Source organism: Mercenaria mercenaria, chromosome 1 (genome assembly GCF_021730395.1).
Source record: "Mercenaria mercenaria strain notata chromosome 1, MADL_Memer_1, whole genome shotgun sequence".
NCBI classification, from domain to species: domain Eukaryota; kingdom Metazoa; phylum Mollusca; class Bivalvia; order Venerida; family Veneridae; genus Mercenaria; species Mercenaria mercenaria.
The window spans coordinates 69,419,154-69,470,291 of NC_069361.1; the positions used below are offsets into that span (position 1 = coordinate 69,419,154).

Genomic DNA, 51,138 nt, shown 5'->3' on the forward strand with positions numbered 1-51,138 from the left:
CCTCTCTATTGTCGTCGTCAATACTCGTCTATTGTACAAAGTAATCGTTAAGATAATTAGCCTTATCAAGTTTAGCGTATTTTGTTTGGTTGGTGTTAGAAGTATAAAGTTGGGGAATGGTATCCTTATTTGGTTTAGAAAAAAAAAATTAAGAGTTTTCTACCAGTCCTTTGACGATAGCAAAGCACGTTTGAGTTTAACAGAAAGGCTAAGAAAGTAATTTGATTTCGCCTCGCGAATCATTAAGATTTTTCGTTTCGAACTGTTTTAAATTTTTGCCATTGATCTTGGTTTGCTGTTCTTCTGGTCTTTCTACATAGTCGTTTGCGTTTACGAATGTTTCTCCTGTTGTCATTTGTCATCCATGGTACGTCAAGGGATCTTACTTTAATAGTTTTGTTAAGAATGTTGTGTTATGCAAGTTCATAAATAATTGATATTACATTATCGGCATATTTGTGGATATCTTCATAAATGCAGTTATCCCATGGATGATTTTAACAGCATCTCCCAGGCCATTATAGTCACCACGGTCGTATTCCCAGTCAAGTCTATCAAAACAACATTGTTTGCCTTTAGAATTTAAGAAGTTCAAATACAGGAGAGTGATAACTTCCCCGTGGGTATCAGTCACTTGATCTCTGCGTTCGCGCGTATGAAAAGAGGATAATTTCTTTTCTTCTGTAGGAATAGAGCTTTTAAGCCAAGTTTCTGAGAAGGGAAAAAAGTCAAAGTCACAAAGTTCTGTGGATATCAAATATGTTGTTAATTATAAAGAGATTATTAGGAATGCTTATTAGGGCCTACATATTGCCGATTTCTTGATATCTGAGAGAAAGTTACGCGCTGCATTAGGGATTTTTTCATCCATTTGTATCTTTTTCTCTTTTTGTTAAATATGGTTTGTTTTCTTTTGTTTGTATATTCGGCATACACTAAATAATGTTGTAAATCTTCAGAAGTATTTTGTGCGAGTCACATCCTTAGTTAATACTACGGTTGTCCGACACTAGTCGAGATTTGAACACCTTCAGCCCGTTACAGTAGTATTATATTAAAATGTAACAGTTTCCTATATAGGCAATTCCTGTAGAAATTATTAGTAATTTTAGTGAGACGATAGTACAAGATACAGAGGACTCTTCAATTCCAGAAGCTGCCTTTGTTCTTTAGCGTGGTAGAAGTAACTAACTGGACGCTTATCCAAATGTTAGTAATTTTCGGTTGAAGCTGTTAGGGTTCGACCTCAGTATCCTTGTTTTCGGGATCAAACAGTATTAAAACTGAACCGCAACGTCCGCTTTTGACATTACAGTTACTAATGTACAGCCAGTGTATTTACATCCATTTCTTTGCTACAAATTGTACTATACAGTTATAATTACTTTTGAATATATGAAACTGTGAAAAAGATCAAAATTTCCATTCTTCGATTAAATATTGGAGCTCTTTCATTACAAATGTTATTTTTGAGAAACTCAGAATTTTATTCATGAACTATCATTGATCAGTCTTTCCGTACGAAAGAAAGATTAAGTTGATCACAGATATTTCTCCATCAAAACTTCTGAATATTTCATAGTTACACAAACTGCAGTATCTCCTTACACGATAGTTTCCAGTATCTGCTGTATCTAACAGCACGAGCAGTGGTTGACTCGGCATAATGTGCGGAGATACAGTGGCCCGATATTTCAAGATTGTCTCGAAAGATATTTGCATATATCAAGGTAAAGTTTATAAATATACTATTACGTATGTAGGTAAATGTTACGTTCAGCAATTTTGGTAGTTTTCGCGGAAAATGCCAACATGCCGTTTCCACTGAAATAATTGAAATGAGCATTTTCCGGGAGACGAGCAGCGCATAATTTCACCATACATAGGAAAACTCTTGTCTGGACCTTGCACTATTTTTATGCTTTCTCAGAATGGCAACATGTAGTTTCAATAAACACAGTGGCCAAATTTTAAAACAGATTTTGAGATAAGTTTATTTCTGTTCAGTAATATGATTACTGTGAAGTAACTTTTGCCATTCATATTTTTTTTCAAATATTAATTGAAAACGATCTATAAATGTTATCGAAACAATTTATGTGTCAAATGGTCTACTGATTCGTCTCTAATGGTGCTCTGTGTGTTGTGTGCTTGTCACCTTCCGCTTTCAGCCTCTGCCGCTGGCATGCTCTTTGGGCAAAAAGGAGGCCGAGTGCGTAAGTCTTCCCTGCCAGTACATAGCCTCTCTGTAGACAAGCCCTACACCCTATGCAGTGCCTTCTCGTGGTGACAAATGGATACTGAGCACCCTGCGGCCTCAGGCAGAACTGTATAGTGCTTCCGTTGTGACAGACTGGGTAGGAGAAAGGGAGGAATCCTAACACTGATGAGAAGCAACATAGTAGCAACGCAATTCACCGTGCACATGGATGACTCCGAGGTGTTTCGCCCAAAACCTAGAGATGTTGAGTTAATTGTTGTCAACCTCTACTCACCAAATGACAAACCTCTATCCCTTGACACGATCCTAGTGCAGGATTCAAACTTCCTAGGCATTGGCGACTTCGACAGCCACTCACAGAGCTGGGGAAATGACCACATAGACAGGCGTGGAGAAGAGGTAAAGTCTTGGCAAGGTGATTACAACTTGTAGCTGATCAACAACTCCAACGATCGAGACGCTTTCTATTCCAGACGTTTGCATATCACTTACACTCCTGATTTTGGTTTCTGCACTGAAGACATGCACAAGAATATTGCAAGAGAAGTAGGCCTCTAAATAGGCGATAGAGATCATCGTTCTGTTTACCTCACCTTGCAGTTTAGACCATACAGGAACCAAGCTAACATCGTTGGAACTACAAAAAGGCTGATTGGAAAAGATACAGAGAGCTTACAGTTGAAATGTGAAGGCAAGGATATCAAAAAGTCAAAAATAGACTTCAATGCAGCCGTACTCCAGGCAGCCAAAAATGTTTTCCTAGAGGTTCCAGGAGAGATTACAAGCCATACTGGAACAAGATTCTAGAGGGCCTTCAGGAGGAGTTGTCAGAAGCCAGGCGAGAGGCTGAAACACAATCGTCCCAAACCAACAGCATAAAACCCCATAGGGCATGGGCCAAGTTTCCGAGAGCCAAGATCCAGTCTAGAAGAGAGAGCTGGAAAGCAACAATTGTCTCACTCAATCTAGAAAGAGACAGAACAAAGTTCTGGTTACTTACACGGCAATTGAATGGCGAAGGTGGATGCGAAGGAGGCACTACAGCTGTAGAAGAAACTTGTTCTGTACTGACTGGAAAGCAGGCAGCAAATATGTTTGCTGAAAACTACGAGAACGAGAAAGTAAACAACATCACAGTCAACAGTGGACGGCAAAGAGAAGTTAGAAGGGAGGAAAGAGAGAGAAGATCCAACCAGTTCAAGGAAGAAGTGATAGAAGCAAGCCTCACACTAAATGAGCTACCTACAGCACTGACGAAGGCTAAGAAATAACCAGGACCAGACCACATCACCAATGAGATGCTGACCCATATGGGAAGTTTTGCTACGAAAACACTTCTAGGTGTCTTCAACCTGAACTGGAAGGAGGAAAACTTCCACTGGCTTAAAGGGAGGCGATCATGACACCTATCCTAAAACGTAGAAAGGACAAGGAGAAACTAGCCAGCTATCCCCATATACTTCTCACCAGCACAATGGGAAAGACAATGGAAAGCATCATAAACCAGCACATAAAGTGGAACTTGGAAGCTAATAATATCTTGGCCCACCAAAAGGCTGGCTTCAGGTCATTCCGGTCAACAGAGGATCAAACAACATATGTTGCACAAGAAATCGAAAATGCCTTTCAGGAAAAAAAGGTTACTCTAGTAACATGGGTAGACCTTCAGAGAGCATTTTACAAGGTATGGGTGGATGATACTCTGGTGAAACTACAGAGAAATGGTGTTGGAGGCACCATATACAGATCGATGAAGTCCTATCTCTTCAACCGAAGGACAAGAGTTAACCTTGATGGAACCTCTTGTACTCTCTCCTACTCTCTTTCTTCTCTTTCTTCTCTTTCTCAACGATCTGTTGGCTGAACATGGAAGGGACATCTTACCAATGCAGAAAACGAGGCACGAATAAATATACCTCGGGACCATCAGACCCTTCCTAGAGTATGGCTCCTTAGCTTGGATAACAGCGGCCAAGACAAATCAGCATAGGTTAGACAAAATCATGCTCTTAGAATCATCACCGGCGCACTGAAATCAACACACATTAAGGCCACTGTCATCCCTCCATTTGCCAAGAGAAGAGAGACCCAAATCAGCAATACCAATACCTGCCAGACCATCCCATGAAAGCTAAACTTGAAGGGCTTACAAAAATCGTTTTAAAAGAGGCAGCTTTGTGCATGATGCCAGGAAGTTCAACAAAAGCTTTGCAGAGCATCTTGGACACCCACTACTCCTTTCACTGTTCAAGATCTACCAGAACCTGGAAACCTGACCAGTCCAACTTGACTATACATACCACTGTTCCTGGTCTCCCCCCTGGTACTTCAGATGAAACGACCAAGCTGTTCTTTACATAGGCCATGATTAAAGACACATACCCGTCAGATACATGGACTTTTGTGTACATAGACGGTTCAGCCTCAGCTGCAATAAAAGATGAATGAGCTGGCATCTTCATACTACATACCTCGGGAAGATCAGAGACAAATAGCGACAACCGGAAGGCATTGTACCAACTATAGAGCAGAGAATGAGGTTATCAAACAGGCTGATAACTCATTGAGGAGTCTCCAGAGAGCTGCCCATATGTGGTTATCTTCACAGATGCTCTGTCAGTTCACTAAGAAATTTAAAATAAACTCAATCTCTAGAGCACTTTTCAGCTTATGCAAAACAAGAATTGTGTCCTTACAATGGATACCTGCACACTGTGGTGTACCTAGAAATGAGAATGCAGACAGATTAGCCAAGCTCGGAGCTATGGCTAACAAGCCACAAAATGCCATTACAAGGAGATTTTGTTCGGGCAATCTCTCAATATTATTATCAGTATACAACTTAATTCCATTTACGACCTTTCCCCAGAAAACCAAATATTAGTAATTAATTTTAAAAAGTATTAAATTTCTGAATGAGCAAATCTTACTATTATCATTGTGAACACAAAATGATGTTTTAGCCTGTCATTTTGTATTTTTTTTTTGTATGTCCGTCAGTCTGTGAAAAGTTAAAAGTGTTAATGAATAAAGTTTTTGTGGAATACATTTCCTAGACATCTGAAACTGGAATACATCTTATTGACTGTTAGGTATTTATTGGCAGTGTATAAACTTCGTACATAAAACGTAGACGAAGTGGCCAAGTGGCTAATTGATCGAATGTTTATCCTAAGGGGTTTTGCCCGCGTGGGTATGCATGTATATAAGTCCATTTCAAACATACATTTGGTAATTTATCTTTTATCATGCTCCAGTCAAATGCCGTGCCACATGTAGGCGAAACGTAAACAAAAAGAAACAGAATGTGCAGTATCCACAGTTATACAATAAATCTCGAAATGATGAATTAACTTCGTCCTAGCAATCATTTTCTAAATGTGAAGTCAAACAGTGGTACACATTTGTATTGTTTATTTAATCTGTAAAATTCACATTGCACATTCATGTTACATATACACATATTATTATATACACATATTAGCATGCACGAGTAGTTGAAACGACGCTTGACAAGCATTTTCACATGTCAGTTGTTGGCTAGACGGGTAGGTCAGTAGAAAAGATTTTCCAAGTTTTTCTATCAAGATCACAATTTTATCGAGACTGAAAACGGCTTCCGCTCATAATTAAAGAATGCTTTGCACTACAGTCGTAAACCTTATTGGATGATTGCCTGTGGTCAGTAGACGGTCCCTGTTTTTTTGGGGTCAGTAGGTCAAAGTAATTGCAGAACGCTTTGACTGTCAGTCTTCATAGGATGGTTGCAGGTAGTGCATTTCCGCAACAGCACGATAATGTTTTGAAGCATGTACCTCTGTAGTCAAATGGTTGTGTCAACTTTGTGTGCAGGAGGTTGGGTTTAACGCCGTTTTTCAACAGTATTTCAGTCATGTAACGGCGGGCAGTTAACCTAACTAGTGTTCCTGGATTCTGTACCAGTACAAACAAACTTCCCGACATGAATCAGAGGTGGCGGACGAATGATTCAGACACAATGTCTTTTATCAAATCGCACGGAGAACATACGCCCCGGGATCAAACTCGCGACCCCGCGATCCATAGACCAACGCTCTTCTTACTGAGCTAAGCGGGCGGGTTCAGCCTGAAAACGGCTTAGAACTGCTCATAACTAAAGAATGCTTTGCACTACAGTCGTAAAACTTGTGGGATGATTGCCTGTGTTCAGTAGATGGTCTATGTTGTTTTGGTGTCAGTAGGTCAAAGTTATTGCAGAACGTTTTGACTGTCAGTCTTCATAGGATGGCTGCATGTAGTCTGTAGATGACGCTTTTTAATTTTGAGGTCATTTCGTCACAGGTGAATGTCATATTATACAAAATTACATACCCGTTTGCCTCCTACCGGAACCATGAGGGCATTAGTACGAAAGCGCTTGAGTGCCATTTAAAATAAATACTTAAAATATTTATTACTTAAATGTTGACACTTAATATTAAATAATACAAAAATAACATTTCAATATTAACAATAAAAACCTATAGTTAGATATTACATATTAGGCACCTGGGGTCTTCCTCCACCGTCAAAGCTGGAAAGTCGCAATATGACCTGTGATTGTGTCGGTGTAACGATAAACCCAACAAAAGCAAAAACATATTAGGAAGACAGAACACAAGAAATGTGGCGACGGCTTCAAAAGGCAGTTGCATGAATGTGAGCTATAAGGGATATTCAAGAAGTTTTGATCATCCGCTATGTCTCGGTATTATAGATGTACATATATATCTACATATTTCCGAAAGAGCACGATAAGGTTTTGAAGCATGAAGCTCTATAGTCAAATGGTTGAGTGTCCACTTTGTGTGTAGGAGGTCGGGGGTTTGATAACTGGCCTCGTTATACCAAAGATGTGAAAATGGTTTCAGTAGCTCCCTTGCTTTGACTTTCAGAATAAAAAGATATTAAAAGAATTCTACCAGGAGGAAAAAGTAGTCCAGGTAAGTATCTGTCCGTTAATATCATTCGAAGATGTTGTTGATGACGGGTGCACGCACGCTCGACACAGCATGATCACAATATAGCTCACGCTATTCACCCTTCGTGCTCAGGTGAGCTAAAAATAGTTTTAGGTGAATGTTGCATTAACATTTCCATCAGTAAAATAATTTGAGATGAATGCTGCATAAGTCTTTCTGATATATTATAACAAAAGTTTAGTCGTCATGTTATAGTAGCCATACATAATTCTACGTAGATTTCTAATTCCACGTAGATTTCTAATTCCACGTAGGTTTTAAACAAAGTAAGCGCAATAGTGTTTTCCCTAATAAAAATAATAACAATGTCTAATGTGTCAATCATATGAATATATTGGAGTAATACACTGAAATAAAAGTGAGGTAATGGGGGTAAATTATTGTTTGAATTTTATATTCTACTAATATATCAGATAAATGCATAACAAGATATAACTTTCACAAAATAAGCATATTATAGAATAAAAGCATTAATTAACATTTTTGAAAATCTGCATCTAACATGTAGCAAAAGCAAAAAGGCAATTAAATCAAATATTTTTTTCGAAAATCGTATGAATTGTAATCATTATTCCATCATGTGGTAAATTAAAAAACAGTTTTAGATGAATGTAACATTTATATAATAATTTGAGATGGATGCTGCATTGATATTTCATAAATCATATAATTAACGATGAATGACGTATTAATTTTTAAACCAACATTTTTTGTCGTCACGTTAAAAGAGCTATAAATAATTTCTCGAAAGAAGATTTCTTCCAAACAGAAATAATTCAGAAAATATTCGATGACTTGGAGGATGATATTCGAACCACGCGGGAAGAACCAGTGGATTAGCATCACATCGCCTTAAAAGCTCGGCCAGATAGTCTACATATAACGCATAACGTTACCGCATAACAAGATATAATTTTACAAAAGGAAAATACATTTCACTTTATTGTAAAACTATATCAAACATTTAGCGGAAGGCAGTTAGATTGAATATTTTTCATTATATGCTTTGCTGTACGAATTTTGATAATTATTTCAATTCATTTAATGTAAGTGATAAGTTATTGCATTATAGCGATCAATGCAAGTTTCGACGTAAAAAAAAGTTAAATTTTCAATTTTAGTCGACAATAGTATCTAAGTTACCTAAGTTTTTAACCCGTGGGTTGGGATGTGAATGCAATATGTTACATTGTATCTATCATGTGGTATTTTTTTTAAAAAATAGCTTCTGATTAATGCTACATTAATCTTTCATATAATCCAAAACCAGTGTAGGATTAACTTTCCAGATGCATTATATTCTAACACGATTTACTTACGCTCCAACTATTTTCAGAATATTAATACTGAAGGAACTAAGTTTTCACTTTTTGGTTTGTCGTCCAGAAAAAAATAGCAGCGTTATTTGCACTTTTTTTGTCGATCAGTATATTTTACAGTGTTTACATTTATGGCCTTGCAAATATTTATTGTAAATTGATTACATTGAACAAAAGGTAGATGGTTTAAAATAGTTCACACTGGGGAAATGTGTAGCTAAAACAGTATAAATGTGTACAAGCGCTAGAAAAACTGGAAGATTTTTAACAGTCCACTGTGATTGCATGACATATATCTTTACATACACAACTGATTTATATATTAACTACATGTAGATAAAATATTTTAGTGAAAGATGGCCATTGGATATTTTAATGTCAGTTTGAATTGTAATTATGTATGTTTGAGGGAAACATTCAGTAAAACAATTATCCGACAAGGATGGGATTCGAACCAACGCGGGCAGAACCCAATGGATTAGCAGTCCATCGCCTTAACCACTCGGCCACCTCGTCTGCATATTTTGCACGCACAGTTTATACTGAATCAATATGTGAATATTTCACATCAGTGCTTATGTCACATCAATGCAAAACAGGATAAAATTTTACAAAATAAGGTGTTACAGAATAATTAACTTTATTGTAAATCTATAATTATTATTAAATATGTAGGGTAGCGGAAGGCATCAAATAAAGTATCATTTTCGAAAACTTTTATTCATTGCCGTTTGAAATGTAATAATTCTTTCAATTAATCATTCCTTGTTTGTTCTTTGTAAGTTTAAACGTAAATAGTTCAAACTTCCATTTCAGTCGACAATAGTATCATTCCCTAATTTTTTTTACACGCGGTGGTTTGATTATTGGAGCAATACGTTGCATTTTATAATGTGGTATATTAAATAAAGTTTCTGGAGAATTATTGCATTAATATTTCATCAGGTACAAGATTGAGATGAATCTGCATTTATCTTTCATATAATACAAAATAATTTAAGATGTTTTAAATTTAATAGCAAAACTTTAGTCGTCATGTTAAAAAATCTATATACAATTCTTCAAAAGAAACGCGAGCGACAGATATTTTTCCCAAATGAAAGTAATAAGATTATCTATTGTATGTTTAAAAATACGACTGTATGGAAGTAATGCACTGAAACTTTACGACATATAGAGGGGTACACTATTGTTATTGTTTAAATTTCAGTGCTTCTATTATATTTAAGTAACTGTTAAAACAATTGTGCGACGAGAATGGGATTCGAACCCACGCGGGCAGTCCATCGCCTTAACCACTCGGCCGACTCGTCTACTTTTGTGCATTATCAATATATACAAATATTACTGAATCTTTGCAAATATAAGATTTAAAGCTTTATTTGACTTTATTGTTAAAGGCTCATAATGTCTTTGATAATAGTGTGGCTGCCACATTTTACATTATTACCATAAAACATATTGATTTCTTGGTAAATCCTAATTCTGATAATTGTTTTCTCCTATATATGACAACAGATATTTCGTCTGAACGCTGATTAACATAGTGGAAAGTTTTCTTAAATCAATTGTTTTTATTACTTCCTTTTATGACTCTAAATGTAAAAATGCATGTGCAGTATTAAAATTAGTGCTTTTCCACACATGTAATTTTCTACACATGTAATGCATAACATCTATATGGATAGCTGTTTCATCTGTTTTTAACATAAAATTTACAGCCTTATGGAACCTTTAAACTATATTAAACATTAAGCGGAGGGCAGTTAAACGGAAACTTCCATGCACTTCAAAAAGTTTCTGATGAATGTTGCATTAATATTTCATCAGGTAAAAGATAATTTGAGATAAATGTACATTTATCTTTCATATATTGCAAAATAATTTAAGATGTATTAAATTTAATAACAAAATTTTAGTCGACACATTAAAAGAGCTATATACATGCATAACTAGAAGGTCTTTTTGTCACAGAAACATATGTCTCCACCCCCCCCCCCCCCTCCTCCCTCTATGTATACCTTTAGTTCTGGTGGCCATTTTGTGCAGCGAATTGGAACGTGCCGACGACTTGCACAACAAGGCTTGGTATTAATCACTCCTGTGAAGTTCCGTTGAAATCCAGCCAGTAGTTTGACCTGTAAAAGCCGGACAATATTTTTCTATTTTAAGATCTGGTGGCCTTTTTGTGCGGCGAAGCGAAACGTGCCAGCGATATGCACAACTAGGGTTGGCATTGATCACTCCTGTGAAGTTTCGTCGCCATCCAGGCAGCAGTTTGACGTGTGGAAGCCGGACAAGACTTTTCTATTTTTAGCTCTTGCGGTCATTTTGTGCAGCAAAGCGGAATGTGCTGGCGATATGCACACCTAGGCTTGGTACTGATCACTTCTGTGAAGTTTCGTCGAAGTCCGGCCAGCAATTTGATCTGTGAAAGCTGGACAAGCTTAATGCTGACGGACGGACAGACGGACGGACGTACAGACGGCGAAGGCAAAAACAATATGTCTTCCCAACCTATGTGGGGAGACATGATTCTTCAAAAGAAACGCGATAGTATTGTTTACTAATTGAAATAATAAGAATATCTAATTTATGTTTAATAATATGACCCTGTGGGAGTAATGCACCAAAATTTTACGACATATAGAGGGGGTAAATTATTGTTGTTTGTTTGAATTGTAGTTCTTCTATATTAAAGCAACTGTTAAACCAACTCTTCGACGAGGATGCTAAAATGTTACTGTTTTCAGAAAAAAATGCACCCAGTGACGTACAGGATATAGATCTTGTTCAGACAACAGGTGCTTTATTTTGTTCCTAATACTTACCGAAATAGAAGAGGTAGAACCCCGCATTTCGCCGAACACGACAAAAATGAAATTGTTGCAGGTCCTGTTTGATTGAGACTCTTCATGGACGGAAGTGGAAATGCAAGCTATCTCCACGCTTTCTAGCACCGAGTTGAGCAGACCCCGCATGTTGTATGTACCAGAATATAATTTAGAGACATCCGCAGATTGATACGGAGGTGCACATGAAACCTTCAATGATACACTGAGTGCAATTCTATGAAAAGCACGACGTATTGTCCCCAGGAAAACAATGGCTTTGTCCTAAACGAAAAAACAATAGACAGAATTAAACAAACTGGACTTTAGAGAGGGGATCTTTGGTTATGGAGCCTGCATAATTATAGAAACTGCCAAAAGACAAAAATTAAAAAGCAGGCACCATTTCCAAGGGGTAATTAAACAATACCCGAAAGTTGTTAAACAGGGAGTATTGGAACCACCCAAGCTGACATGTTCTAAGCTGAAAATTAAAAAGTACACTACATAACATTAATGTCGTGCTGAACGATCTGAAGAGATCGAAACATAACAGCTCTGGTCACTTCCACTAAACAACTACCGTACAAAAACCAAGCAAAATTTATCAATATCAGCAGATTTCGCACGCTCATGTAAATTTCATATCATTAGAAATATGTTGCAGATGCCTGGCCAAAACACTTCTAAAATCTATCTATAAATATTCACATGTTATCGGAAAACAATATGTAAGAACGGCGGTCGGGTGTTGGGAATACAAATTTAAATTTCTCAGGGTCCATTAGGCTAGAATATGGACGTTTGAAATTGTCAAGACTTACCTAGAAATATCCGTAGCTCTGCCGCCAATGTTATTACGAGCTAAATGTGTGCCATTTATTTTCCAGCATATATTTTGTAATGAATCTCAAACAAACAACTGATCAACAAAAGATCTGTCTTTAAATTACAAACTTTATGATCACATAACAGCAGTTTCGTAATTGCACGAGATAACTTTAACTAAGATTTGAAGAACATTAACTTTATTTTCAATTGAAGTAAAAATTAAAAATTTGCAGCCTAATCCTTAGTTCTTTTTGTTTTCCAGTTCTTTGTAGAATTTCATTAGATTATAACTGTGAATAGTGACCTAGTTTTTGACTCCACATAATCTAGTTTCAAACTTGGCCTAGAAATCATCAAGAAAAACATTCTTACTAAGTTTCATGAAGATAGGGTCATAAATATGACCTATATGTTGTTAACAAGTTTTTCCTTTGATTTGAACGGTGACCTTATTTTTGACCCCACATGTTCCAGTTAAACTTGGCCCAGAGATCATCAAGATAAGCATTCTGTGTAAGTTTGTTTCAAATCAAAGCATAAACGAAACCTCTATATGGCTGAAATAGCCAAAATAGAAAATTTTGCCCCTTTTAGGGGCAATAACTCTAGAACCCATGATGGAATGTTGCCGGTTTTCGAAAGGAACCAAGATCTTATTGTGACTTAATTAAGTTGTACGTAAATGTGGTTAAATCGAATGCAAAATGTCACTTCTATCGTGTTAAAAAGGCAAAAAATAACAAATTTTGGCTCTTTCAGGGTCAATCAGGGGCCGTAACTCCGGAACCGACAATTGGATCTGAAGGATTCATCACGGAATCAAAGGTCTATTATTGTTAAAGATATTCTGCAAGTTTGTATCGAATCAAACCACAAATAAAGACAAATATGGCTGCAAAAAATCCAAAATAGCAAATTTTGGCCATTTAAAGGGCCATAACTCTGGAACCCATGATGGCCAGTTTTCGAAAGGAATCGAGATATTATGCCAATACAAGTTGTGTGCAATTTTAAATAAAATTGATGGTCAAATGTGGTATCTATCGTTTTCACAAGCCAAAATAGCCAATTTTGGCGCTTTAATTAAAGGGCCATAATTATGTAACCTATGACGAGATCTGACCAGTTTTCGAAAGGAACCGAGATATAATGACAATACAAGTTGTTTTAATGTTTGATTAAAATTGATTGCAAAATGTGGTCTTTATCGTGTTCACAAGAATTTGTGAACGGACGAAGGGCGACCATAATAGCAGAAACTGTTAAAACAATTGTTCGTCGAGGATGGGATTCGAACCCACGCGGGCAGAACCCAATGGATTAGCAGTCCATCGCCTTAACCACTAAGCCACCTCGTCAAGTTATTAGATCCTCCGTTCTATACTCTTCCAATTTATTAGATCACTGCATAATAAGATATAATATTAGAACAATAAGAGTAAAGTATAGAAAAAGACGCATTAATTAACTTTATCGTAAATCTATTTCAAACATGTAGCAGAAGACAATTAAATCAATTGATATTCTTTTCGGAAACCGTATGAATTGTAATAATTATTTCAATTAAAATTATTGCTAGGTTTTTGCATCATAATGGTCTATTATAATTTAAAGGTAAAAACAATAGTTTTAACTGACTGTTACATTCACATATTATCAGGTACAAAATAATTTCAGATGAATGCTTCATTAATTTTTCATATATTACAAAATAATGTAAGGTGAATGACTACTTAATTAACAAAATTTTAGTCGCCACGTTAAAAAAGCTCAATCACGGGTACTAAACAGTGCCTGCGGCACCGCCTGTACCGATGAGGAATGAAGGCACTTCGCTTCCGGTACCGCAGGCATTTCGCCAATGTTGACAAATCAAGCGAGATCGGTGAGTGTTTTTTTCGTTTTTGTCATTTTGTTACTGCATGTAGCATTTTTTTCAAAAATCGGGGAATGTAGCGGGATGTAGAAGTACCTCATGAACATATCCATGCTAAAGTTTGTGGGAAATAATCAATTTCCTAGAAATGTAAGGACAAATAAGTTGGGAATGAAACGTGATTTTTTCACATCAGTGACTGTAGACTCATATTTCCTTCCGCTGACCCAAACCATATCGTCTCTGCCGTCGTAAAACATATTTATAAATGATATGTGACCTAAACTGAGGGAGCATAGAAGCAAAGGTGATACTGCCTGGATTGCCTATGACACGTTGTATGTCAATGGGAAGCCGGTAAAAGAGTGAGGGTACGAAAGGGGTGAGCTAAAACTGTTATCCTGGAATGTTAATGGTCTAACGAGGGATAAAAAAGACAGTGAGGATTTTGTAAATATTCTTTCCAAAAATAATATTTGTTTTTTGTATGAGTCTTGGACATGCGCCCCAAGTGACGTTTCGTTAAATGGGTATATATCCCATAACTTTTACAGGAAATTCCAACACAGACATGCAAGACGGGCTAGTGGGGGTGTTGTGCTTTATTACAGAGAAGAGCTTAGAGAAGGTATATCTGTTGTTAAAAACCAGTCGGACACATTAATTTGGATTAAACTCGATAGAATTTTTTTAATTTAGATGATGATGTATATATTTGTGGTGCCTATGTCTGGTGCCAGGATTCTCCCGCATATAATGTTTTAAATATTGATTTATTTTATTGTTTGGAAGAAGATGTTATAAACTTTCAAAGCCTTGGGTCAGTATATGTAGTTGGTGATTTCAACAGCAGGGTTGGTATGAAAGCAGACTTTATTGTTTGTGATCGTTTGAATACATTTATAGATGATGATCACTATGTTCCAGATTTGACCATGTATCGGGCCTCACTAGATCGCTCAAGTAATAGTCATGGTACTAAATTAATTGACCTTTGCAAATCTACAAACATGAGAATTGTTAACGGTAGACTCGGTCACTCAGATAATTATACATATATATCGAGAATGGGTTCGTCAGTTATTGATTACTTGTTAACTAGTGAACAAAATTTTAAAAATGTGTATGATTTTACAGTTGAATCCGTTAATGATCTTATCTTTACATTGTAATAAGATTTTTGAATGTCACGACGACCAGTCTTACTCTAATGTTAAATGGAATAATTTACATCGAGATGAATTTAGATCGGCTTTAATCTCAAAATTACCCGAATTGAACAGCATTGTTAGAAATATAAACTGTAATAGTCGTGAATCTGTGAACGAAGCCCTTTGTAATCTAAGTTCGGTTGTACGCAATGTTGCAGACCCTCTTTTTACTAAATCGTATACGAGACAGTCGTATGTTTATTTTAACGATAATTTACAGGTTAATAACGCTGAGTGGTTCGACAATGAATGTACTATGGCAAGAAAACTTTATTTAGAAGCACGGAATGATTTTAATATGTGCAAAACTGATACTAGCAGAACACATTTTTGTAACTGTAAAACTGAGTATAAAAAACTTCATGGGTTAGATTGTCCTCTCATTACAGAAAATAATGAACATGATACACCACCAAATCTCGCCACACATATATGAAATATATTTTGATCAAAAAAGAGTTATTTCCCTTGTATTAATATATATAGTCCACTTATTCAAGTATGATGTTAGTGGTTGCGCGTACAGGCGTATACACCCCCTACGCCCCTTGCTACCTCTAGTATTTATAGTGAATCGTAGCCTCGTTTTGAAATATGGACGAGTCCATTATATTGACCAATCAGAAGTAAGATTGAAGTCACGTGGTTTACATGTATATATATGCGCATGCGCATTGTATTGTTTATACGGCAGCCATTTTATTGACCTAGATATTTTAACGATTTTATGTAGACATGGGCAAAAGGACACACACTGAGGCAATTGAACATGGAGGCAAAAGAGGTAGAGTCGACTTTACCAGGAGAGGAAGGATACCTATTGTACGAACAGTTCGAGGATATACAAGACGGCAGAAGAGGCGAAACATCAGAAGATGGAAGAAGATCAACGACAAGATTGAACAATCCTATCGTACGAATATTCATACGTGGACTTTTAAAAATACTCAGACTACTGGTCACTCCAGAGCGATAACAGTTAGTGGAGCTGGATTAGATGGATCGGCATTTAAAGATTCGGGAGCAGCATATATGTTTGATTCGTTTAAGATAAAAAGTATGTCATGTACATTTTGGTTGGATGATGTTGGACAAGAGGATGTTGCTACTTGGAAACAGATGGAATTATATACAGCATATGATCCTGATATGGATAATAAATTGACGAAACCAGACAGTTTGTTTAGATTGGCAACGTGTAAACATCAGTTGATGCATTTTGGTAGAAAATATCAAGTGACATTGAGACCTAGGTGGTCATCTACATCACAGGCACAGAATCATGCAGTGGATACTGGATCTAATACATATTGGGATATGGCGAATTACAATAATCTTGGAAATTCGTTGAATGGATTCAATCTATTCTTTTTCGGAGGACATAATAATGATGTGAATATTAGATATTATTTGACATTTACAGTGAAGTGTAAAGTGGTTAGAAACAAATCAGAGTATGTTGGTGGAAGAAGTGGAAAGTCAGGTTCAGGAGATTTCATGATGGCAGAGTATGCAAGACGTATGAGAATTATGAGGATGTTACCAGCAGAGAGACAGAAATATGAAAATGATATGATGGAAGAAGCTACAAATCCATTGAGGATAATAACAGCAAGTGAAATAGCAGCGGCACGACGTGAAAATAAGGATGCATTTTCTAATCATCCAAAGAAAGTAATGGACAGAGATGAAATAATGAGTTCAGATTCAGAAGATGATGATTCAGATGATTCAGAGAAAGAAGAGAAGTCACAGAAAGATTGGTTTCCAGATGATATTACAGATGATAAAAAAGACGATGATCCTGAGGGTGTGGCAGAAGATATTACAGATTTGAATTGAATTGTATATATTGTAATAAAAGTTATATATTATCACGCGTGGAATATAATAAATAAATTATATTGATCATAGGTTATAAATGATCAAAAAAAAAAAAATAAAAATAAAAAAAAATATATCACTACAGGTGGTGACATTTGTAGGTCCATCGTATTTAAAATGAGAGGACACTCTAATACATGAAAGAGTTGGGGGAGGATAAAAAAAATTGTCTGACATTGAAAACCTACGTAAAAGTAAGCCTAAGCAGTTCTGGCGGTATTTTAAGCGTAATAAAAACAACACTTCCCGTATTTCATTGGAAGACTTTCGTGTATATTTTGAAAACTTAAGTAATGACATTTCTGTATCTACAAATGATGATGCTGAAGATTTTGTTAATAACCATGATTTTAATAATACTAATACTTTTTTTCCAGAGTTAGATGTACCTATTACTGTTTCAGAAATAAATGATGCTGTTAAGTGTTTAAAACCTGGTAAAGCCACTGGTAATGATTTATTGATAAACGAATATTTTATCGAAAGCATTGACATTTTATCTTCTCATTTATGTGATGTATTTAATGCAGTTTTAAATTCCGGTTTCTTCCCAGAACATTGGGCAGACGGTGTTATTGTTCCTGTACACAAAAAGGGGGATTATGATAATGTACAAAACTATAGAGGAATTACACTAGTTAGTTGCCTCTCTAAATTATTTACGACTATTTTAAATAAGAGAATTACCAAGTTATGTGATAAACACAATATTATAACAGATTCACAATTCGGTTTTAGAAAGGGTAAATCCACAGAGGATGCTATTTTTGTTCTCATGTCTATTATACAAAAGTATATTTATGAAAATAAAAGGTTGTATGTAGTCTTCGTTGATCTAATGAAGTGTTACGATACTATTAACCATAATATACTTTGGTTCAAATTGTTTAAATTGGGAATTCAAGGAAAGTTTTTACGCATAATTAAAGATATGTACCGCAAGGTTAAGTCTTGTGTAAAGTCTTTGAATAGCTTTTCTGATTATTTTGAATACGCAATCGGTTTGCGACAAGGCGAGGTCATGTCACAAATTATGTTTTCTCTCTTTATTGAAGATCTCGAGTTATTTTTACAAGGTGATATTAACTCTGGGTTAAATATTGACGACATTATTTTGATTCTATTACTATTTGCTGACGATATGGCTATTTTAGCGAAATCTCCTCAAGAACTACAAAACCATCTTGATACTTTATTTACCTATTGTGAAAATTGGGGTTTAAAAGTTAATGTTAACAAAAAAAAGATAATGGTATTTAGAAAGCGTGGGGGCTTGTTACCTGATGAACAATGGACTTATAATGGAAATATTATCGAAGTTGTCAATAATTTTAACTATTTGGGAACAGTCTTCAATTACACGGGTAATTTTAATCTAAATCAAGAACACCTAGCAAGTAAATCTCTTATAGCATTAAATATACTATTAGTGAATTTTAAAAAGATACCTTTAACGCCTAAAACATTATGTCAATTGTTTGATGCTTTTGTTGGTTCAATCCTTGGATATGCTAGTGAAATTTGGGGCTACACGAAATCAAAAGAAATTGAAAGAATTCATTTAACATTTTGCAAACGTATTCTAAATGTAAAGCTTAACTGTAGCAATGTTAGCATTTATGGTGAATTAGGTCGATATCCTCTTTATGTAGCACGTTATGTACGAATTGTAAAATACTGGTGTAAAATTCAGAGTTCAGATAATATTTTGATGAAAACGATGTGTAATGAAAGCTTGCAATTGTGCAATAGAGGTTGTAGAAAATGGGTTTATAATATTAAGAAAATGTTAAGTGAATATGGTTTTATGTATGTATTTGATGACAACTTTGTAGATTTTCAAACTTTACCAAATTTATTTAAACAAAGAGTTATGGATTGTTTTATTCAAGAGTGGCATAGTAGTTTAGATAGAAATCAAGTTCTCTTAAATTACAAGTATTTGAAAACTAATTTTGGCTATGAGATTTACTTAAACATTTTGCCATACAATCTCCGCTATTATTTTTGTAAATTAAGAATTTCTGTCTTACCGTTAAGAATCCAAACTGGCCGATATGCAAGAAATAATACTCCTAGAGACCAAAGGAAATGTTTATGTTGTAATTCTGATGTCGACATTGAAGACGAGTTTCATGTTATTTTTATATGCCCATGTTATAATGATTTGAGAAGTAAATATATTACACGACATTTTAGAAATAGACCTTCTATTTATAAATTTTTAGAATTATTAAACTCAACAGATAAACGCATTCTAGTAAACTTATCGAAATTTGTTAAAGAAATGTTAACAATTAGGAATTCTATTCTTAATATGTAATATGTTCATCCTCTGTTTAACTATTAATGTTATGTATAATGATGAAGTATTTGTACCATATATGATTATCTCGCTATGACTGTCACCTATTCGTTTATTTATTTGAATTTATAATGACTATGTACCATGTACACGTCTATGAAATAAACCTCTGTTCTGTTCTGTGATCTGCAAAAACATAAAATGTGTTCCGAATTTAAACGTAATGCCTATTTTGAAAATGTGCCGCAGACAATTTCGACGGTGCCGCAGCCCCTTCGAGGTGCCGCAGGCACTTCTTAAAGTATCGGGGCATAAATTTGGCCCAAAACTAACCAAATCTCGAATAACTCGCATCCGTGCGATTATATATCATATTCACAAACATTTTCAATACATGCGATGAGTTATCAGATCAAAAAGTTTAGTAATTTATACCTGATAATGCAGTGTCAGCACCCTCAGTAAATGCATTTAAATCGCGTTTAAATAAACATTGGGTGGGTCTTTCCATAAAATTTAAGGCTAGTTGCTATTAATAATGTTGTGACATTGTGATGACGATAAGTTTATAAGAATACAACGTGTGTGAAGAATGCATCATGTATACGGAAGTTGCTACTGACGAAGACTTTGGGAGAACACAAAGAAAAGGGCCGTCAGAAACGATATGTTTATATGGATTTATTCACATGTGGCCTCTACAACAGTATGAACAGCAATCGGTTTATATTCGCGAGTAATCTTAAACTCTGCACCATTGCTTTAGTCAGTTGAAGCAAACTGTATTTCCCAAACATTATGCTTCTTATGATTGTCATTAGAAAAAAAGACAATGAACATGAATTTCAGAAATGCAGACATCTTTTCTCAAAATAAATTATGAATAACAAGAGACAATAATAAGTTGAAAGGTATAACCCATGTTGTCTTGGTGTGCTATCTTATTCATAAACTTATATACAAGAGCCACAAGACAACAAAACCTCGACTATTCGAATTCGGGAATATAACATTTAATATTAAAATATCTATAAAGTTTTAATTGGTATCTGTGGAACTTTATGCTATAACATAGGTTTATAAACCTTGAGAAATGTGGTAGGTTTCAATTCAATATTTGCATTAGTTTGTAATAGTTAATTGTTTGTAAAACACAAACAACAAAGAAGTGTTCCCCATGTGTCGTACAGAGGACAGACATAATACCAAGCCGGGCTATCTGGATCACGTGACTGGTACACTGAATTGCGCCTTGATGTTTCGAGCGGGCTATTTAACATGTCCCGAAAATGTACCGAATTCATGCGCGTGCAACTAGCCCGACTGAAACGAATGAAAATTGATATTGGGGTACAGGGCAGAAAAGGGGTACATAATCGATCCCATCTAGAAATATACTTACCTTACGTTTCATTTGGTATGACTACATCTATCGTTTCAACAAAACTGCTTTTCAGTTGAGTTGAACAACCTAGAAAAACACAAAGAAAGTAGATAAGTGGCTTATACTAATGATTGATTGTGCTCCTCTAAAAAAGGGGAAAAAAAGAATACACACGCACGCACACAAAGATAGAAACCCATTTTGCTATCAATATATAGATCTATAACAAACCAATTTGAGCGTGACAAGGTTTTAAAAAAGTTTCATGTTTTCGGGAAAATACAGTTTGTTTAAACTGATCAAAACGGATCTTAAAAAAAGTGTGTGGAGATAAACCGATTGCTAAAATATTTGATCTGATAACTCATCACATGCATTGAAAATATTTGTGAATATGAGATATAATCGCATCAATGCAAGTTACTCGAGATTTGGTAAGTTTTGGGCCAAATATATGCCATGATACTTTAAGAAGTGCCTGCGGCACCTCGAAGGGGCTGCGGCACCGTCGAAATGCCTGCGGCACATTTTCAAAATAGGCATTACGTTCAAATTCGGAATTTTCTGGACACATTTTATGTTTTTGCAGATCATATATCATTTATAAATATGTTTTACGACGGCAGAGACGATATGGTTTTGGTCAGCGGAAAGAAATGAGTCTAAACAGTCACTGAAGTGAAAAAATCACGTTTCATTCCCAACTTATTTAACCTTATATTTCTAGGAAATTGATTTTTTCCCCACAAACTTTAGCATGGATATGTTCATGAGGTACTTCTACATCCCGCTACATTCCCCGATTTTTGAAAAAAATGCTACATGCAGTAACAAAATGACAAAAACGAAGAAAACACTCGCCGATCTCGCTTGATTTGTCAACATTGGCGAAATGCCTGCGGTAACGGAAGCGAAGTGCCTTCATTTCTCATCGGCACAGGTTGTGCCGCAGGCACTGTTTAGTACCCGTGTCAATGTAATTTCTCAAATTAACGTGATAGTTTTTTTTCGACTGAAAATTTGACTTTATAGGAGTACTGCACTGAAATCAATGTGAGGTCATGCTACGATATATAGAGGGGGTAAATTACTGTTATAGTTGTAGTTCTTCCATGTTTAAGTAACTGTTAAAACAATCGTTCGACGAGGATGGGATTCGAACCCACGCGGGCAGAGCCCAATGGATTAGCAGTCCATCGCCTTAACCACTCGGCCACCTCGTCTATATATCACGTCCAATAATATTTTATGTATATATCACTGAATCATAGGATATATACCTACTGAGCGGAAGGAAGTTAATTCAATACCTAAAATTATTATTATTGCTTGGGTATTGCATCATTACGTCCATGGCTAAAAGAAAACTAGTTTCAACTTCCGTTTTCGGTATATCTACCTGTGGTGGAACGGTATGTACAAGGTGTTGCAAGAGCCAATTGTATTAGAACTACGTCACATTGTATTCTGTAGTATATCGAAATAGTTTTACAATCTTTCATAAAAAGCTCCATCATGAAGACGAATTAACTTTCTGTTAATATGGCTAGCTACTTATTACAGTTTAAGCAGTTTTATGTTACCCGTTCGTTTTATTAGCGTTTTCTTTAATTGATAAATGCAGGCCGGGACCAAAGTAACAGCCACTTTGGGCTACATTTCAAGCTTGGTGACATTCTCTAAACAATTCTGACGTATACATTACTAAACAGTACTCTTCTAAGCAATTTGAACGAAACTGTCTGAATGCTGGTAAGAGCTTGATGTTATAATAAAAATTTCTAAAAATCTAAATCAGGCCTAAAGGCTTTAAATAATTAAAGCTCATAAAGATCTGTGAACTTTAAATATTTTTGTATTACCAACATAATACGGTTTTCAGAAAAATTATACCTAGTTACTTACAGGGTAGACCTATAGATTTTGTTTCGACTACAACTGCTTCATTTGTTTTAATAAATATAAGTAACTGCCTCATACTTAATGAGTCACATTAGTTTCACTTAGCAACCGTAACATCTTAGTATGCTAGAGGTCAGCAGACGTCGCCTTTAATTCAACAAATAATCAAGGCCTTCGAGTGATTTGTCCTCTAACTGATCACGGTTCAGAGTTCAGATGCGCAGAAATTGAACCACGTGGGAGTTAGCCCAGAGTGGTTTAATGTCTAAGCATCTGAACTTTGAATCGGGGTAAATTGTAAGACAAACCACAAGCCTCGATTGTTTTCATTCTTTCACGTTCGTTGGAATATTTGAGTTAAAATTTTGTTAGGCTTAAGTTATTCGATTAGTAATGAATTGGACGACATGTGGCAATTTAACGTCATATTTGACGTCATAATGCTTTCTTACCGGTCCGCGCGTCACTGTTGTTTATCACAGAAAATACAGAGCTTGACTTTCTCCTTTGTTCTGGCAATCAAATCATGTCAGAATAATCAACATACACAACGGACGTGCATGAAAATTTTAGTATAACTAGAAATATGTTGCGGACTCTTGCAAAATCCATCTATACATTTTCATATGTTACCAGAAAAACTTTCTCAAATCCACCTCTGTAAGATCAAAAGTCTGCAGTATAGTTTTATTCAACCTGACGTTAAACATTTAAATTTTAAACCTCTCAGGCTACCCTTACCTAGAATATGTACGACTTGCCTATAAGCATCCGTAGCCCTGCAGCCGTGGTTACTGTAAGCTGCGTGTACCATAGTGCCTTAAAACTGTGGTGGTGGCTATGGGTCTGAATAACCAGCCCTCGGGACAAACCCTAACATGATTGGCTAAAAGTATGGTTTCAAACCCATATCCACTACCTTATAATAGGGTAATAAAAAGTGTTTAATATTTAAGAACGGTCTGTTTTCAAGAATTAACATACGACTTTTTAAATGCTTTGATTTGAAGAACATGAATTTTATTTTCAATTTAAGTAGAAACAAAATATTTTGTAGCATAATTCATAGTTCTGTTTTGTTTTCTATTTCTGAATTCCATCAAATTAACACTATAATAGAGGTTGTAACTACTGCTAAGAATAAAAGTCTTAAATATATATATGTACTTCTTAGCAAGTACAACCATTACCCCACTTATTTCTGTGTTTACATTTTATATTACACATTCACATATGTATATACACAAACGTATGTGAAAGTTTCGTACCTGTTCCTGCGATAACTATATTTTTGCAATACCAAAGTAATAAATACAGATATATAGGTGGTATGTACCTCCTTTCTTTAAACGTAAATACAATCTACTAGTGCAGTCATATGGTGGCTTAAGTTCATAAAATCGTGCCATTTTGGGAAAAGCATCAAACTTGGTACAAATATTACTATATAAGAAAACGAAAGGAAATTGCTGTAATATCAAGATGGCCGACTTGTCGGTCATTTTCAAAATGGCCGCTAAAATCCAATATGTCTTCTAGTAACCTGTTATCATGCCAAATATTTCCAAAAACCGAAAATAATGCTCAATATTTACACAGTATGATATTTAAGGCTGCATACCGTATTGTTGACATATATTGTATGTTACTGTGTTAATAAAATTGCCGTCAAAAGTAAAATGGCCAAAAAAATATGAATATAAAGTAGTGTTTTATTTCATGAAACGAACCTTCATTATAAAGTAAATCAAAAACATGTTGATCATGAATATGAATTTTAAACAGAAATAATTAAAATCAAATATTGTCATATCTATATTGGAAAGATTATAAAGACACAAAACCATTTTACACAGCCTATTTCAGCAACAGACCATACACAACTGTTTTATGTAATTTGTAAAGATTTATTTATCTATGTACCTTGCAAATGCAAAGAGTATATGTTTATTATCCAAGTTTATAAGTTTATCAGCCGTTGCAATAATTACCACCACATTGGCAAACAGCTATTTTACTGCCTTTACATGTGAGGTAATATTTGCTTTTTCTAGAGCTTGTGTGAAATTATTAACATGATTAAGGCATTAAACAACAAACCATAATCATCTTCATCGCAAGTGTCTACCCAAATCCATTTTGTTTTCACTAGGCAGGCCCACATAAGGCTTGACCGCAAACTATTATATTTATAGGTGTGTTTCCAGTGTGTAAGCACTATCAACATGTCATATGACTGTTTTGAAAACTACTCTCTAATTATATGCAATTGCTATGCACGGCCTCGTGTTAATAAGCTAGTGAGTGTATATTATGTATTTAAACAGCTAATGTTCAATGATTTGCCCGTTTAAAATAGTCGTATTTCGACCAAGTTACACATAATTACAGACGACTAGGCCAAACTTCTGAAAAAGAAGGCGTATCTTCAAAGTCAAAATCAACTGAAACTGAATAATTTGATTAAACGCCTATTTCTATACAATGACATATTCAATGGCGTTGTACATAATAATATCGACAATAATAGTAATAATAACGACAATAATAGTAATAATAAAGACAATAATAATAATAATCAATAATCATATATAAGGCGATGGGTAATAGCAGGATCGACTTATTATTGTTCTGCATAGGCCTTTTCCAAGACGTCAAAAATCTGTAGGAAGACAGTAGTCATTTAGCCCCGGCTTAACTCAATAGGGAGAGTGAGGATCTACGGACCGCAGGGTTGTTAGTTCAATCCTCCTGAGTATTTCATCAAATAAAAAGACATTGTGTCTGAAAGCATTCGTCCTCCACCTCTGACTCATGTGGGGAAGTTGGCAGTTACTTGCAGAGAACAGGTTTGTACTGGTACAAAACCCGGGGACACTGGTTCTAAAGGTTAACTGCCCGCCGTTATATAAGTGAAATACTGTTGAACCCGGGTTAAACACAAACAAACAGTAGTGAAAAATGTTTTACATCAATTTAAATTAGAAAACAGGTGAATGCTGCATTATCTTTCATATACTACAAAAAAATGTATATACAAAACTTTAGTCCTCACGTTAAAAAAGCCATGCCATATACAATTATACGTAAATCTTTAATTCCACGTAAATTTGTAAATAAAAGAAACGCAACAATGAAATAAAAACAGATGCTCGACGAGGATGGGATTCGAACCCACGCGGGCAGAGCCCAATGGATTAGCAGTCCATCGCCTTAACCACTCGGCCACCTCGTCTACGTATTGCGCATACAGTTTTATGCTCTACCAATACATCAGATCACTGCAAAACAATATGTAAGTTTCACAAAACAAGGTAAATTATAGAATAAGCGCATTATTTAACTTTTTTTATAAATCTATATCTAACATGTAGGGGAAGGCAATTAAATATATTCTTTTCGGAAACCGTATGAATTGTAATAATTATTTCTATTAACATTATTGCTAGATTGTTGCATCATAATTATAGTTCAAACTTCCATTTTAGTCGACAACAGTATCATTACCTTAGTTTTTAACCTGCGGAGGACTGAATGTAGTAGCAATACGTCGCATTGCATTATGTGGCAAATTAAAAAAAAAATAGATTTAGATGACTGCTGATTTCACATTTCATCAGGTATATAATAATTTGAGATGAATGCTGCATTAATCTTTCATATATTACAAAATAATTTAAGATGAATAACGCATTAATCTTTCATATATTACAAAAAATATATCAATTAAAAATATCAAACTTTAATGGAAACTTTGACAGGTAATAACCACATAACAATAGTTTCTTAATTGCACAAGGTAACTTCAACTAAGGTGTAATACATTTTCCTCAACAACGTACATTTACTTTACAGTGCCGTAGTGCTTTTAAACTAAGGTGGTGGCTACGGGTCCAAATAACCACACCTCTTGACAAATCCATTTTGGATAGGCTAGAAGTGCGGTTTCAAATCCATAGACAATTATTACCTTCTAATAGGGAAATGAAATGTGTTTGATTTTTAAGACCAGTCTGTTTTCAAGAATTTATAAACAACTTTTTACATGCTTTGATTTGAAGAACATTACCTTTCTTTTCAATTTAAGTACATACAAGAGCTGTCACAATAGACAGTGCGCTCGACTTTTTCGATGCTGAAGAGTGAAACTGGGCACACCTGAGGAAGCTGGAGCTGTCAATGGAGTGTTTAATTACTCCAATATGGACGAAGATTTTAGATAAAAACTTATGTCTGTTTCAAATGTATTTAGTAAGAAGTGCATCAAAACATTAAATAAGTATAAAAGGGACATTATTCATGACAAATTTCTGCAAAAGAAATGCATCATGCCATACTGTCATCATAGCGATCCCTAAAAAGTTCAATTTTCCATTTTAGTCGACAATAGTATCATTACCTAAGTTTTTAACCTGCGGGGGTCTGAATGTAGTAGAAAACAGCAAAACGTTGCATTACAACATGTGTTAAATTAAAAAAAAAATCTAGATGAATGTTGGTTTCACATTTAATCAGGAATAAAATAATTTGAGATCAATGCTGCATTAATATTTCATATATTACAAAATAATTTAAGATGAATGAAGACTTAATTTTGATAACAAAATTTTAGTCGTCACGTAAAAAGAGCTATATGTAATTCCTCAAAAGAAACGTGACAGTATTTTTCCAACTGGAAATTTGACTTAATGGGAGCAATGCACTGGAATCTGCCACCTCATGCTACGATATATAGAGGGGGTAAATTATTGTTCTTCTGTGTTTAAGTAAGTGTTAAAACAATTTGTTCGACGAGGATGGGATTCGAACCCACGCGGGCAGAGCCCAATGGATTAGCAGTCCATCGCCTTAACCACTCGGCCACCTCGTCTACATTTCACGCCTTTAAGTTTAATGCTAATGATATATTATGCATATATCACTGAATCATGGGAAATATAACTTGTAAATCTGTATGAAACATTGAGCGGAATGCAGTTAAATTCAATACCTTGATTAATTGCTGTATATAGAAACAATGGGTATTGCATCATTACATTCATCGCTAAAACGAAACTAGTTTCAACTTCCGTTTTCGGTATAGCCGTGGTGGAAGGCTACAGGGTGTTGCAAGAGCCTACTGTTTTAGAAGTACGTCACATTGTATCATCCTCATGTACTAGGTATATCGAAATAGATTTATTAATCTGTCATAATAGCTCTATCATCAAGACGAATTAACTTTCTATTTATGTGGCTCGCTACTTATTACTTACATTATCCGTTCGTTTATTTTAGTACCGGGTAAATAAAGTCCAGGACCAAAAGATGCCTGCCACTGCAACAGACTCTGTTAAAGCTCGGTGAAATTCTGAAAACAGTTCTGACGTATACATCACTAAATGGTACATTTCTAAGCAATTTGAATGGAACTGACTGAATACTGATAATGCTACAGCGAAATGGGTGTAGGTCATTTATTTCCCAGTCTATAAAGGAACGCATCCTCTTAAAATATCAAACTTAAATGGAAACATTGATTGATAATGATCACATAACAGTTTCTTAATTGCACAGGGTAACTTCAACTAAGGTGTAATATATTTTCCTCAACAATGATTACTTATAATACAGTACCGTAGTGCCTTTAAACTGAGGTGGTGGTTAGGGTCCGAATAACCATACCTCTTGACAAACCCGAATGTACGGTTTCAAATCCATAGACAATATTTACCTTAAAATAGGGTAATAAAAGTGTTTGATTTTTAAGACCAGTCTGTTTTCAAGTATTTATATACAATTCTTTACATGCTTTGATTTGAAGAACATTAATTTTATTTTCAGTTTAAGTACAAACAAGAGCTGTCACAGGAGACAGCGCGCTCGACTATTTCGATCCTAATTAGTGAAACTGGGTCCATCTGAGGAAGCTGGAACTGTCACTGGGGTGTTTAATTACTCCAATGTGGATGCAGATATTGGATAATAGCGTATGTCTGTTTCAAATGTATTTAGTAAGAAGTGCATCAAAGCATTAAATAAGTACAAAAGGGACATTATTCATGAAAAAAGTCTGCAAAAGAAATGCGTCATGAAACTATGTCATCATTAATCTCAGCGATCCGTAAAAAAGTTCAAATTTCCATTTTAGTCGACAATAGTATCATTCCCTAAGTTTTTAACCTGCGGGGGTCTGAATGTAGTAGCAATACGTTGCATTGCATCATGTAGCATATTAAAAAATAGATTCAGATGAATGTAGGATTCACATTTCATTAGATATAAAATAATTTTCATCTTCCATATATTACAAAACAATTTCAGATGAATGACGACTTAAGTTTGAGAAGTTTTAGTCGTCACGTATGTAATTCCTCAAAAGAAACGTGACAGTATTTCTCACAACTGAAATTTTATTTTACGGTAGCAATGCACTGAATTCAATGTTTGGTAATGTTACGATATTTAGAGAGGTAAAATTGTTGTTGTTATTATTTAAATTGTAGTTATTTGATGTTTAAACAATTGTTCGAAAAGGATGGGATTCGAATCCACGCGGGCAGAGCCCACTGGATTAGAAGTCAATCGCCTTAACGTCTATACTTATTACGAACACCGTTTTACTCTCAACCGATGTATCAGATTACTGCAAAACAAGATATAAGTTTAATTATAGAATACGCGCATTAATTAACTTTTTGCAAATCTATAGCTAACATGTAGGGGAAGGCAATTAAGTGAAACCGTACGAATTGTAATAATTATTTCAATCAAAATTATAGCTAGGTTGTTGCATCATGATGATCTATTATAATTTAACGTAAACAAGTTCAAATTTCCATTACCTAAGTTTTTAACCTACGAGGGTCTGAAATTAGTAACAATACGATGCATTGCATCAAGTGGTGAATTTAAAAAAAAGTGTTAGATGACTGTTGATTTCACATTTCATCAGGTACAATATAATTTGAGATGAATGCTGCATTAATCTTTCATAAATTAAAAAAAAATAAGATGAATGAAGTCTTAATTTTGATAAAAGAGCTACATGTAATTCTTCAAAAGGAACGTGATAGTATTTCTTCTAACTGGAAATTTGACTTTATGGGAGCAGTGCACTGAAATCAACTGGAGGTAATGCTACGATATACAGTGGGGTAAATTATTGTTATTATTTGAACTGGAGTTCAGTAACTGTTAAAACAATTTTTCGACGAGGATGGGATTCGAACCCACGCGGGCAGAGCCCAATGGATTAGCAGTCCATCGCCTTAACCACTCGGCCAAAAATGGGGGATAAAGGACTCTACAGGTGGGGGAAAGAAAGGGGGATAAGAGGGGAAAAGAGGGGCAAGAGGGAAAAGTAAAATAAAATCACCATAAAACTTTCTAGATCTTTAATATTTAGATATATGTATATAGACCCAATATATGTTACTTCCCTCTGTAGCAATAACAAGAAATATCTTTCAAAAAGCTCGCCGGCGAATTTGCAATAATACAAGACGTTTATAAGGGGTTCATACATTTGTGTTTTTCTATCACTTATCTATCATTTTGCAAATAGCAAAATTCAACAACACTAAAATGCATACTAAAACAATGTAAACAACTATCTTTTATTTTTTCACAAAAGTGTTTCGTAGAGCTCTTAAAACAGACGGTTTGGTCGAATTTTGAATTCCTAGGAGTTCTCACAGAGGTATGGTGACTAATATGTGCCATTTCCCATTTTCAAAATATAACAACAACTAAAATATAACTGAAATAAATGGTAAAAGTTTAGCAGTGTTAAGTCCAAAAAGTACAGAATATTCATTGAAAAGTAACTAATCCTTATTAATAATTCTTTCTTTCCATTGCTCAAGTGTTTCTCCTGACGAGGGACAATACCATCTTCCTTTTAACTGAGTGTGGCCAGTTTGTTTGGATTTGTACTTGCCACATTTTGTGCATTGATAATGGTAATTGTCCCCCATATAGCGGCGTTTCTTTGGTGGCTCACCGCGTTCATGTCGCTGCTCATCTTCTGTAAGCGCTCTTGCTTGCCTCCACTCTCGCTGGCGGGATGGCTGAACAACTGCAGAACACTCTTCTGATGGTTGAGACGGCGGTGGTGGGGGCGGTCTGGGTGGTGGTATAGTATGCTGTGGTTGTTGCGGATACCATGGCTGTTGCCACGGGTATCCATAATATGACCATGGTTGATAAGCCCATCCACCATACTGAGAATTAGGACCCATCCATCCTCCATACTGACCTGGTGCACCAGTCCATCCATAAGACTGACCTGGTGCACCAGTCCAACCCCAACCGCTACTTTGACCAGGGGCACCACCCGTCGCTGAATCATATGGGTCTTGTGCACCCGTGAATGAGATTGCCTGATTCGCTCCTTCTGTAGAAGCAGCAAGTGATGGGGTAGTGGCCGTAGCAGTAACAGTTGTTTTTCTGCGTCTAAAAGGCACCTCACCTTCTCTATTTGGCTGCTCTTCAAATTCCATTATCCTGTGACCATGAGTCGATTGTTCAGTTTGTCGCTCCTTTGATTTCAGTAAAGGTTCCTTTGCAACAGATACCTGGGGTAGAAGTGCAACTCCCTGAAGCAACGAATCTCTGTCTGCTTTCTTCTGCTTACTGTTTAGCCTGAAAGACAAAATCGTTATCACACAAGAGGGCCATGATGGCCCAATATCGCTCACCTGAGTACCACTCCAGCCCTGCACAGCAGCCAAACAAATCCCTATGGCAGGATCAATTTTGACACCAGGGCTTATGTTATGAATAAATTTGGTAGAGGTGTAGTACACAATGCTACATGTCAAATATCTAAGCTTTAGGCTTTTCGTTTTGGTTGCCATGGCCACATTAGTTCTGCACAGGACTGACTTTGTAACAATTTGGTACATGCAATGAACATACCTGTAAAGTTATGTAAAAAATTACCAAGTGGTTTAGTAGGAGATATTTAAATAATTTGATTACGAAACGGACAACGACGCACGTCATACGGTCACAAAAGCTCACCCTGAGCACAAAGTGATAGGTGAGCTAAATTGTTATCAAAAACATTAGTTGTTTAAAAATAACTCTCTTCACAACCTTACAAGCGGAAGGAATGACTGAAACTTCATATGACTTTAGACATAAGCAAATAACGTTGTCTTATATGGCAATGCTGATGAAATATGCATACACGCACGCACGCACGCACGCACGCGCGCATGTAATGTGATTCTACGCAAGCAATGTTTATATGCAGGAAATTTGATCTAAAAGTAAGGCTGAACTATTATAACTTACCATGCAGACACGGTCGTTGTGTTTATTGTTACTAACACCAGATTTGTATCATTCTGAACCTGCCTACTATCTTGCAGCAGCTGTTGGATATGGCTGTAGACTTTAACTATGGAATGTGGAATTGGCAAGGTCTTTCCACTGTTGTCTTTTGGCCTATTTCTGGCTTGCTCGAATTCTTTACTGAGACGCAAACAAACACACTCTGATATTCTATTGGAGTCTGGCTTCTGGGCTGCTTGGCCGTGTACCATAAAAAGTCTGCATAAAACACAAAATAACCGCATACATGTATGTAAAGTAATTTATCAAATATAAATGTCCCATGTCTTTAGAAAATCTTATACAACTTTGGATAACGTTAGGGGTTCGAGAAAATTGCGAATCGTTCCTGACAAGACTAAAGTTAACTACTGCCATTTCCAGGGTAATGTTTAGGGAAGTTTCAACACACCAATGCACATCAATTTATAGTCTTACTTATTTTCATTTTCTTTTGTATTTGTGCAACACATATATTATTGATAATGAATGAAATACACCCCAGTTGCATGATCCATCATATATCATGAACAAAAATTCTACTCGTTCACATATTACTTTTGATTTTGATCCACTGTAGCTGAATACAGGATAAGTACAGGATAAGTTATCTTGTAAAAAATGAGCTTGTCTGCCTGAGGTTACCTTTCAGCGGCCTGTTGGCCCGGTGCTGACCCACTTCGCTTCCTAGAAGCCCTCCAAGGTCCATGCAAGCTACTCTTCTTCGACTTTAAACTATACTTTTGTGTCGACTTGTCCATTTGATTTAGTTTTCCATAAAGGCGTACAATCTCAGATGACTCGCTGATTGATAAAGCTGTTATTGACCTGTTGAGACCAACAAGGTAAGCGGCAAGATTGTCAACAGCCTCCCAGCCAGGATTACCTCTGGTATCATACCTTGTTCTCTGTAATCATGGTAGTTATTAGAAGGAGACTTAATTTTTCTTTTATTCATACAATCTTAAACACATACAATAAAACCAAGGAAAATTATGTGCATCTACTCTTATTCACGATCAATTGCAAATAACGTGGACACCCTATATCTAATGCAAACACTCGGACCATTAATAATGTTCAGCTGGATATCATTTGAGTTAAAACTAATAATGTTTTATCATATATATTTGCCATGGATGATTAGCATTAATTAATATCCAAACGAGCTTCATCAAATATTAGATGGACATGTGTCTTTATGTAAAAATCAAACTTCCCCGAGGTCTAACTTTAATTCTAGTCTTACGTTTATTAACGACAATAAAACGTTAAGAATAATCAATTCTGATAATCATATTCGTACCTGCTCTGCTGAGCCAAGTGGTATACTGCTGTCACTATCACTTCCATCTGATGGAAGAGGTATATCTTCTGTAGAGATAGAGGATGGAGATGCTGTTTGTTCCACTTGTGTTTGACTGATTGAATTTGGTTCTTTTGCTGGTGGACTGACTGGCCGTGTTGAATGACTTTGTTCTTTTGGTGGCGGACATACTGTTGGTACAACAATTATTGGCACTTGTTGTTCAGTTGTTGTAACAGTTGAAATTGAAACTGGTGTGATTGTAATTGATTGCTCTGATGGTGTAGTTTCTTGATGAATTTTTTTTTGTAGTCCTTCTGTTGTAGTTGTGGACACAGGTATTAAGCCTTTAAATTTGAATGTTGGCTCAATATCGATAACTTCGCAGATAGTGACATCTAGAAGTTCATCCTCGGTATTTTCTTCAATCCGAGCTGGTAAAACAGCCCCTATCTCCTCCTCTATCTCTGCAGAAAGTTCACCCTTTCCAGACTGCGAGAGCAAATATTCTACCGCTATACGTTCACCTGGAATTTTAGTCATCCCAAAATCAATTTATATCAACAGTACCTATAAATTATACTTTAAATAGATAGAATAAATGACAATGTGACCTCATAGGTGCATTTAAGATATAAAACAGGCTTCATTTTCATAAAAAATAAGCACATTTTTAAAAAGTTAAAGTAATAATAATATGTGTTTGTGAAACAGCTCCGGTAGCAACTCATTCAGAAGTTCACAAATTAAAAACTATGGTACAAACTCATCATTATGTCTTGTTAAAAGAAATGCATGTAAGAACATGAAAGGTATAAGTGTTACTGTTCATTGTGACCTTGTGTCAGAATGTGGATCAATTGTGAGTTTCATGTAAATAATTGAAATACAAACTGAAACATTTGTCACAAGGGGTGCACTTCTGCCATTATAAAAATGTATACTGTTACCTTTCAAAAGTAACGTGCAAGCATAATGTTGAGAGCAGACGGGCTTCAAGTTATGAAGTAATTGTATTTTATATTAATATACTGCATTTTAATTACTGAATACTAATAGATCGTAATCATTGGTATAATACTTAAAGCAAAGATTATTTCATTTTTATTATTACCAGTATGTACGCCGGGAGGTGTGAATTCTGGAATAATTGGCAATCCCAACACTCTCGAACTTAGTCGGTTAATGTTTGACATAGTTTGTATGTCAAACATAGTTGTCTGCGATGTTCTCGACAAATCGACGGCTTCACGGGCCCGACTGATGTTCCACCGTGAACATCCTTCCAACATGTACATCTGTGTATGCATAGCGTTGGATCTCCAGCCTACAAGTTAATACAGAGGGCATCATTAAATGTGTTGTCATATAGGTTCGTATTTTACAATTATGTAGACCGTATTCTCATTCACATTCATTAAAATAACTATTGTTAAATTTTAATATGTACAGATTGAATGACTGCTATAAGAAAAGTATCACTATTAAAATGATCTTTGGGGACGATATTAGCGTTTGAAACCATTAACTTGTAATACTTTGATCATATCCGTGAACTTAAACTATGCGACAGTTTTAGCCACGTTCACAACGACAATAGGTTGGAACCCTGCTGAAGTTGAACTGCATTTCTAGAATTTAAACACTTATTAATGTATATCGTACGTATTGTTACATAAAGTGCGATTCAGTTAATTAGATTATATGAATCGAGGAATAGTACTACCTGGTATAAAACTGCACTGGTGACGATGAAAGCTTTCTAACGAAGATGATCCCCTTGCACATCGGAGGACATCAAGCTCCTGGCCACCCTTTTGGACTGTGTTTACCTTTGTGTAAAGTTCTACTCCAGAGACATCTTGAATGCAGGGCAAGTGCTTTTGTTGTGTTTCCCACACTTGCTTCATGCTGTCAGCATTTACAAGACGGACACCAGTTGAGTCTGTCAGATCCCACATCGCATTAAGGAGCTGGTCAATCAGAGTTCTTGTCTTTTGAACACCTCGGGTCTTTCGTCTGCAATGCCTGGCAAGTTCAGCGGTTGTTATATGTGCAGATATTTGCTCTTCCGAGGGTACACGGCCAAATTTATCTTTTAGTTCACCCTTCTTTGCCCTTCTTAGCATGCTGATGTCACCCTTGTCCCACTCGAAGATGCAGCTCGACAACTTTGAGCAGAAGGTCCCGTAGAGTGGGTGGTGTTCTGTCGTAAGGCCTCTTGTGAATCTACGCATAAAATGGTAGGTATCGAGCCGAACTTCAGACTCCCAAGGCTGGAACAATCTTAAGACAGGGGCTACTCCTGAATCGCTGCAACAATCTCTATCAACGTATATTACCAGAGGTTCCGGTTCATCGGCGTCTCTGTATCGCTTCACTAAGCCTTGGCATAACTCCATTAGGCCAGCACCCTCTCCAGTAGTTAATACACAATTCAACACTTCACCGATTTCATTGGAAACATTTGTCATCCATGCCGCGGTACCTTCAATTCCTCCGGCCAGTTTCTTTGTAACCTACAATAATCAAGAGGGTCACAGTAGTCTTTTATTGCACACGTGATCGTCATAGAACCTCGCAGTAAGTTCGGGTAGTATGTCATATAATGAAGAGTTACGTTAAATAAACAAACTTGGTAGTAAACACTGTCTGTCGGCTATCGTATGCTACGGGGCAGAACGGTCTGAGTAATGATAGAAAAGGACCTTCTAAGGACCATTTTGGTAAAGTATAGTTGAAATTGACCCAGTGGTCTTCACAAGAACCATTCAACATCCATCAATCCTAACAGCTCCAAAGACAAAATAGCTAACAACATGGATATACATCGCAATATGTTGGTTCATCTTTATTTCAAGTTTCATGAAAATTCTACCTGCAAGTTACTGAGAAATGACTGCGGACGGACGGACGCACGCACGCATGCATGGACAACGCCATTTCAATACCCACTCCCGAGGTAAGCGGCGGGGCATAAAACAGGTCTATGTTCATCAAACTGTAGTTTGTGCTTATTTTTCTGTACAAATGGCACGTATGTTGAGTACTTATATTCAGTATACCGGTATTTATTGGAGGTTTGCGTATTTGTCATTCCTGTTAATCCACGGTAAAAGTAAATGTTGCTAAACAAGGACAGTCACATAGTGTCTTTTTGTTCATGCTTATAACTTTATCGCACCGATACAAGATATACTGACAACAGCTACGAGCACGGAAACATATCATGACACAAATAATTGAATAACAGCATACCTTTTTAGTAGAATCTAGCTTGAGGATTTTTCCATACGTTGAAGTGATGGATCCTCTCATCTCAGACGCATGCAGTAGAACTTCGTTTGCATGCACAGTTTCGAACCATTGAGCCAGTGGAAGTGGTCTGTACGAGGGAGGTGGTTGATAACTTATACTGTTCCCGGTCAGCCTGCATCACAATAGCGAAATTACTAACATCAAAGTGACAAACAGCCTTTTATTCTTATTGCTTATAAAACATCTATCAAAAGAACTTTTTCTGTATTCAAATCTTTATGTTTTTAACCATTTAACAACTGCAATAAAACTGACTGCTTGAAAGCTAATTGCTTCTTATGCTGTAACAACGATGGAAAAAACATAATTCATATAAACCCTGGACCACTGACCCGTAGGTAAGGTAGAAATGCGGATTCGAAAGCCGCAGGTTCGAATCCAGTCCTCAACGAAAGTTGTCGGTGTGAATAACATTTCAAATTTGAAAATGGTTCATATAAGATGATGACAGAATGTGCAAAAACAACATATGTTTAATAATTTTGAAATAAACCAACCTGCATCCCTTTTGATGAAGTTCACATGCTGACATGTACTGAATGGCACGTCTTCCCCAGTCTTCGCTATGGATCTCTTCGACCGCCTGTTTTAGATAACTGGAACTGTTTCCAAGTGTCCTTGGTTTCATAAAGCTTACACACTTTCTATCTAGAGCAAGTCTGGTTGTTAAAATGGCTGGAAAAACGTTTCGATGACCACTATCCAGCTGCGTCAGCTTGTCTGAACTCCATGGACACTGCGGCATTTTACACTTGCTACATCGCAGGTATTCTCCAACCAGATAGTATCTGCTGTCAATGTCTATCACCTCTCTTGCCTTTGGATATATTCCCCCATGGACAAGTTTGATTTTACAGGTAGGACATTTCAGTGGAATACCCCACATACGCATGGGAGCCCATACAAACAGTCTTTGTCTAAAGTAACTGTATGGGTCAGGCGGTTGAAGTGCCGACCACTTTGGTTCTGGTGGTAGGTACCAGTTCTGTTCAAACGTGGCTTTCAACTTCCCTGCACTGTCATATATACATTGCGCTACCCACTTCAGATCTCCTTTTTGTAAAACATTCTTAAACTGTTTTGGAAGAAAACTCTCCCAGGAAACAGGCTGTGGTCTGGTTATATCTAATGGTGATGTGACTGTTAGCGGAGGTAAAACATCCTGGAAGTTTGTAATAGGCAAACTTGTACCAATCCCAGGAGAGTCACATTTTGGAACGCTCACGGACTTTGAAACTATTGGTAATGGAGGCGACATGATTGGTACGGCTTCTGTAATGACTGTTGAAGTGGCTGAAGAAATTAAAGGTAAATGCACATGAGTTTCCTCTATATGTTGAAATAGAGCAAATTCTCCTCGGAATTTCTTTCCGCAAGTATCACATGAGACTTCAGCGTGATAATTCAACAAATGCTGAGTGAATTCGTCAACTGTTACCCATCTGTTACATTGGCTGCACTTGAGAGGTGTTTTATCGCTATCTTGTTTAACTAGCGGTGCCAACACGGAAGTTGTTGATGCCAACGATTTTGTATCTGCTGTTGACAACGCTACATGTGTTCCAATTGTTGACACAGATACACGAGATCTAGCTGTTGACGTCAAGACGTTAGTTCCAGATGTAAACGACGCTAAACAGGGACCAACTGTTGACGTTAGGGTGCGAGTTCCAGCTGCCAGGAGCTCTACACGAGACCCAACTGTTTTCTGTGCCCCATGAGATCCAGTTGTTGGCGGCGCTACTACACGAGATCCAGCTGTTGACGGCGCTACTACACGAGATCCAGCTGTTGACAGTGTTACTACACGAGATCCAGGTTTTGATGGCACAGGTTTACGAGGTTCATATGTTATCGTTGTCCCACAAGGTTCAGGTGGTGATGACACTACACCAGATCCAGCTGTTGATGGCGCTACACGTGGTACAGCTGTTGGCGACAAAACGAGAGTTACAGCTGTTAACGGATTTACACAAGGTCCAGCTGATGATACCACTACAGGAATTCCAGATACTGACGCCAATAAGCCAGTGTCAGTTGTTATAGTGTGGACCGCAATTTGAGCTGTTGTGGATGTGGAAGTTGACAAAGTAACCATCGCTTGACTTTTAGTGTTAGTAGTCGCAGCAACTCCCGTTGCACTGACTAGGTCCTGTAAAATATATACTTCATAAGCTTTAAATAGAAAAGCTTTGGAATGATTTAGAAATCCATATCTGAATGCATATGAAAATGAGTATAACACTGTTGCTTTTTCAAACTATTAATACTTTTTGGAAAACAGGCCTGAACGGTTGCTTGTTTCGGGTATTTAAGATATATCAAGATGTGTTCATGAAATACAGTGCACCCCCACCCCCCGTTATTTAGCAAAATAGACACTAAGCGTGACCTTGATCTTTGCCCTATTGACCTGAAAATTGCCAGGTCATGTAGAGGTTGTCACGAGAAACCTCCATATCGAATTTAGTAATGGTAGGTGGAAGCGTTTGGATTTTATAAGCAAGGTAAAGTTTTGTGACATTTGTGACAGACAGACAAAAAACAATATACCCGCAATCATTCGATATTGGGGCAAAGAAATTATAATATGCCAGTATTTTTTTATACTAGGAGGATGGCTTTGTTTAACCTTTAGCATACTGAAGTTTATCGTACTAACCTTTGCGCACAGCTTGGAACCAGATCGGCTGGGTCAGTTTCCTTCCAAGCTGTTTGCCAGTCAGTCAAATTTTCCTCCAGATTTTGAGCAGACTGGATGCAATTTTAAATTTGAGCAGTTGTCAGTTTGAGCAGATGAAAACATTCCCAGCAGTCAAAGGGTTAAAGAAATGGAAGAACATAATAAAACCATACAAACCAAAGATAGTACCGATTCACCTGATGATTATAAGGAAAAAAAGAGATGTTTGAAAAACATGTATGCCCCATTACAGCATTCTACATTGCATGTCTGAAACTGTCTGTTACCTTAACCTATGACCTGTTGACAACAACAGGGATCATCTGCTGACCACAGGCAATCATACTATGAGGTTTTACTACTGTAAATGGTTTCCGCTCAATAACTAGAGAATGCTTGGGCCTACAGTAGTAAGCCCAAGCATTCTCTAGTTATTGAGCGGAAACCATTTCCAGTTGTGAGGTCTCTGTGACCTTGACCTTTGACCTAATGAGCCCAAAAACGATTCGGGTGATGTACGGACCACAGACAATAATCCTATGAAGTTTGAATACTGTCGATCGATTTTTTTATTTATTGATTTATTGATACAGTCTGTTCCACAAGCCCAAAATTCTGCTCACTAGTGAGGAAGCCTGTACCGTTACCATAAAGTTATAAAGAGGCCAGTGTGGCTACTTTCAGGAAAGCAATTATTTTCCAATCTCCAACTGATAAGCCAAACATATTTTCTGCTTATGTAAGATGCTAAAGAGCAAAGAGATATCGGTCAACGTAAAAGAGCAATCCAAATGGTCTACCGACCGACATGTGCAAAGCAATATACCACCACTTCTTCGAAGGGGAGCATAATTAGTACATAACGAATTTCCATACCTCAGATGGTAGTACACAAATTTTGCTACAATGAAATGGTGGTGATTACTACGAAAGCCTGTTAGGTTCATTAAAATACAAAAAGAACAAGTGAATGAAGTATTGCCATGCAATAAAAAGTCCCCTACTGGATGGCACCTAATTTCCTCTACTACTGTATAATAACAGTATAATATAATGATCTGACCTCTGTCAATGATTTATAAATAATACATGTATTGTAATATATATAATCGTGATAATGTATTCAATATGTCATTACACAACACTTAGATCGACATAAATAATTAAAAGAAATTAAAATTAAAAAATAACAAATTTAAAGTAATAAAAAACAAAACAAAAACCCAGCTCCTTATTAGGTAGAGTTAGGTCAAAATACAACCTAAATTGGATGTAACATGCATGTTGTATCACAGAAAAGTGGTCTCTATTTTTATATACGACTATTAATAAAAAAAATTACAATATCAGCTTTTTATAGTACCAACAAAGGGAAGTTATTCTAAAAACAATGGTACTTATGGTTGTGAACATTTGTGTTAAGTTATATCAAAATCCCTGCCTGCATGAAGAAGAAATGCTCCTGACAAAGTCTTTTTTGATTTGACATTTGGCCGGCTTATACCAAGGGACCTTTTTTGCGCCTGACACTTCGTCTCATGGTGATGAAAAAGTGTGTTGTGCCAAGTTATATCAATCCCTCCATGCATGAAAAGGAAAAAAAGACCTGTTGAACTTTGACCTCCAACTGTGACCTTGACCTCTTAGCTAGGGGTATAGGGTTTGCGCATGATACGTCGTTGCATTACGGGGAACATTTTTGCCTAGTAATACTAAAATCCCTTCATGAATGACAGAGTTATGGACCGGACACGAAATTGCGCACGGACGGACGGACGGAAGAACGGACGGAAAGACGGAAAGCGCATTCCTATAGTCCCGAAAACTGGTTTTTAACCAGTAGGGGTCTAATAAAACAAAAAGACATAATAACGCAAAGCAAAGGCGTAATAACGCAGAAGAAACACTTTTATTCGCGTTAATACGCCTTTAGGTTATTACCTAATAGATTGACTAGCTACGCCCCTGTTGCCAGAAAGAAGAAATCTTATGCTGTGCTGTAAGCTTCTACTATAATAATATTGAAAGCAGGTGAGAAAAGACTGTCACCAGGGTTCAAGGTCATAAAACGTGGGTTTGATCCCCGAACGTAATTAAGACTCCAAATATTCCTTAAAATTTATTTGCACCAGATTGATGTGTATATTATATTCTCACATGTAGGTATTTATTTAAAGTCCAAGGAGAACAATCTCAGTTTTTACTACCTCGAACCCATAAGAAACGTATACGATGAAAAACACACCACACCATCACAACTTACCAGTCTTACGAGTGCTGTCCTAACAAAGAAAGTATAAAAGTACAGTTACTTTTTACATATTGATCATACAACACCGTTTACATGCAGATGCTTATCGTTTATTTCAATGTGCCGTACATATTTTTTAACTATCTTCAACACTTCATGTTGTAATAAATGCCTGAAACTTAACTCTCGTGTTTGTATGCGTAAGACAATAAGATCCCTTTGTGTTTTGATTTACCTGGTTGCATACTAGTTAGTTAAGTTGTTAACGGGTCAGGTTACTAGATAACCACATTATAAACTAGATATTTAAGTGGCCAACGCGTTAGGTAACTAGACAACCACATAAGTAACTAGTTAGTTATGTAGTTAACTAGTTACTTCACGTGTAAGTAACTTAGCAGTAAGTTGTTTAAATGTTTTCAGCAATGGCACTTCTTGGCACTATCATGCATTTCTTCATGTTAAGAAATTTATTTCAACTAAAATGTTATCGCGCTAATGAACACGTTAACCACATAATTATCAAGTTAACTGTGTAGTTAACTAGATACTTAACGCGTTAATTTAGTGATTATCTAGTGGCCGAATTATGCCGCCATAGATTTAAATGAAAGACATCATTTGTTTATTTAATATCGTAACTCACCTCGTGATAGCCACACAAGCAGGGTATCTTCTTTCCTGTTAAATCATACATCTGGGTCTTCTTGTGCCTTGGACACGAATCGATCTTCTTCAGGGCTGTTTTCCATTTTTGTTTCCCTGGGGTCTGTCCCGTTTGAAATACGAACTCTCCCTTTGCATACTGGCGCATTACATTGGACCAGTACGAGTCGGGTCTCCCTTTCTTTGTCATTCTGAAGCGGTAATATTTCATTTTTAAGTCTCAGGAGCTTTTTAATATTACTTATACGAAATTTTATTTATTGATAATATAATACCAGAAATATATTTATTTTACTCTTTAGCAATGTTACATAATACCTTTCTTTCATGACATTTCATAAAAGTGTTGCCACAATGTTGTTTTTCATATTTTTTGCAATATCATTGAAACAAATAATATGCTTTATTCCTATATGTAATTAGTGATCTAAAAAGCAAAATTTGGTATGTTTCTAATGCAAATAATGCCAGTTTCTCTGGTAAGACTTAATTCTAGGTAAAATAAGACCTACTGCATACTTTGCAACATATACACAATGCTAATAGGACTTTGAATGTTAGTTCCTCATAATAGATCGGGCAAATATTTCAATAGTCCGTGCAATACGATATTATATTTTAAAATATATGAAATCAATAATGTTTTCATCCGGCGGAGGGGCTTGGATGGCGAGATGCTAAGATGAAAACGAAACCGATCGGTGGAGAAAACATGACGGTACTATTTGCGTTGTGAAATCTTGAGCTGTCGCCAACTTTAAAATATGCAGAAAGTACGGTGTTCCGTTTGGGCAATCGTGACTTTTTTATTGAATTCTAAACTGCGATGAACGATGGTACGATGACGAAAACGCGATGGCGCGATAACACGATGTCGAAAACGCGATGGCGCGATAGCACAATGATGTAACAACGATGATATGATGGTGAAACTGCGATGGCACGATGATGAAATCGCGATATTATGATGATGTTATGACACGATGGTGAAATGTCGATGTAATATCGCGTTTTCACCATCGGACCATCGCGTTTTCACTATCGTACCATCGCATTTTCACCACCGTACCAGCGCATTTTCATCATCGTTGTTTCATCATCGTACCGTTTGGGTTTCATCATCGTATCATCGCGTTTTCACCATCGTACCATCGCGTTATCACCATCGTACCATAACCTTCCGTTTAAGTATGCGTAGTTCCGTGCATTTCGTGAACAATAGATGAATGTATATCAATGTATTTTGTGAGAAGAATTATACCATTTACATTCCGCTGTTTTACAACATATTTTACACAATTTTCAGTGCTAAAAGTCTATTAAAACTGTCAAACGTGATTTATATTTTATGTATGTATAGTCACGTTATATTATTCAAACTTAGCTTTTTCTTGTTGTGATGTAGAATGAACATAGTGCAATGTGAAAATTAGACAGTATCAAGCCTGTTTCTTATTTAAACATCTTGTACAGTAAGTAATACTGTACCACTGTGCATGACCACCGGAATGCGATTGTACGATGGTGAAAACGCGATGGTACGATGGTGATAACGCGATGGTACGATGGTAATTTCAAGCCCGATGGCATGATGGTGAAAACGCGATGATACTACGACGGTGAAAGCGCGATGGTACGATGGTGAAAACGCGATGGTACCGTATGGTGAAACAGGCGATGGTACGATGATGAAAACGCGATATTACCTCGACATTTCACCATCGTGTCATCGCGTTTTCACCATCGTACCGTAGTTGTTTAATCGTCGTGCCATCGCGCCATCTAGTTTTTCGTTATGGTACCATCGTGCATTGCGGTTTAGGATTCAATAAAAAGTCACGATTGTCCAAGAAAGTATTAGACACTGAAATATTTTGTTGTAGCTGTCATGCATGGCAGACCTTCCAATTCTAAACAATGATAAAGTTAATTAATTCGAGATAAGCTGCATAGTAAGACCCAGCTAGGAAACGTGAGATAAGGTAACATGTTTGTGATGATAAGCTGCGTGCAAAATGCATGAAAGAGTTAAAAGAAAGACTAAAATCATATTGATAGTTGCTGTTCATATAAAACAAGTGTTTTCCGTGAAATCTGTACTAACTATATTTAGTAAAATTTGTATTCCAAAGCATCTACTGCATCATAAATTATAAGGGGTACGTAATGCGCATTACCCCGCAGCTCATACGCACAAAATTTCACATTTCTAAGCATTTAATATCTTAATCTAAACTAAATTACATATATATCTACCTATATTAGACGGATTTGAAAATAAAAACAACAACTGAAAGTGCAGCGAATTAATAAACATGTAGACATGCGTGTTTGACATTTAAAATTGACGCGCTAAGAATTATTAATATCATAATATTTTATCATTTATAGTATCATTTATATATGATAGAGAATCTAATGAAAATAAATTACAGATTATAATAAGATCTTTACCTTCTACTGCTGAATATCTTGATGAATCCTCCCTATTGTCTAAATACTTTCTCTTTTTTCATATATACGCACTTATAATGACGTTATCTATTTATCCCCCGCTGTGTGCCTACTATTTATAGAACGGTTTTATCCCCCAGGTGTTAGCATTGTGTTCGGATTATTTCGGAATGCTTTAGGAATAGTTCGGATATATTCGGACTATTAGGATAGCGTTAGGACTTGGTTAGGACTGGTTAGGATTTGTTAGGAAATTGTTCGGAATTGTTCGGAATAGCTTAGAGTCCAATCGGGGGAAGGTGCGGCCACCTCGTCTACATATCACGGCTTATAACTTAAACTCCAATTATATATTATGCATATATCACTGAATTAGTGGATATATAATCAAACATTGAGCGGAAGGCAGTTAAATTCAATACCTTGATTTATTGCCGTATATACATATTGCATTACCATGATTACGTTCATGGCTAAAACGAAAATAGTTTCAACTTCCGTTTTCGGTATAGCCGTTGTGGAAGGCTACAAATACAAGCTGTTACAAGAGCCTATTGTATTAGAAGTACGTCATATTGTATCATGTAGTATATCGAAATACAGTTTACAATCTTTCATAAAAGCTCTATCATCAAGACGAATTAACTTTCTATTTATATGGCTCGCTACTTATTACAGTTTCAACACTTTTACGTTACGTTACCCGTTCGTTTTATTTAATAAATAAAGACCGGGACCAAAAGATGCCCGCCACTGCAACATACTCTAAGCTAAACAATTCTGAAGTATACATCACCAAATGGTACACTTCTAAGTACTCTCCCACGCATCGGTCGAGTATTACAATACATTTGAAGTAACGGTAGATCTAGTGGATACTCAACGCTGGTAAAGGACCGTAACTTCTAAGCAGTCTGAATGCTGATAATGCTACAGTGAAATGAGTGTAGGTCGATTATTTTCCAATCCATAAAGGAAAGACCTCTCTTTAAATATCAAACTTTAATGGAAACTTTGATTGATAATTATCACATAACAGCAGTTTCTAATTGCGCGGGGTAACTTCAACTAAGGTGTAATACATTTCCCTCACCAATGTACATTTATAATACAGTGCCGTAAAACTGAGGTGGTGAATAGGGGTCCGAATAACGAGACCTCTTGACAGACCCGAATAGGATAGGCAGTACGGTTTCAAATCCATAGACAATATTTACCTTATATTAGGGTAATAAAAAGTGTTTGATTTTTAAGACCAGTCTGTTTACACGAATTTATTAACAACTTTTACATGTTTTGATTTGAAGAACATTGATTTTAATTTCAAATTAAGTACAAACAAGGGCTGTCACAGGAGACAGCGCGCTCGACGTTTTCGATGCTGAAACCGAAACTGGGCACATTTGAGGAAGCTGGAGCTGCCACTAGGGTGTTTAATTACTCCAATGCGGATGAAGATATTTGGTAATAGCTTATGTCTGTTTAAAATGTGTGTACTAAGAAGTCCATCAAAACAATAAATATGTATAAAAAGGGACATTAATCATGAAAGATTTTTGCAAAGGAAATGCATCATCATTAATCACAGCGATCCGTAAAAATAGTTCAAACTTCCATTTTTGTCGACAACAGTATCATTCCCTAAGTTTTTAACCTGCGGGGGTCTGACTGTAGTAGCAATACGTTGCATTGCATCATGTTGCAAAATTAAAAAAACAGATTCAGATGAATGTTTGATTCACATTTCATCAGGTATAAAACAATTTGTGATGAATGCTGCATATCTTATATTACAAAATAATTTTAAAAAATTCTCAAAAGAAACGTGAAAGGATTTTTTCCAGCTGGAAATTTGACTTCTAGGGAGCAATGCACTGATCAATGTGAGGTAATGTTACGATATATAGAGGGGGTAAATTGTTTGAATGGTAGTTATTCTATGTTTCTATCTTAAAACAGTTTTTTGACGAGGATGGGATTCGAACCCACACGGACAGAGCCCAATGGATGCATTAACCACCTGGCCACCTCGTCTACATATAACGTCTTTAAGTTAAACTCCAATGATATATCATACATATATCACTGAATCGTAGGATATATAACTTGTGAATGAGCGGAATGTAGTTAAATTTAATACATCGATTTATTGCTGTATATAAAACAATTATTTTATTGCTGGGGTATTGCATCATTACGTTCATGGCTAAAACGAAAATAGTTTCAACTTCCGTTTTCGGTATAGCCATGGTGGAAGGCTACAGGGTGTTGCAAGAGCCTACTAGTTGTATTAGAAGTACGTCACATGTATTATGTAGTATATCAAAATAGATTTATCTTTCATAAAAGCTCTAACATCAAAACGAATTAACTTTCTATTTATATGACTCGCTACTTTTTACAGTTTCAGCAGTTTTACGTTATCCATTCGTTTTATTAGCGTTTTATTTAATAAATAAAAACTAGGACCAAAAGATGCTTGCCGCTGCTACAGGTTCTTAGCTCGATGAAATTCTGAAAACAATTCTGACGTATACGACACTAAATGGTACTTCTAAGCAATTTGAATAGAACTGCATGAATGCTGATAAAATCTTCATTTTATAATGAAAATAAAACACATGTAAATGCTTTCATAAGGATCTATAAACTTTTAATATTTAAGTGTTACTAAAATATTACTGTTTTCAGAAAAATTGTACCTGGTGACTTACAAGGTAAAGATATTATTCCGACTACATGTGTTTGACTTTGTTTTAATAAATGTATGTAACTGCCTAATATTTACCGAGTCATATGTGCATTAGTTTCGCTTAGCAACGACTACACCTTAAACGTGAAAAAGGACAGCAGACGTCGCCTTTAATTTAACAAATAATCAAGGCCTTTGAGTGATTTGTCGTTTAATTTATGACGATTCAGTTTAAATGCACATGAACTGAATCACGAGGGCGTTGGCCTAGATTGGTTTAATGTCTAAGCATCTGAACGATGACTCGGGGTAAAACAGACGACAAACCACAAGCCTCTATTGTTTTCATTGGAATATATTGGTAAAAATTATGCAAGATTTCTTTATTTAAGGCAGTAATGAACTGGACGTCATGTGGCAATTTAATGTCATATTTTACATCATACTGTTCTAACCGGTCCGCACGTCAACCGTTGTTTATCACAGAAAATACAGAGTTTGACATTCTTCTTTGTTCAACTGGCAATCAAATCATGTTAGAATAATTAAAATACACAACAGACGGGCATGAAATATTTCGTATTACTAGAAATATGTTGTGGACATTTGCAAAATCCATCTATAGATCTAATTTTCATATGTTACCAGTAAAAATTTCTCAGATCCACTTCTGTAAGATCAAAAAGTCTGAAGTATAGTATTATTCAACCTGATGTTGAGCATACAAAAAGGATCCCCTTAGCTAGAATATGTACGACTTACCTATAAGTAGCCGTGGTTACTGAGAGCTGTGTGTAGGCCATTTATTTTCCAGTCTACATTTTCTAATTAATCTCAGATGAATGATAAAGGAAATACCTCTCTTTAAATATCAAACTTTAATGGAAACTTTGATTGATAATGATCACATAACAGCAGTTTCTAAATTGCACAAGGTAACTTCAACTAAGGTGTAACATATTTCCGTCAACAATGTACATTTATAATACAGTACCATAGTGCCTTAAAAATGATGTGGTGGCTCTGGGTCTGACAAACCCTAACAATATAGGCTAAAACTATGGTTTCAAACCCATAGCCACTACCTTATAATAGGGTAATAAAAAGTGTTTGATTTTTAAGACCAGTCTGTTTTCAAGAATTAACATTCGACTTTTTAAATACTTTGATTTGAAGAACATTAATTTTATTTTCATTTTAAGTAGAAACAATATTTTGTAGCATAATCCATAGTTCTGTTTTGTTTTCCATTTCTTTGCTGAATTCCATCAAATTATCACTATAATAGGTTGTAACTATTGCTAAGAATAAAAGTCTTAAATATATATATATATAAAAGTACATGAATATAGCACAAAACCTTCTAGAATTCTTAGCAAATGCAACCATTATAAACTCAAATCTGTCACATATACATCAAGTTTACCCCACTTATTTCTGTGTTTACATATATATATATTACACATTCACATTTGTACAAATATATATACAAAAGTATGTGATATTTTTTTACCTATTCCTGGGATAACTACATTTTTGCAATACCAAAGAAGTAATAAATGCAGACATGTATTTCTTTATTCGTTGCCGATACATAACAGCTTAAAGGACTTCTCAATTTTGAGGGGTTAATACCTGAAGGTGTACACAATTACAACCTACAGGCTATAATCCCTCTAAACTTTTTCATTAAACAGCTTTTTAAGTGATTACAGGATCTGTCTGGCTGTCTACATGTCAATACTAGAGCTGAACCAAAAGTAGTGTTAACTGTCTCCATTACACAACTAGAGCTGTCACAGGAGAGACAAATTATACCCCCAAATTAAGGCCTCGTCACAGAAGTAAGCCAATGTCAAAGTTGAACCTCCAAATCAATAGGGTTCATCTGTTGGTCATGATCAACCTCCCTATTAAGTTTCACGATCCTAGGCCTAAGCATTCTCAAGTTATTGTCCGGATATGATTAAACTATTCCTGGTCACTATGACCTTGACCTTTGACCTACTGACCTCAAAATCAATAAGTGTCATCTGCTGGTCATGGCAAACCTTCCTTATCAACATTCATGATCCTAGGCCCAAGCGTTCTAAAGTTATCGTCAGGAAATGGTTTAAATTGTTCCGGGTCACTGTGACCTTGACCTTTGACCTACTGATCTCAAATTCAATAGGGTCATCTGCTGGTCATGAACAACCTCCATATCAACTTTCATGGTACTAGGCCTAAGCTTTCTCAAGTTATCATCCGGAAACTGTTTACGTGTTCCAGGTCACTGTGACCTTGACCCTTGTCCTTCTGATCTCAAAGTCAAACGTGACCTGTATGTTATGATGTTACACCTGTGTACCAAAATTTATGATCCTAGGCCAAAGCATTTTCAAGTTATCGACCAGAAACCGTTTAACTGTTCCAGGTCATTGTGACTTTGACATTTGACCTACTGACCTCAAAGTCAAAACTGACCTGTATTTTATGATGTTACACATTTATGATCCTTGGCCCAATCTTTCTGACCTCAAAGTTAAACTTCACCTATTTTATAATGATACACCTGTGTACCAAAAATTATTTAAATCTGTCAAGCATTTCATGAGTTATTGTCCAGAAATCATGAAAACCAACGGACCGACAGACAAGCTCACTCCTATATACCCCCAAAACTTCATTTTGTGTGGGTATAATTATTCATTTTTATCATCATGAAAATAATATAGCAATCAAGAGAACCATGATAACCCTATACCCTCACTAGTGTTTCACATCTCAAACATGTATAAACAAGAGCTGTCACTAATGGTGACAAATGCCCCCGCAGCACATTGACCTTTGACCTGGTGACCTTGACCTTTGACCTGGTGACCCCAAGTCAGTAGTTGTGGTGTACTCAATAAGTACTATCAGCATGTGAAGTTTGAAGGTCCTGAGTGAAGTGGTTCGCGAGTAAAGTGCCTTTGTGACCGTGACCTTTGACCTGTTGACCCCAAAGTCAGTAGGGGTGGTGTACTCAGTAAGTACTATCAGCATGTGAAGTTTGAAGGTCCTGGGTGCAGTGGTTCGTGAGTAAAGTGCCTTCATGCAAAAAGTTAACGTTGGCCCCTGTGACCTTGACCTTTGACCCCAGTCAGTAAGGGTGGTGTACTCAATAAGTACTATCAGCATGTGACGTTTGAAGGCCCTGGGTACAGTGGTTCGCGAGTAAAGTGCCTTCATGCAAAAAGTTAACATAGGCCCCTGTGAGCTTGACCTTTGACCTGGTGACCCCAAAGTCAGTAGGGGTGGTGTACTCAATAAGTACTATCAGCATGTGAAGTTTGAAGGTCTTGGGTACAGTGGTTCGCGAGTAAAGTGCCTTCATGCAAAAAGTTAACGTTGGCCCCAGTAACCTTGACCTTTGACCTGGTGACCCCAACGTCAGTAGGGGTGGTGTACTCAATAAGTACTATCAGAATGTGAAGTTTAAAGGTCCTGGGTGCAGTGGTTTGTGAGTAAAGTGCCTTCATGCAAAAAGTTAACGTTGTGACGAACGAACTAACGAACGAACGGACAGTTGAAAACTAATATGCCTAAGGAAACTGACCTGCAGAAAATCTTCAAAGTATTCCCCAAGCGCCATCCTAGCAACTGCATATCCATATTTGAGCCGTGCCATGGGAAAACCAACATAGTGGGTGTGCGACCAG

General features: G+C 36.3%; 2 protein-coding genes and 6 non-coding genes across 8 annotated transcripts; 1 reads left to right on the forward strand and 7 right to left on the reverse strand.

The window, feature by feature from the left end:
• Window positions 1-3,620: 3,620 nt before the first annotated feature.
• Window positions 3,621-4,085, forward strand: LOC128559848 (uncharacterized). The gene has a single exon (XM_053552605.1). It carries the CDS (start codon window positions 3,621-3,623, stop codon window positions 4,083-4,085), a length of 465 nt encoding a protein of 154 aa, XP_053408580.1.
• Window positions 4,086-8,974: 4,889 nt separating this feature from the next.
• On the reverse strand, window positions 8,975-9,056 carry Trnas-gcu (transfer RNA serine (anticodon GCU)). Its single transcript has one exon. It is a non-coding gene; the product is annotated as a tRNA-Ser (tRNA).
• A 4,422-nt stretch (window positions 9,057-13,478) lies between these two features.
• Window positions 13,479-13,560, reverse strand: Trnas-gcu (transfer RNA serine (anticodon GCU)). The gene has a single exon. It is a non-coding gene; the product is annotated as a tRNA-Ser (tRNA).
• An 8,443-nt stretch (window positions 13,561-22,003) lies between these two features.
• Window positions 22,004-22,085, reverse strand: Trnas-gcu (transfer RNA serine (anticodon GCU)). Its single transcript has one exon. It is a non-coding gene; the product is annotated as a tRNA-Ser (tRNA).
• Window positions 22,086-25,917: 3,832 nt separating this feature from the next.
• Trnas-gcu (transfer RNA serine (anticodon GCU)) lies at window positions 25,918-25,999 on the reverse strand. The gene has a single exon. It is a non-coding gene; the product is annotated as a tRNA-Ser (tRNA).
• Window positions 26,000-27,552: 1,553 nt separating this feature from the next.
• Trnas-gcu (transfer RNA serine (anticodon GCU)) lies at window positions 27,553-27,634 on the reverse strand. The gene has a single exon. It is a non-coding gene; the product is annotated as a tRNA-Ser (tRNA).
• Window positions 27,635-29,951: 2,317 nt separating this feature from the next.
• On the reverse strand, window positions 29,952-30,032 carry Trnas-gcu (transfer RNA serine (anticodon GCU)). The gene has a single exon. It is a non-coding gene; the product is annotated as a tRNA-Ser (tRNA).
• Window positions 30,033-30,131: 99 nt separating this feature from the next.
• Window positions 30,132-42,407, reverse strand: LOC123525390 (uncharacterized). Its single transcript, XM_053550210.1, has 10 exons — window positions 42,290-42,407; window positions 41,656-41,674; window positions 37,207-38,861; window positions 36,650-36,821; window positions 35,118-35,910; window positions 34,506-34,718; window positions 33,392-33,918; window positions 32,731-32,993; window positions 32,047-32,304; window positions 30,132-31,389 (listed from the first exon to the last, which is right to left on the reverse strand). Exons 3-10 carry the CDS (start codon window positions 38,805-38,807, stop codon window positions 30,573-30,575), a joined length of 4,644 nt encoding a protein of 1,547 aa, XP_053406185.1. The 5' UTR covers window positions 38,808-38,861; window positions 41,656-41,674; window positions 42,290-42,407; the 3' UTR covers window positions 30,132-30,572.
• Window positions 42,408-51,138: the final 8,731 nt, after the last annotated feature.

What these genes read in the sequence shown, in the direction of transcription:
- LOC123525390 (XM_053550210.1), bottom strand. Translation starts at nt 38,807, where the DNA reads ATGGTTACTTTGTCAACTTCCACATCCACAACAGCTCAAATTGCGGTC. An exon ending in CTTCATCAAAAGGGATGCAG is followed by an intron (nt 36,822 to 37,206) that starts GTTGGTTTATTT and finishes ATTGTGATGCAG; the next exon opens with GCTGACCGGGAACAGTATAA. An exon ending in GGCCAACAGGCCGCTGAAAG is followed by an intron (nt 32,305 to 32,730) that starts GTAACCTCAGGC and finishes TGTTTTATGCAG; the next exon opens with ACTTTTTATGGTACACGGCC.
- LOC128559848 (XM_053552605.1), top strand. Translation starts at nt 3,621, where the DNA reads ATGACACCTATCCTAAAACGTAGAAAGGACAAGGAGAAACTAGCCAGC.